This window comes from Schistocerca cancellata, chromosome 1 (assembly GCF_023864275.1).
Source record: "Schistocerca cancellata isolate TAMUIC-IGC-003103 chromosome 1, iqSchCanc2.1, whole genome shotgun sequence".
Classification (NCBI taxonomy): domain Eukaryota; kingdom Metazoa; phylum Arthropoda; class Insecta; order Orthoptera; family Acrididae; genus Schistocerca; species Schistocerca cancellata.
In genome coordinates this window covers 886,871,524-886,925,654 of record NC_064626.1, presented here as the reverse complement: position 1 = coordinate 886,925,654, position 54,131 = coordinate 886,871,524, and the positions used below count along the sequence as shown (strand labels likewise).

General features: G+C 39.0%; 1 protein-coding gene across 1 annotated transcript; it reads right to left on the bottom strand.

The window, feature by feature from the left end:
- Positions 1 to 11,845: 11,845 nt before the first annotated feature.
- On the bottom strand, positions 11,846 to 53,863 carry LOC126190669 (protein lin-37 homolog). Its single transcript, XM_049931121.1, has 6 exons — positions 53,682 to 53,863; positions 52,772 to 52,925; positions 39,866 to 40,066; positions 33,584 to 33,773; positions 22,259 to 22,407; positions 11,846 to 12,610 (listed from the first exon to the last, which is right to left on the bottom strand). The coding sequence occupies exons 1-6, from the start codon at positions 53,701 to 53,703 to the stop codon at positions 12,595 to 12,597; spliced, it is 732 nt and encodes a 243-aa protein (XP_049787078.1). The 5' UTR covers positions 53,704 to 53,863; the 3' UTR covers positions 11,846 to 12,594.
- Positions 53,864 to 54,131: the final 268 nt, after the last annotated feature.

Here is a 54,131-nt window from a genome sequence, read left to right as displayed (position 1 = left end):
CATGCTTTTCTCACATGGTATACTGAAAAACTTGAATCAAGTCGACCTGTGGATGCAGTACTTCCCGACTTCTAAAAAAGCATTTGACTCAGTACCATATCAACATCTATTATTAAAAGAATGATCACATGGAATATCAAACAAAATTTGAGACCTGATTAATGATATCTTGGTATGGAGGATGCATTATTTTGTTTTGGATATAGAGTAATTGACAGAAGTAAAAGAAACTTCAGGCATGCCCCCAGGAAGTGTACTGGGACCCCTGCTATTCATGTTGAATATTAATAACCTCATAGAGTGTTAATAGTAACCTCAGACTTCTTGCAGATAATGTAGTTATCTATAATGAAGTACTATCTGATATCCACCACTCATATCTTGAAAATATTTCAACACAGTGCCAAATTGTCTACTTGATTTAAATGTTCAGAAATATAAAGCTGCACACTTCACAAAATGCATAACTGTAACATCCTACAGCTAAAACTCAAAGGGTTACAATTTGTATGAACATGAAATGGTACAAAACGAAATATTCCATAGGCTTGTTTAAAGCAGGTGGCAAACGTCAGTTCATTGGCAGATTTCTGGGAAAATGCAGACACTTTATAAACCACTTTGTGAGTTCCATTTTCGATTCATTTAGTTATTTGCATGTTCCATGGATCAATAACTGCAACCTCTCACTATACAATGATTTGTACTTAACTGTGTTCAGTCTCTCTGCCAAATGCCATATTATTACCGGTTCAGAAATTCTTTTATGGAGTAGACATGGCCAAGCAGATAAGATTTCTGTTAGTAACTGCAGTTAATATTATTATCTGTTACATTTTTTGTATCACTAGACTTTGGCAGAATACGGTACTTCTTTCTGTGCAACATATACACTGAATGATGGACAGTGAGAGCCATTTCTTATTCTGATATTATATTTATGAATCTTACAGTTGTTTTTGATCTGGGATTGTAGACAACAAACAATATTACAATAAATATGATTAACAGGGGATATTGAATGCATACAAAAGACAGCACAAATGTTCACAGGTTTGTTCAAGTAATGCGAAAGCCTATGTAGCATGGGTCCATGGAATATGAAAATAGCTAAACTACTATCTATACAGATTTACTATCTAATCAAAAGTATCCAGACACTTATAAGCGGGCATTAATAAGATAAGATAATTTTATTGTCGTTAGGCCATTACAGCAGTAGACAAATTTTTGCACAATAGACAAATTTTTGTACAGCACAATCGTTACATTAATAAACAGAATAATAAAGCATTATTGACTTACAATTCAATGTCCCAGTCAAAGAATTCTTTTAATTCATAAAAGGGGTTGGCAACAAGCCACTTATTTATTGTTATCCTAAATCCACACTCTGGAAGATCTTGTACTGTCTGCGGAAGCTTATTAAATAGTTTATGGCCCACTAGCTCATAGCTATTGACTGTCTTTGCTAGTCTACAGTATGATGTATATATGGACTTGTTTTTCCTTTTGTTGTGACCATGGATATTATTTCTATGTTTCACTTCATGTAGGTTATTTTTGGTATAGATTAACACTTGGTATATGTACAGATTTATAACAGTCATTATTTTGAGTTCGGCGAACAAGGGGTTGCAGTGTGCTTTATGCTGGGAACATGTAATGACTCTGATTGTTATTTTTAACATGGCTTGAGTTTCCCCACAGAATAAGTCCATATGACACAATACTTTGGAAGAATGCAAAATACGAAGTCTTAACATAGGCTGCTGGTACATATTTTATAAGACATCTTAATAAATAAATTACTCTAGACAGTTTGATACTAATACGAGGTGCATTCAAGTTCTAAGGCCTCCGATTTTTTTTTCTCCGGACTGGAAAGAGATAGAAACATGTGCATTGTTTTAAAATGAGGCCGCGTTCATTGTCAATACGTCCCAGAGATGGCAGCACCGTACGGCAGATGGAATTTTACCGCCAGCGGCGAGAATGAGAACTGTTTTAAATACTTAAAATGGCGACGTTTTCCTTACTTGAACAGCATGCAATCATTCGTTTTCTGAATTTGCGTGGTGTGAAACCAATTGAAATTCATCGACAGTTGAAGGAGACATGTGGTGATGGAGTTATGGATGTGTCAAAAGTGCGTTCATGGATGTGACAGTTTAATGAAGGCAGAACATCGTGTGACAACAAACCGAAACAACCTCGGGCTCGCACAAGCCGGTCTGACGACATGATCGAGAAAGTGGAGAGAATTGTTTTGGGTGATCGCCGAATGACTGTTGAACAGATCGCCTCCAGAGTTGGCATTTCTGTGGGTTCTGTGCACACAATCCCGCATGACGACCTGAAAATGCGAAAAGTGTCATCCAGGTGGGTGCCATGAATGCTGACGGACGACCACATGGCTGCCTGTGTGGCATGTTGCCAAGCAAAGTTGACGCGCAACGACAGCATGAATGGGACTTTCTTTTCGTCGGTTGTGACAATGGATGAGATGTGGATGCCATTTTTCAATCCAGAAACAAAGCGCCAGTCAGCTCAATGGAAGCACACAGATTCACCGCCACCAAAAAAATTTCGGATAACCACCAGTGCTGAAAAATGATGGTGTCCATGTTCTGGGACAGCGAGGGCGTAATCCTTACCCATTGCATTCCAAAGGGCACTACGGTAACAGGTGCATCCTACGAAAATGTTTTGTAGCACAAATTCCTTCCTGCACTGCAACAAAAACGTCCAGGAAGGGCTGCGCGTGTGCTGTTTCACCAAGACAACGCACCCGCAAATCGAGCTAACGTTATGCAACAGTTTCTTCATGATAACAACTTTGAAGTGATTCCTCATGCTCCCTACTCACCTGACCTGGCTCCTAGTGACTTTTGGCTTTTTCCAACAATGAAAGACACTCTCCGTGGCCGCACTCACCAGCTGTGCTGCTATTGCCTCAGCGATTTTCCAGTGGTCAAAACAGGCTCCTAAAGAAGCCTTCACCGCTGCCATGGAATCATGGCGTCAGTGTTGTGAAAAATGTGTACGTCTGCAGGGCGATTACGTCGAGAAGTAACGCCAGTTTCATCGATTTCGGGTGAGTAGTTAATTAGAAAAAAAATCGGTGGCCTTAGAACTTGAATGCACCTCGTATATTTTGTGTGTTGTTCCCAGGACAATTTATTGTCTAAGTATACCCCCAAGAACTTTACATAGCTGGGATCATTAATAGGGCCTTTGTCCCTTAGGCTAAATAACATTTTTTGTGTCTTGTTCTCATTCAGGAGAAAACCATTTGACTTAAACCAATATTTTGCTTGGGCAAGTGTATTGTCCACAGAATCTTTTAGCTCATTCAGGTCATAATTGTAGTTTAGGAAGGTTGTGTCATCTGCAAATAGGATCGCACTGGAACTTATAAAGGAGGGTAAGTCATTTATCATAACCAAAAACAAAAATGGTCCCAAGACAGAGCCCTGCGGAACTCCCATCTTAGTATGTTTCTCAGTAGACATTTCTGAGCCAATACACACAACTTGCCTACGGTCTTGGAGATACGATGTTAGTAGTTTGAAGCTGTTTTCCCTGATGCTATATAAATGGAGTTTCGCTTGCAGTGTATCGTGTCCTACACAGTCAAATGCTTTACTCAGGTCACAAAAAACTGGCCTGAGCGTAGCCTTTCTCCTCAAACACTCTAAATATATATTTAATTACGGAGTCTATTGCATCAACTGTTGATAATTTTTTTTCTAAATCCATATTGTGATTCATTAAATACTAAAAGTTTTTCGAAGTGTATTGACAACTGATGGTATATGATACATTCCATTATTTTGGCCAAGACTGGAACAATTGATATTGGTCTGAAGCTTGCAGGGTTGTCTTTGTCACCCTTTTTGTAGACAGGGACCACCCTAGATAGTTTCAGCTCCTCTGGAAAGTAGCCCCCTGATATACATTTATTTATGCAGTGGGTCAATGGATACACAATAAAATCAATTATTTTTTTCAGCAAGCTGCATGAACATGTCATAAATGTCAACACTATCTAACGACTTGAAGTTCCTAACTATTTTTAAAATAGTAGTTGGTGTAACCTCAGAGAAAGTGAGAATATTGTCATAGGCTGTTCCACGATAATTTCTTTCTAATAGTTCAGCTGCACTTACATTAGGCTTACTAATACAATTGCTTGATTCCTCTACAGATTTAATAAAATACTCTTTGAAATCTTGTGAAGAGATGCTGAGTTTGACCTTTTGTTGTTCTTTCACAATGCTGTTTATGATATTCCAAGTGGCTTTGCATTTATTGTTAGCACTCTCAATGCATTGGACATTGTGTGCCTTTTATGCTTCAATACTACTTTTTTATAATCATTTTTACATTTTATAGTATTTTTGTATATATCTAGCAGAGTCATTACATGACCTTTCATATTGGACAGCGTTTTTGTGTATCAAGAATTTTTTTTTTTAGCCCCTTTTTTTACAGCCACTATCTGTTATCTTGCATCTTCTGATGGGAATACTGTCATTGAATATTTGCAGAAATGAGTTAAAAAAGTGTTTAAATATTATCTTACCTGCTGCATTTTTTGGCGCACAAATATTACTATCATTTTTCTTGAAAAAACATGCCGTATCTGCAAGAGATTTCTTAAACTTATCAATTTTTGTTCACTCATGGCCACCATTTTTGATTTGGATGATGCATCACTATGAGTGACAGAGCTGATCCTATTTGCATATATTAAATACACTGATTTGTGGTCTAAAAAAGGGAACACTGTTACATCACATTGATCTTGGGCATATTTAAAGTTAACAAATATATTGTCTAAACATGCTAGTTCCCTGATAGGTTTATAGTTAGTATACTGTTGGTTGAACTGTCGCAATAGGTTTTTCAGGTAACTAACACTACGTTTATCAGTCAACATGTTAAAATCCGAATTAAGATCATCACCTATTACAATGTCATAGTTGGTAAATTTGTTCTCAGTAAGTGTACATAAGAGGATGTCCAGTTTTTCTAAGAAAACACAAATAATACCACTGGGAGACCTGTACAATGATACTACTATTAGTTTCACACTACTGTTCACACTTCACCTGTATCACAGCTAGAACTCTGCTGGGAACACTTTCAATGAGGTGTCTGAAGATATGTGGGCAAACGGCACAGAAGGTACTGATATCAGATGCTGGGCTCTGGAGTGAAGTCTATGTTCTAACTCGCCCCAAAGGTTGGTTTTCTACTGGGTTCAAGTCAGGACTTGGGGCAGGCCAGTCCACTTCAGGAATATTATTGTCCAAAAATATTGCTTCACAGGTGATGTTTTGTGACAGGTTGCACTGTCATGCTGATACAAACAATCATCACCTCCAAACTGTTCCTATACTATACACAGCACACAATGTTGTAAAATGTGTTCATACCCTTGTGCATTTCATTAAGTGTGATAAGAGGACCACATCCTAACTATGAAACCACACTCACACAAAAACATTCCCACACTTTAGCACCATCTTCTCCATACTTCACTGTTAGCACTATACATGATGTTAGGTAATGTTCTCCACACATTCACCAAATCTACACCCTTCCATCACATTGTTAAAGTGTGCAGTGTGATTTCATCACTCCAAATCACCAGTCATCTACTATCCAGTGTTGTCACTCTCCACAGCACCTCAAGCATCTTTTAGCACAGAGTACTGAAATTCGTCACTTATGAGGAGCTTCTCGACCATTGTACCCTACACACAGCCATAATGTGCTGGTAGCAATTTGGAACTCATTAAGTGTTTCTTTCTGCTGAGTTCATGTGGTTTTTTTACAACCTCCCTCCACAATGTTCAACAATCCCTGTCCATAATTATGTGAGATCTGCCTGGTCTTGGTTTAGCTGTGGTTGTTACTTCTCATTTGCACTTTACATTCACAACACCAACAGTCAACACAGGGAAATTTAGATGGGTTGAAATGTCCCTGATGGATTTGTTACTCATACAGTTACTAGTCCACATTTGGAGTCACTCAGCTCTCCTGACCAACTCTTTCTGTTGTTATTGCTTCTCTGCTAACAACACAATACTTCCAACTTTCTTTTATACTGGCATGTCTGCCTTTCATGACACCTAGTGGGCAGTTCTACAATATACTGGAGTGTCCAGATACTTACTGATCAGATAGCATACATTATTGTTATTATACTCTTAGAATAGTAATGTTTGTTTCCATATCTGAATCCTGTATTGGCATGTCAATGTCCTGATGATGATGATGAAGTCCCATACTCCGTGACAGAGCGTAGGGGAACGATGTGGGAGACTCGCACTGCCATACTAGGCAAGGTCTTAGTGGAGGTGGTTTGCCATTGCCTTCCTCCGACTGCAATGGGGGTCAATGTCCTATGGTTAACTTAAAATAATAGTTTAATCTCATGACCATGTGACAACACAAATTCATTTATTTATGTATTGTTTTCTGAAGAGAGGACCTTGACAGGTGTGGAATAATTATTACTATTCAGGGGGAGAAGTAGCTGCCAGGTACCACCATTGTAGACTGTATTAACAATTAACTATCATTAAATTAATTCCATTTGTGCTTACAAAAGGTATAAATGAACACGATAATTACCAGAGAAATTGCAATTCTTAAAGCAAAAGCTGCTCTCACAGTTATGCTCAGTAACTGCTATTTATCTACTTCTGCCTGCTTAGCATTGCTGCTGCTATCACATATACTGTAAGCTTAGAGGCCTATTTACAACTATTTAAGTTAGTAAGTTGGGTCATTAATTTTACTCAAATGTAGCTATTCAAATAATCTGCAGGATGATTTGATAGTAAGAGTTGTTAGTAATTTTCTTTCAAATTTAAAGAAATTTCCAATTTCTTGGTTTAAGCTTGCAGACATCTTGTTAAAGATCTTTGCACTGGAACACAGTACTTCACTCTGTACTTCGATACAAGGAGAAACTCTATATTTTTTAAGTTGTGACTATCAATCTTAACTCTTCCATAAAATGGCTAATGGGATTATATAGCATTTTGCATTGGTTCTTTTTCAACAAAGGGATCCCAGAGAATGTGGGCAGTAATTCTCCAAAGTAGCAAAGATTTTTTCCTGGGAACATAGAGTAAATTGTACTTTGGTTCTACAGGGGAGTTTCTTGTAATCTTTCAGTGTAACATTGTTTATATGTATTCTCACTTTTAGAGGAAAATCTTTTGGAAAAACAAAGCTTGCTTTACTAGCACTACATTCATTTTAACATATTACAAACTTGAACAAAACCATCAAGTTCTTTAGGCAGTATAACACACTTTCAATGTTCCAGTCAAGTGCAAGGTATCTTTCCTCTTGCAGCAATATGTCAAGGAGTTCCATTGTGTAATTGTGACAGCAGTTAAGTTGTCTAAACATATCTAAAAGTCAAAAAATGTATCTGACAGAATTGGCAGCTCACACATGGCTGATAATTAACTATGATATTATGCTGAAGGCATAATGTTCTACATGGTCATCACATTATAAGTTGCAGCTCCATTTAACATCCCACTTTCTCCTGTGTGGGGGACACAAACACATCCATTACGTGCCTGTATCATTTTGATCACACCATACCATCTGTAATACAAAATAAAATTAACTTCAGATGTCATTTTAATTAATTTTGTTCTCTATATACCTACCAACACTAGTATCATGGCCATTTAAAAACCTTTCACTCATGCCAGGTGCAGCAACATAATTTCCTTGTTTGTCATGTGCACCGTTGAGGCTGCTGCAGTTGTAGCAGGATGGGAGTGATCTCATTTGGAAGACAGTTTTAAAGTGTTTTTCTCTTCAAGGTCAACCACCATCATGTGTCGGTACAGTGAGGAGTACGCAGTTGTTGTCAAGGCCTACTTTTTGAACTGATGCTCTGTGATCACAACCCAGTGCGTCTTCCAAAACTGCTTCAATGAAGCCCAGTTGGTTCATGTCCCAGACCAGAAATATATTATTACATGGGTCAGTAAGCTCAAACCAGGAGTATGACAAGACAAAGATCTGGAGTCTCTCAGCCCATCAGATCACGTAAGAATGCTGTAGCAGTGAGAGCTTCAATCTTGCAATCCCCACAGAGTTCTGTGCCCATGGACTTTCCGGTCGTTCAGTGGGTCAAATTCTTCGTGACCACCTTTATTACCACCTGTATAAGTTGGCGACTGTGCAGCAACTCTCCAAACGCGACTTCTGTTCTTGGAGGAATCATGTGACACACTTCTTGAAAATGTTCCTGAGGACACAATTGTTTTTTCAGTGATGAAGCCCATTTTCACTTGATTTGATGTGTCAACAAACAAAACATGAGCTACTGGACCGACAGCAACCCTTGAGAATAGCATTACAATGTGGTGTGCAATTTCCTTAGCTGGGATTGTTGGTCCTTGGTATTTTGAAGAAAATGAGGTCCAGCAACAGTTAACAACTTGATGAATTGGACTTGCAACTTCCAGGCAGAAACTGTCATCATATCCACTGCTATGCTCATAAGGGTAATGAGAAACATCAGAAATTTGCTTATTGACGGTCATATCCACTGCTATGCTCATAAGGGTAATGAGAAACATCAGAAATTTGCTTATTGACGGTATGGGCAACGTGGGGGACCACCTGTCTGATATCATTTTCAAAACTATGTCAACAAAATGTTAGACATGTACCTATATTATAAAAAATATAATAAATCCTGATTCATAAAATGGAATTTATTGTGTTTTGAAATTAGGAAGTTAATGTTGCTGCACCCTGTAGTTTGACTACATAACAAATAACAATTTTTTTATAGTCCTAAAACACACTCATAGAAATGTCTTTAGTGGTCATCATTCCTTACAGAATTACTGCTTAAAACTGTATATTACACCAGAGGCAGGGTATATTCATTAGTGTCATATTGATAAGTGAAGCATACATGAGGGACAAAGTACGGTATATCTTTATTATGTAAATGGACAGATACAAAATCTGCTCACCAAGCAGCAGCAGCAGCAGGGGAACATACACATGAAAGGATTTAACTTTTACAAGCTTTTGGAGCCAGTGGCTCCTTCTTCTGGCAGAAGAGTTGGAGGGGAAGGAAGAGAGGTGAAGGTAAAGGACTGGAGAGTTTTAGGGAAAGGCACACACTTCAGAAAAGTCACCCAGAATCCTGGGTCAGGGGTGACTTACGGGACAGAATGAGAAGGAAAGACTCTTTCCTTCTCATCCCGTACAGTAAGTCTCCCCTGACCCTAGATTCTGGGTCACCTTTCTGAACTGTACCCCTTTCTGTAAACTTCTCCAGTTCTTTTCCTTCACCCCTCTTCCTTCCTCTTCAACTCTTCTCCCAGAAGGAGCCGCCACTGGCACCAAAAGCTACTAAAAGTTAAATTCTTTTGTGTGTTACCTTGCCACTGCTTGGTGAGTAGATTTTTTTCATCTATCCATTTACATTATATTAACGAAGTATATCTTTAGGAAGATGTAGAACTGAAAGAATTCCACGTGGTTGTTTCACCCATCAGCAGTTATCAGTGGTTGTCTCCAAAAAAGTAAATACTTCTACATTTATACTCCGCAAGCCACCCAACGGTGTGTGGTGGAGGGCACTTTACGTGCCACTGTCATTACCTCCCTTTCCTGTTCCAGTCGCGTATGGCTCGTGAGAAGAATGACTGCCGGAAAGCCTCCGTGCGCGCTCGAATATCTCTAATTTTACATTCGTGATCTCCTCGGGAGGTATAAGTAGGGAAAAGCAATATATTCAATACCTCACCCAGAAATGCACCCTCGAAACCTGGACAGCAAGCTACACTGCGATGCAGAGCGCCTCTCTTGCAGAGTCTGCCATTTGAGTTTGCTAAACATCTCCGTCACGCTATCACGCTTACCAAATAACCCTGTGACGAAACGCACCACTCCTCTTTGGATCTTCTCTATCTCCTCTGTCAACCCGACCTGGTACGGATCCCACACTGATGAGCAATACTCGAGTATAGGCCGAATGAGTGTTTTGTAAGCCACCTCCTTTGTTGATGGACTACATTTTCTAAGGACTCTCCCAATGAATCTCAACCTGGCACCCGCCTTACCAACAATTAATTTTATATGATCACTCCACTTCAAATCGTTCCGCACGCATACTCCCAGATATTTTACGGAGATAACTGCTACCAGTGTTTGTTCCGCTATCATATAATCATACAATAAAGGATCCTTCTTTCTATGTATTCGCAATACATTACATTTGTCTATATTAAGGGCCAGTTGCCACTCCCTGCACCAAGTACCTATCCGCTGCAGATCTTCCTGCATTTCGCTGCAATTTTCTAATGCTGCAACTTCTCTGTGTACTACAGCATCATCTGCAAAAAGCCGCATGGAACTTCCGACACTATCTACTAGATCATTTATATATATTGTGACAACTATAAGGAAAATAGCTCACCAAACAGTGTCATCCAGCCTTCATACTTCTAATGCTGCAACTTCTCTGTATACTACAGCAACATCTGCAAAAAGCCGCATGGAACTTCCGACACTATCTACTAGATCATTTATATATATTGTGACAACTATAAGGAAAATAGCTCACCAAACACTGTCATCCAGCTTTCATACTTACTGTGGCATTTCCATTTGAGTAAAGCAAACCTGCTGATTCCTCTTTCAATAGTCATCCAGCTGTGAGGATGAAGACCCAACATTTCTGGAGCACTGAGCTGTTTTACATTGTGTCTGTGTTGCCATTGGTATGTGTGTAAGTAATGTTCAGCTACATCACAGCACAAGATCACAATGGCTCACTGGCTGTTTTCAGCAGTGCTTCTCAGACCGTTGCTTGCAATTTTATTTCTTTACAATGAGCACTTCTGCAGTTGAACACTGAATTTAAGAATGATATTTATGACCAAAACCACTTCCATTCTTTCTGGCACAAAGTATGCAAGAAAAGAAGGAGGCACTACGAGTATCTCTGCTCTACCATAAAGTATTAGGTGAAATGACGTGGCCAAGCAGCCCAGGAATTTGTCACCTCCAATTTAAGACCTCGGCCCACTTGTCTAATTTTAGGTACCACCAGATTTGTTCTCACCACAGTGCATATTCTCCCATTTTAACCTAAAGATAGAATTTTAAAATTATAATCTGCACCAAGGTCTGTACAATCACTGTTGTACATCAGCTTATGATTAAGACTGATTCTAAAACCAACAGTTCATCAAACTATAAAATAATGGTCTCTTGTTCACATTGCATGATGACTGTAACTTCCCTGGAGCCATACAGGGTGACTTTAAAAATGATACATTGACCTGTGTATAGATTCTATGTTCACTGTCATGAAAAGTCAAGTGAGCCAGCTATTAGGCCAGAGGAAGACTATACCTACAACCATCTAAGTCTGTGCCTGGTAAAGCACTGTAGTGTTCAAACCATTTGTTTCATTCTGAGAACTGCTCTATTATTTTACACTGACACAATTACTTTAATATTTATGAAATGTATTCCTATGTTCATAATTTGCGTTGGAAATACTTGAGTGAGGTTATATTTCGGGTTAAAAATAAAGAGTCAAACATGCACCAATCTTCTGAGCTTCCTTAATTTCTAATCATTTTACTGAATCGACGATAACAAAACGTTACCAAAATTACTTGTTACTAGAGTTGTCTTCTTATTTTAGCTGCAATTTTCTTGGCCCACTGACCAAAATAACTGTAAATTGTAAGGTATAAAAAAAAAAAAAAAAAAAAAAAAAAAAAAAAAAAAAAAAAAAAAAAAAAAAAAAAGATGTAAAAACTTTTTAAATTTCAAATATATTTATACCATCTGAACAAAATTTTGAGTTCTATCTGAACACAATTAACATGTTAGATGTTACTGTTTGGCAGTCACTCAAATTTCTGACAGTATTCTACATTCTTGTTTCATCACACACCGTAAGGTACAAACATATACAACAATTACTATTAAATTACGTATTTTACACAGTCCACTGATCATATAAATTCTACAAAAATTTAATCTTGTGAGGGAAATAATTTAGAGGTGTGTCAGTTTCAGCTGTATTAAATATTTGGAGATCAAAGAATTAGTATTTCACCAGTGGAGAAAGAACAATCCTCAAAGAAATATTTTCATAAGTTGTTGAAAAAAGTAGAATGGAATATAGTATTGATATGAGTACTGATCATTATTCAGTGAGTAGAAGAGATGTTAAACATCAGAAAGGCGCAAAAAATGATGAGTTCTGAACATGGACTGCCTGAAGCTTACTTAGCAACTATGGATGCTTACTGTGTGTGTGTGTGTGTGTGTGTGTGTGTGTGTGTGTGTGTGTGTATTTTCCTTAACCACAGTTTTTTTCTTCTTTTTTTTCTTCTTCACACGTTACAAAGCGTACACAAGGATAGGGTAACAGTTCTGTGTGCATCATGTTGCTTTAAATGTGTCCTTTGTTCCTCCATATGAAAATCAGGATGACTGGTACTTCAGGTTATGCATCAACATATTTTTCTTTGTACAGTCCATGTCCTCCCTTTCATCTCAGAGATTCTGGGCCCTTAAATGAGAGGAAAAAGAATTATTACTACATGAATCTTTTTGAATTGCAGTTCACAACTTAACAATAAAGTAAGCCGTAACTATACACAGCACTACTTGTGCTCAACATGAATTGGGATGCATCCAGTTTCTATAACCGTAGAATAAGATAATTAAAAATAGTTAATAACACACAAAAACAACATATATAATAGGAATACATATAAAATGACTTGGAGAGGCATGTACTGCTTTTTAAGAAACAATACAGTTTGGTAGACCGTCATTTGTCGTGTATATCAAAAAGTGCTCTATCACAGAACGTTGTTGTTTCTTGATACATATCTCCTTTGTGTAGGACAGCAATTCTTCAGTTGATGGAAGTAGACAGCATTTAAAAGACAATCTATCCCCCGAGAAAGAAAGCTTTAGCACTTTAAAGTAGTATATGAAAGTGGAAGTTCGTTTTTGAGAGTGACTGGCATCTGCCAGTCACCGCACCAATCATCAATCCTCTGCAGGTCTTCCTGCATTTGTTAAAGTCTTTTGGTATTGCAGCCTCCTTATAGATAACAGCGTCATCCACGAACTGCCTGAGCCTCATAGACCTACCAATGCTCTAGTTAGGGATTATTTCATTATTTTGCAGTTATTCAGAATTTACACTCTTTTTAACTTTTTCAAGTATTTTCCCAGCTACATTTTCACTGTGAAGAATTGAAAACTTTTAATTCCAATGGTAACAGCTGATGCATGGAGTCAAGTATGCCAACCAATCAAAATCTGGAAAATCTAGGGTGCTGTGGCAGCAGAATGATTCAATCTATATAGCCGAGAAAGAAAGTTCTATATAAACCTTCTGAAAAAATGCAGTTGTCTTTTCTTTCTACATTTTTGTTGCTGAAAGCAATAACTTCCTTTTGGATCTTGTTCACAATTTAGCTACTTTCACAAAGGTTCCATAACAGAGGAAACTGTCGTGGAATAAGATTAGCGTGTACAATCTGTTTTGTAAAACTCATATTTTACAGTATTGTCAGGAGTATGAAGTTCCGGTTACCATTGCTGGCTGGCACGCTGGGAATCACCAGTCCAAATCTAATCATGAGCATACATTTGTTACTCAGTATTTGTCATTTTTAAGAGTAAGAATCTTTATTAGCTGTTAAGTATTTTCTTATACAATGGGCTTCGTCAATAAATTCAATTACAGTATAAAGATGGTTATATTCTCATAAATGTATATATAAATCATATAAATGTTAGTGTAGTACAATACCAAACATTTGGTATTTTATACAGTGTTAATTTCACAATAAAAAAGAAAATATTATACAAATTTATAGTAAACAGGGAGTATTCATGTTGATGACAGTATGTCATCATCACATAAATGTTGATAACACTATGTCATTACCCTAAGATATTGATACAAATATAGAGCACTCGAAATAGGTCTATGCCTAAATGTTAGATATTGTTTTTCCAAATTTAGGTCCTACTACAGGAAGAGGTAACTTTCTCTATGTTAAAACAGCAAATCTGCCATATTACAATCTATATATTCATCAACTGAGTAAAATGCTTTACCTTTGAGCCATAGACCCAATGTTGTCGTAAATTTATTTTTAGATACTGTTTGTACAATTTTAGGGAGCATATTAAACAGTTTGAGGCCTACATATTTTTAACTATTATGTATCTTGGACAATCTAGAGTATGGCAGATCAATTGTGTGGTTTCGTCTTGTATTATGGGTGTGGACAGATGACGTAAGGAGATATTGAGCTACGTTTTCTTTTACGTGTAATAGGCAATAATAGATGTACAAACAAGGAACTGTCATGATGTTAAGTTTTTTGAAATGTTCCCTGCATGTATCCCTAGGAGATAAACCCACTAAACATTGAAGAGCTTTTTTTTGCCATCTAAAAATTGATACTGAATTGGGAGAATTTCCTCAGTTTTTGTTTCATTTATGTATAGGGAGTTTGCACTAAACCAATGAACCAATTTTTCAAATATTATATTATTTTTTCCTCTTAGAGATTCAAGAGAGTATCCTGAATTGATAAAAGTTGTATCGTCTGCATAGAGGCTGTTTTACAGGGTAAATACTGTGGCATATCATTAACATACACTACAAACAGAAAGGGCCTAAGTATGGAGCCCTGTGACACACCTCTTTTTATTGTTTATGGGTTTGACAGCTGCCAATTTACACTAACAAACTGTACTCTGTTGCTTAAGTAGGATTCTAATCATTTCAGGGTGTCCTGTTCCATGCCGTAGTGTCTTAATTTCACGATCAAAGTACTATGAGATACAGTGTCAAATGCTTTACTCAGGTCTAGGAGAGTAGCACAAGCGATTAATTTGTTTTCAAAGCCATCATATATATCACTAACAATATTTTCAACCGCTTTAACTGTGGATAGTTTAGACCTGAATCCATACTGTGAGTTACTTAACAGGTTAGTCCTCTCAAAATAGTGATTCATTTGTTGGTGAACACAGACTTCAATTATTTTAGATATTATTGGGATTAATGAGATAGGAGATAAATCAAATCCAAGTAACTATCGCCCTTTCTTAAATATGGGAATAGTTGCTGCTATTTTCAAACAGTAGGGGAAAATCCCTTGCTGTAATATACGGTTAATGAGAGTGGTTAGAGGGAACAAAAGATCACTTGATATTTTCTTTATGACAAAGTTTGACAGACCATATAAGTCCTCTGCTCTGGAACTACTTAGTTTGTCTATTGCTTTTCTAACATCATTTTCAGTTACTGTTGCCCAGCAGAATTTATGAACTACATTCTTATTTAAACCTAAAAGAGTTTTTGCATCAAGCATGGCTTTGGGAGGAGACAAATCTTGTTGTAAACTGAAGTTAACAAAGTGTGAGTTTACAATATCTGGGGCTATGGGTATAGCTAGTTGAGTTGTTGGTCTATTAATTTCACTTTTAATTACTTCCCAGGCAGCTTTACAGCTGTTTCTAGATTTAAGAATATAGTTAACATTTGCCCTACGTTTTGCCAAGCTTATTTCAGATTTATAAATTTTTCTTACTCTAATGTACATCTCTTTGTACTCGCTGCTGTTATGAGATCTGTCCTTAAACATAAGAAGTATAATCCCGATGCTGTTGAGGTATGGTGTGAACCAATTATTTAGTCTCTGTCGTTTATGAGCTTGGTTATTATTCTGTGTTTTCTGGGACGGGACAACACTCATCAAATATTCTTGCAATTTCCTCTATAAATAATTTGCTTGTGTTATTCACACACATATCTTTGTATAAGAGGCCTAACTTGACTACTCCAATTTCAACATTATTTTCATGGATATTACTTATTATATTGTCTAAACATGCATTATATCTAGTAGGCTTATCATTTAGACAATAGCAATCAAAAGCTCTTAAGCTATCCAAGAATTCCAATATGATATGACTCTGTATCATGATATCCATGTTAATATCACCAAAAATTAAGATTCTTTGATATTTATATTTAGGCTTAGTTAGTAAGACATACAGTTTTTTTTTAAATTTACTATAAATTCATATTTACTAGAAGACGGTTTGCGATATACAGATGCAACAATAATATTATGTTTAGGTATATGTACAACTGCAGCCTCAAAGGTGGTGTCTATAGACAGGTCTGTGACATCAATAGTAAAGTATTGTAGATTTAGTTCATTCTTAATATATATTGCAACACCCCCATGTCCAATTGTTGATCTGCAGTAACTGCTAGCTAAAGAGTAACCAAATGAAATATTGAGGTCAATTTCCGATGAATATAGCCAGTGCTCATTTACAGTATACAACAGTTGGGAGTTTCTAACCAGTACCGCAATTCTCCCAACTTCTTTCTTAAAGACTGTATATTAATATGTAAGAACAGAAGACTATTTTTGCTAATCCTGGGCAGTGAAGAAGAGGGTTCAGCTTGTCTTTTTAAGGTCACTTCTATACAGCTGATATCTTGAGTTGTTTATAAGTCTACTGCTGGTCGCAAGGCCCCATTTTGACAACATTCAGATACATCTAGTTTTCTGGGCTCAGAGTGAATGGTTTGAAGACTATTTTGATCCTGCTGGAACATATATTTTAATATTTTGCCAGACAGACCAGCAGGCTTTACAGGTTTCCCTGGTCCAGCAGTATTACTGTAAAGGTGGCCATTTCTTTACTCACAGTTTTGGTAATCAGTTCCAAGATTAATCTTCTTCCTTGGTTGTTGAGGTGAAATCCTTGTCGTGTATAGCACTCCCTGTCAAACTCGCTAGCTTTAATGATTGTGGTATTTTTGAATTTCGAACACAGGTGATATAGCCGTTTGTTTACTTCCAATACCTCGCAATTTACGCAGGATCGATTTGCAAGATCGTACCTAAATGGAACATCGACAAAAAACACTTTTTTCGGCGTGATACTTGGTAATGTGCATCTTAAACCTTTTATTAAGTTCGCACTGTTGTTTTTCACTATGTCATTTGTTCCAATCATAATTACGACAGCATCAGCTTCAGAAGCCTTTTTGTTAGTGTTTTGCAAGACATCCTTTGCTTCTGCTGAAGGATACACATACCGCAGACACTCGAGATTCACGTTTTCATTAAGGTAACTTGAAACATTACGACCTTGGCTATCTATCACCTAATAAGGTAACTTTGAAGGTTTTACGTATTAAATTTTGAGCATCACACTGTTTCACTCGTTTGAATTTCTTTTTGATATTTATTACCACTATCATGTTTCGCTGCATATGTTTCCTGTTCGCTACATTGCTCATGAAACTTGCTAACATTCACACTGCAGCTACTTACGCTGTTTTTGGCATTATGCTGTTTTGCTGCGAATGTTTCTTGTTCATCACTTCCTTCACAAAACTTAATTATGTTCACACTACAGGTTTTTACACGTCTTCTACCGGGCAGTGCTGAGAATATTTATTTTCATCTGCGAACCTTATTCTTCGTGGCGGTTTATTTACTACTGCTAAGCTATTATTATGGCGAACCGTTTCCCAGAGCGGAGGTTCCTTTACAGTACAGGTTACTTTCGATATCTGCGATTCGTTATTTGCTGCTTCTGAAATCCCACATGTTCTCTGAGTGAGTCTTAGCTGCTGATTTTCTTTCTTCAGGTATACGATTTCTTTATGTAGGACTTCCACAGTTTTCTGCAGACCGATTATTTGTTCATTTAGCTTCACAGTAATATCACTACAACTCACATATTTGTTGTTTTTTACTACTGAACTATAACTTTCATACACACGCGAATTACAAACGCTACCAGTTGCCACCATGAAAGCTCCAGACTTCTTATGTTTATAATTTTTACATACTTTCTGTCTGTATTTGGTGTCACTAATAAACATGCTTTCAGTGTGCTAAGTGTTCTACTTCACTGATGAACATGCACTCAGAGATCGACTCTATCCTGGTTATGACATGACGTTTGGCGAAATGCTGGGTACTGATCCTGCTACCTCTTGCACTGGTAACTGATTATGCTGAAAAGGTGCATCAATCTTCAACACCAATCTCCATCATCTTTCAAATGCACCTGAGACAGAACTTTACACCAACACTAGTGGTTCTAGTCCAAATTCAGGAAGGTGACAGTTTATGCTGCCAGAGTGATCTCAAAACCCAAGACATACCACTTCAGAACAAAGAATGTATGCCTTGCAGTTGATTGGGCCAGCAATAAGTTCTGACCATATTTATTTTGCAAATTACCATCACTGTGATGCACACCATTCTCTAAGCAGGTTGAATGGCCTGAAGGATCCATCGGGTCAACTGCCGAGATAGCACTTAGGCTTCGGGAGTATGACATCACAGTGGCATAAAAAGTGGACGCAAACACGAGCTGACAGCTTTTAAGGGAATCCTTCGACAGAACTGAGCAGTGTGAGTGAAATCTCAGTCATCACTGCTGCACTGAATGACACTCTGCTGAACAAAGTGGAGCTCCAGCACTGCCGAGAGCCACAGACGCCTTTAAGTAGGAGATGTCGATCGAAGGAGAATTCCAATTAGTAACACTGACTAAGAAGAGCTATGATCCATTACGATGTAAATGGTTCTCATCATTCCAGCTCTTCTACAGCTAGCTATCCTGAAAGTGCTTCCATGCCACTCCAACATGTTGTCACCTGGGATTCGTGAATACTCTTTGTTTAAATGCACGTATTACTGGACAGGTCTCTTGCAATTTGTTAAGACACTGTATGAGCCCTCAACTTAAGCACTTGCCTTGACTACCTCCGGGACACTTGCAGGGTGTATACGTGGACAAGGAAAAAAAAATTCCCGGATTTTTCCTGGATTTCCCGATTAAAAATACACTTTCTCACCGATGAAAATACACTTTTTTCATGTTAAGTGACAGTATACTCTTCCTCGGCACTGTAAAACTCATCAGGCCTATGGTTTTATATGTGGGAGTAGAATTTCCCAGGACTTTAGAAAAAGAAACTCAAGATGAGGCAAAACATGTTCTGAAAGACCTTTGATGTGCAGCAACATGTACGCTGCATCTTTTCGTATTATGAAGGTATAAATTTTAATTCCACCAACATTGAAATCGAGATTGCGGTGTGCTTTTGTAAGACTGTCATAGCTCCTGTCACGTGATCTCGCCAGCTGATGGCAGCATACGACACATGATGTAGTGAGCCAATAGCAAGATCACTCTTAAGTAGCGCGAACACACAAATAAGAAAAGTTAATGGTTTAAATTAATATACACAGCATTCACATATAATATTGGTCTCTAAGATTAATAAGCTGGAAAAGAAGCTAAGCTTCCACATATAATGTTGATCTTTTTTGCGCGTGTTACACCTGCATCACACAAATGCGCCAGTAAAATGACGTAAATGTCTGATCTTTTGGACTTGAAATTCTTCTAAATGGTCGTCCTCAAAGAGTTGATTTTTAAAAGAGAGTCAAACGCTTTGTGATTTAAGAAATTCATCGTACATTCTCGTACATAGTTTATCTTGTGTAAAAAGGAAATCTGCTTTGAACGTAATGCTTTTCAAACTACCATTTGCAATATTTTCCTGTGACCTGTTAGAATTAGGTTCGTTTCAGCAGTTGCAAGAGAACGCCAAATAACAGGCGTCACCGAGCTTGCGCAGCTACGATGACGCAGGAAGCCGATATGTTCGTACGTGTAAAACTAAAAGATCTTACGTATGGCATAAAAGAAACAATACATCAGATGATACTTCAAGAGCGTCGAAATTTCGTGAACCATACTAAAACGCATCATTCGGCTTAAAATGCACATTCGTATGTAAGTTTTTTTGGAGTACCAGTACTATATTATCTCATGTTTGGTTCTTTATTATGGCATAATGCCATACGTGCACTTGAAATGCAGCGAACAGTAGAAACTAGCCAACAGTGTGAAATTAAACACTTCGTTTCAAATAAACTGACTGCCTCAGTAGAAAAGATTAACATTAAGCCAAATCTCTTTACCAAACCGGCAAAAATTAGCTTCACTGTTCTGTCAAAAAGGTGGAAATAAAATCTGAAACTAATAACATATTTTAGCCTTCCGTAATTATGCAAACATATTTTAATTCATTTGATAGCTCCCTGCCACAAAAATCCGTTTTGTTATCATTTAACGTGAGAGCAATAAATGAAGAGGAAACAATAAAATCACTGAACGTAAACACAGGTCACGTGGACGTGGCAACCTCAACTCAGACTGCTCTGTGTAACAGCCCCAGATTTATTATATTTCCAAACCGAGGCAATATGAAGCAGTGGCGCCTAGCCATACTTCTGCAACCAGAAGCAGGAGAAGGTACAACTCATATGCGACTCAACTGCGCATGCTCAAGAGCCCGCCCGCAACAGCTCAAACGAATCTAATTTAAACAGTTGTCACGTCACACTCATCGGAGGCAGTTTGTTGTTATAAAGCATTGCATAGTCTTCCTAAAGCCTTTGACACACTTTGCTGTTGGCAGACTCTTGTATGAGCACTGTTTTGTTGTTGTATACGGTGCATTTCCTTTGCAACTTAAGTTTTATTTTCGTTTTCTTTTTTCTCTCGTTCATGTTTTGTTGCTGCAGTATTATTCTGCAGTAGCGGGATACAGTAATATCCTTTGTTAGAGTATTGGTTCTTACCACTCAGAATCACAAAAATTTAACTGAAAGCTAAAACAATGAAAAATTCCCGGAATTCTAAACAATTCCCGGGTTTTTCCCGGTTTTCTCCTGGATGAAAAAATTCCCGGATCTCCCGGTTGTCCCGGGTCGTATACACCATGACTTGATATGAAATCTAGCTGCAGAAGTGCCATTCAACCAGACTGGAATTGATGTCTTGGGGGCGATTCTTGAAGTTGACAAATGGGAATCCATGGATAATAGTCAGCACTGATGGTCTCACTTGCTATGCTGTCATCGAAGCCCTATCGACTGCTGAAGCTCCAGAAATAGCATAGTTCATTGTAGAAGGAATCATTTTGAAAGTTTTCCAGTTGAGACTAATATCAGAGGTAATTTCACATTGTTACATCACCTACAGGAAGATAAGAGCCTATCCTCAGCTAACGAAACAGCTAACAGAAGACTTTAATAAGACATCAGCATACACCACAGTGAAGCAAAACACTATAGGTTTTGCACTGTCCTTTCTGCTCTGAAGTTGTGAGGCTGAAATGACAATGAATACACAGTTCTTCTTTCAACTGGTCGATACTCAGAATGACTACGTGAAACACCTCATTATCAATACTGAAGAAGTATAAAACTGGCTCAAATATGAACTCTGAACTCCTATAAGGACAAAGACCACTAGAACAACAAATATCAACCAGTGGGATACAGCCCAAGAGGATTTTTATGCCTGTGGGGATAATGGGACTACTGGAAAAATTACTAAAATGGTACTTTGAGCGGTACCATCTCCTTTGTTGCTAATCAGATGTCACATATGAATTCAGGATTATGATCCATTGCCAAGCAGACAAAAGTGTAGAGATTTCATCCATGTTCTCCATACAAAGTCTCAGAACATTGAAGTGCAAGCTGACTCTGAGGGCTTTTCTTTCAAAGAAACAGAAGGCAGACTCAAAGACTGTGAAGCTTAGATCTGAGAGGCTACTTCAAACATGACCTGAATGCAAGAATCCTCAAGCAAGGCCATACAGAGGATTGCTGACAATGTCTAGATCTGGGATGCAGTACATGGCTCCAAAAAAAAAAAAAAAAAAAATGTTTCACCAAGAGAGGGAGCAATGCCACAAGCTGAGCTGCATGAAGTAAGGAGCAACAGTTATCATCACTAGTTCAAATCTGATTGTGAGCAAATATTCTTAGCATTTGTCATTTCCAGATGGTTCTCGAAATTTCTTATGTTTGTAATGTTTATACACTCTGGCATATTCAATGTATTTAACAATAGCAACACACACTGTCCAAGCAGCAGTTGTGTTCTGTTTGTACGTTGTTGTCAGTAATGCATGTGGTTTTGGTGCTAAGTGCTATACTTTACTGATGATCCTGTATTCAAATTTGGACTGGATTCTGGTTACGGTGTAACAATATTTATTTCAACAGAAGTACTACAGTAATAGAACCAAAATTCTGTGAAAATCTCTCCATACCTTTTGAATATTGCTCTGAGAATACTGCCACTATCACCATATCGACTTTCATTATATTGAGCAGCACCAATCCATTTTTTTCTTACAGCTGTCCAGCGAGTTAGATGTTCTTGCAATAGCATCTCCTTTGGCACAGCAGGCTGTATGTCCTACGCCAAAAGACAGTTAAATGTTAGGTCTGTCATAACAATGGACTTAAAATCTATATTTGTAAAATATGTTGAATCTACAGTACATACAGATGTACTTCACACATGGATATTTATTACAATACTCAATTTACTGCACATTACTGGATATTATCATAAGCTTAAGAGATCAAGCAGCTGCTGAGTCCAATCATTTATTCTATGCATCACATGAAAGTGAAACTTTCTTAAGTTGCAATATGCTTGGAACAGGAAAAGTAAAATGAAGCCAGGTTCACACACAACTAATGTGATGCCATTGCTTGGAGAATTACGTAGTGGCACTGTGAATTACCATTCACACAGGAAATCTCAAATTCTACGAGTTGCACAGCTTTCAATATGGCATCATCTGAAATCTTAGTATGTGAGGGTATTAACATTATAGTGCAGGTTAAGGCATTACAGCTGTGGTAAAAGTTAAATACAAGGAAGACAAAACCCAAATGTTGGCTCCAAAAATACATTTTGCACAGCGATAAATCAGGGGCCACAAACACATTTATAAAAGAAATAACACTTGGAAGATGAAAATGCTGTCTGCTATGGCAAACTAACCAACAACTGGCATGTAATATCATCTGTGGACATGATACTCTTCCAAAGTTTTAGAATCTTATTGTATTCCTTGATGTACACATCTCTAATAACTAAATTTTTATTTAATAACTGCTGCATCAGACTCCGGGGTCATTTCCTGTATATAATCCACAATCTGTACAGTACTTGGTTCCACAAGTAATTTGTTTGCAAATATTGCTAATGCGCGCCTGAGAAAATCTATCTTATTTGTAAGCTTGCTTACACATTTCACCACTGAAATGTGCAAAAAAAATTACGTAAATGAAACTAAACTGGTATGTCGTGGCTACCTGTAGGTTTTTATCCATCAAATCTACCATGAAAAAATGCAGCATCAAATAACACCCACGGCTGTTGAATTTGTGTGTGTGTGTGTGTGTGTGTGTGTGTGTGTGGGCGCGCGCGCTCCCACGCACGCCCCCCCCCCCCCCCCCCCCACACACACACACACACACACACACACACAGAGAGAGAGAGAGAGAGAGAGAGAGAGAGAGAGAGAGAGAGAGAGAGATAGTGCGCACTACAGAACATTTAACAGCCATATTAAATGGTTGTTGCTGTTGACCCAGAAACTGCGAAAGTGTACCTGGTTACCACCATTTTAGCTTTTTTCAGGAAAGAAATGAAAACACACTGAAAATATCAAATTCAACAGCCGTGGGTGTTATTTGAAGCTGCATTTTTTCATGGTAGATTTGATGGATAAAAACCTACAGGTAGCCACGACATACTAGTTTAGTTGTTTAGTTTCATTTACGTAATTTTTTTTTGCACATTTCAGTGGTCATATGTGCAACAACTTACTATGATGTGAAATGTGTAAGCACGCTTGCAAATAAGATAGATTTTCTCAGGCTACTTGCTAGACATTTACATAACTAATTTTTAAAAAATCATACTCTACAACAAGTTTTAATAAATGTAACTCGACTACATACACACCATCTACTCAGAAAGTCACCAACAGACCAGAAGGTTGAGTAGAAATCATTTCAATTTGTTTTTAAAATTTCCACAACCTTTTGGTACCTTTAATTCACAAGACTGTTTGCCAAATATTTTGATGGCTGCATATTTAGCTTCCTTCTGTAAGTTATGGAAAGTTGAGGCTATTTTGTTCCTGTTTTTTCTTTCTTAAGGAATGTTGTTACTCTTTTCAAGCTGCACCTGATTCTTCACAACAACCTCCACGAAAGGATAAATTTATTGTGAGTCTGTTCCTGGTATGCCTATTTATTGAACATTTGCTTACTTGAAGTTTGAGGACGGACAAAACAAGTTACACATGTTTCTGTCCAATGAAAACTTTTATGCCGGTTTGTGGATTTGTCCTAGAAAATTATTCCATATGAAATCATACGACATAAGCTTATTTTCAAATGTTTTCATAATCAAAAACAGTAGTGACACTTAGATAAAATGTTGTCAACTCTGGTGCTGGAAAATATCTGAAGTAAGTGATTTCCAATTTAATTTCTGATAAATATGTGCACCCAGGAAGTTTGAACAAACTGTTTAAAGTATTTCCTTTCCCCATGCTGTATTCATACTGCTAAGGATATATCCCACCTTGTACAGAACTGAATGAATTGTATGTTTTGTAAGTTCAATGATAGACCGACCATTTACTGAGAACCAATCAACAATACTTCTGAATATACCTTTTATTGTTTCTCGTGCTGCCACAGCTCTGCTCAGCTTGGTTATGATGCTTGCATCAGCAGCTAAGAGCACAATGTGCACTCTATCAGAATAAGATGGTAGGTCATTTATATAGTGGAAGAGGAATAGTTACAGAAATGAATCCTGCGACACGCCAGTAGTAGTTTGTCCCGTAATTTTGAGAGCTGCAAGAGCTCCCTAACATGGCCCTTTGCTTCCTAACAGTTAAAAATGAAGTGAACCGCTTAGTCATTGAACCCTTAAAACCATTAACTTCAACTCTCTCCAAAAGTATGTTGTGATGTCTTAGAAAAATCTGAAAATATTGTGGTATGTGAAATCTTATCATACATTTACACACATCAAAAACAGTTTTGCATGACCCCGGTTCCCAGAACTCGGGAAGACAGATGTTGACTGTGGGTATTGTAGCACAGACACAGTCCCTTTGACTGTTCAGAGATGTCACTAGACCCACCCAAAAATGTAAACAACCATGCATGAGGAGCGCCTATTAGACGGAGGGGGTCCGACAGCCAATCAGATGTAGTCATTCCACCAGGAAGGAGGTACATGGCTTGTGTTGTCTGTAGTTCAACCAAGCCTAGACAGTCAATACTGCAGTCTGCATTTTACTTTGTGCCAGGAAGAGATCTCAACAAGGGAAATGTCCAGGCATCTCGGACTGAACCAAAGCGATATCGTCAGACATGGAGGAGCTACAGAGAGACAGGAACCACCCGAGACTACTACTGCAGAGGATAACTGCTACCTATGGATTCTGGCTGGGAGGAACCCTGACAGCAATGCCACCATGTTGAATAATGCTGTTCATGCAGCCACAGACGCCGTGTTATGACTCAAACTGTGCACAGGCTGCATGATGCGCAACTTCATTCCCGACGTCCATGGCGAGGACCATCTTTGCAATCACGACACCATGCAGCAAAGTACAGATGGGCCTAACAACATGCTGAATGGACCGTTCAGGATTGGCATCATGTTCTCTTCACCAATGAGTGTCCCACATGCCTTCAAGCAAACAATTGTCGGAGACGTGTTTGGAGGCAATCCGGTCAGGCTGAACGCCTTACACACAGTCCAGCACATGCAGCAAGGAGGAGGTTCCCTGCTGTTTTGGGTGGCATTATGTGGGGCCGACATATGTCGCTGGTGGTCATGGAAGGCGCTGTAATGGCTCTACGATACGTGAATGCCATCTTCCGACCGACAGCGCAACAGTATCGGCAGCATATTGGGGAGGCATTTATCTTCATGGACGAAAATTCGTGCCCCTATTGTACACATCTTGTGAATGATTTCCTTCACGATGACCACATCCCTCGACTAGAGTGGCCAGCATATTCTCCAGACATAAACCCTAACAACCATGTCTGGGACATATTGAAAAGGGCTGCTTATGGACGACATGACCCACCAATCACACGCCAAATCGCCATTGAGGAGTGGGACAATCTTGACCAACATTGCCTTGATGAACTTGTGGATAGTGTGCCATAACGAGTACAGGCATGCATCAATGCAAGAGGATGTGCTAATGGGCATTAGAGGTACTGGTATGTACCGCAATCTGGGCCACCATCTCTGGAGGTCTCGCTGTATGGTGGTACAACATGAAAAGTGTGGTTTTCATGTGCAATAAAAAGGCCAGAAATGTTGTTTATGTTGACCTCTATTCCAATTTTCCGTACAGGTTCCAGAACTCTCGGAACCGAGGTGATGCAAAACTTTTTTTGATGTGTTTATTTTATACAGTGTCAGCGAAATAGCAGGTGGCACGTCAGCGTTTCTGGAAATCAAATTGCTACCGATTCAACTGCTGGGGCTGAAAACTTGATGCCCAAGGTATCTTGCCATTCTCCATACATCTACGTCTATGCCTATACTCTTCAAACCACTTTGAGGTGCATCGCAGAGTGTACGTCCCATTGTACTAGTTACAAGGGTTTCTTCCTGTTCCATTCACGCATGGAGAGTGAGAAGAATGATAATTTGAATGCCTCTATGTGTGCAATACTTATTCTAATCTTATCCTCACTATCCCTATGACAGCGATACATATGGGGTTGCAGTATATTCCTAGAGTCATCATTTGAAGCCAGTTCTTGAAACGTTCTTAATACACTTTCCCGGTATAGTTTACGTCTATCTTCAATATTCTTCCAGTTCAGTTCCTTCAGTATCTCTGTGACACTCTCCCATGGATTAAACAAACATGTGACCATTCTTGCTGCCACTCTCAGTATACATTCAATATCCCCTGTTAGTCTGGTATGGGTCCCACACCCTTGAGCAATGTTCTAGAGCTGGTCACACAAGTGATTTGTAAGCAATCTCCTTTGTAGATTGATTGCACTTCCCGAGTATTCTACCAAGTCTAGCACCTGCTTTACCTACGACTGAACCTATGTCATCACTCCATTTCATATCTCTACAAAGAATTACACCCATATATTTGTATGAGTTGGCTGATTTTAACAGTGACTCACTAATATGAAAGTCATAGGATACTATGTTCTTTTTGTTTTTTGATGTGCAAAATTTTACCTTTTTGAACATTTAGGGAAAGTTGACTATTTCTGCATCACATTGAAACCTTATCAAGATCTGACTGAATATTTATGAAGCTTCTTTCAGATAGTACTTCATTATAGATAACTGCATCATCTGCAAAAAGCCTGATTTTACTATTAATTTTGTCTGCAAGCTCAATAATACATAATATGAATAGCCAGGGTCCCAACACATTTCCCTGGGGCACACCAAACGTTAAGTAGAACGTGAGAAGCTTCTGGAATATTCTGCATCTGCTGCCATTGTTTATTGGCAGTCTAACTTCCCTTTCCACATCCAGTACTTACAAACATGCTGTGCCTCGTAAATAACCATAATATTTGTGTTTTACGCTAAGTGAAATTTCAGTCTTCTTTATCTTCACTAGGGCTCGAGGCTGCAGGTGACAGAAGGATAGCGGAGAGTGCAAAGGGTGTGGCAATGGGTAAGCGCACCACTGTACCACTTTAAGTGGAGGTCCATACCCGGAACAATGTTGTCACCAACCCTGCCATCTGACTGGCCAGATGCCAGATGACCATGACAGTGATGTCATGATAAGGCGTGGATGTAACCGATTCACATTGCGGGTCATATGCTCCTTATCAACATCCACCACAAACAACTGGCAACCTTTGTGGTCCACCATAACACACGGCAGTCAAAAGAGCGGCCTTAACAGCATCTCTGGAAGGAAATTGTGGTGGGCTGCAGCAGTCCATGGCATGCAACTAAGGGTGCAACAAATCTAGGAGACCCTGTGGTTGGTGTTCACGCGAACGTTCCACCAGGCTGCACCTGTCGACCACTGTCACCTCAACAATGCATCATTATGAGGAGAAACAGACACCGACTTCTTCACCGAGCGAGGTGGCGCAGTGGTTAGCACACTGGACTCGCATTCGGGAGGATGACGATTCAATCCTGTCTCCAACCATCCTGATTTAGGTTTTCCGTGATTTCCCTAAATCGTTTCAGGCAAATGCCGGGATGGTTCCTTTGAAAGGGCACGGCCGATTTCCTTCCCAATCCTTCCCTAACCCGAGCTTGTGTTCTGTCTCTAATGACCTCGTTGTCGACGGGACGTTAAAACACTAACCACCACCACCACCTTCTTCAATTTGGGTCTTAAAGGCACAAACAAAACGGTTCACCTCCGAGTTAGAAGCTGGGTAAAACAGGGCAGTAGTCAGATGCCAGATATAATTGTGAATGCAGAAGTCTTCAAACTCCCATGACACAAACTGCCTACCATTAGCGGACACGAGGATCCTTGGGCTTCTTTAATAGCTAAAATATGGACAATGTGTAAACAGTGGCAGTCATTGATGTGGAGGAGATCTTGGTTGAGTACAGGAAATTGGACAATATCTTGACCAGCAACAACTATCTGCCAAAAAAAGGACCTGTGCAATATACGAGCACACTGTCCCAACGGTGCCCCAGGACCGCCCAAGGAATGAACTAGCACAGTAGTACAGACTGATTCTACATCTACATCTACATCCATACTCCGCAAGCCACCTGACGGTGTGTGGCGGAGGGGTACCTTCAATACCTCTATCGGTTCTCCCTTCTATTCCAGTCTCGTATTGTTCTTGGAAAGAAGGATTGTCGGTATGCCTCTGTGTGGGCTCTAATCTCTCTGATTTTATCCTCATGGTCTCTTCGCGAGATATACGTAGGAGGGAGCAATATACTGCTTGACTCTTCGGTGAAGGTATGTTCTCGAAACTTTGACAAAAGCCCGTACCGAGCTACTGAGCGTCTCTCCTGCAGAGTCTTCCACTGGAGTTTATCTATCATCTCCGTAACGCTTTCGCGATTACTAAATGATCCTGTAACGAAGCGCGCTACTCTCCGTTGGATCTTCTCTATCTGTTCTATCAACCCTATCTGGTACGGATCCCACACTGCTGAGCAGTATTCAAGCAGTGGGCGAACAAGCGTACTGTAACCTACTTCCTTTGTTTTCGGATTGCAATTCCTTAGGATTCTTCCAATGAATCTCAGTCTGGCATCTGCTTTACCGACAATCAACATTATATGATCATTCCACTTTAAATCACTCCTAATGCGTACTCCCAGATAATTTATGGTATTAACTGCTTCCAGTTGCTGACCTGCTATTTTGTAGCTAAATGATAAAGGATCTATCTTTCTGTGTATTCGCAGCACATTACACTTGTCTACATTGAGATTCAGTTGCCATTCCCTGCACCATGCGTCAATTCGCTGCAGATCCTCCTGCATTTCAGTACAATTTTCCATTGTTACAACCTCTCGATACACCACAGCATCATCTGCAAAAAGCCTCAGTGAACTTCCGATGTCATCCACCAGGTCATTTATGTATATTGTGAATAGCAACGGTCCTACGACACTCCCCTGCGGCACACCTGAAATTACTCTTACTTCGGAAGACTTCTCTCCATTGAGAATAACATGCTGCGTCCTGTTATCTAGGAACTCCTCAATCCAATCACACAATTGGTCTGATAGTCCATATGCTCTTACTTTGTTCAATAAACGACTGTGGGGAACTGTATCGAACGCCTTGCGGAAGTCAAGAAACACGGCATCTACCTGTGAACCCGTGTCTATGGCCCTCTGAGTCTCGTGGACGAATAGCGCGAGCTGGGTTTCACATGACCGTCTTTTTCGAAACCCATGCTGATTCCTACAGAGTAGATTTCTAGTCTCCAGAAAAGTCATTATACTCGAACACAATACGTGTTCCAAAATTCTACAACTGATCGACGTTAGAGATATAGGTCTATAGTTCTGCACATCTGTTCGACGTCCCTTCTTGAAAACGGGGATGACCTGTGCCCTTTTCCAATCCTTTGGAACGCTACGCTCTTCTAGAGACCTACAGTACACCGCTGCAAGAAGGGGGGCAAGTTCCTTCGCGTGTTCTGTGTAAAATTGAACTGGTATCCCATCAGGTCCAGAGGCCTTTCCTCTTTTGAGCGATTTTAATTGTTTCTCTATCCCTCTGTCGTCTATTTCGATATCTACCATTTTGTCATCTGTGCGACAATCTAGAGAAGGAACTACAGTGCAATCTTCCTCTGTGAAACAACTTTGGAAAAAGACATTTAGTATCTCGGCCTTTAGTCTGTCATCCTCTGTTTCAGTACCATTTTGGTCACAGAGTGTCTGGACATTTTGTTTTGATCCACCTACCGCTTTGACATAAGACCAAAATTTCTTAGGATTTTCTGCCAAGTCAGTACATAGAACTTTACTTTCGAATTCATTGAACGCCTCTCGCATAGCTCTCTTCACACTACATTTCGCTTCGCGTAATTTTTGTTTGTCTGCAAGGCTTTGGCTATGTTTATGTTTGCTGTGAAGTTCCCTTTGCTTTCGCAGCAGTTTTCTAACTCGGGTGTTGAACCACGGTGGCTCTTTTCCATCTCTTACGATCTTGCTTGGCACATACTCATCTAACGCATATTGTACGATGGTTTTGAACTTTGTCCACTGATCCTCAACACTATCAGTACTTGAGACAAAACTTTTGTGTTGAGCCAACAGGTACTCTGAAATCTGCTTTTTGTCACTTTTTCTAAACAGAAAAATCTTCCTACCCTTTTTAATATTCCTATTTACGGCTGAAATCATCAATGCCGTAACCGCTTTATGATAACTGATTCCCTGTTCTGATTCTGTGCATAGGCCCCGCAGGCCTCCACCAGAAGTTCTGTCACAATCGATCACTGGCCAGTAGACACGACGTCGTACCAACGACATAATGAGAGTCATATCCATTGCGATACACACAGCACTGGGAGTATGCACGGTCACCACACCACTGGTATGACCTCTCAACAGCACAGCTCCTCCGTGGCAAGTAGGAGGACTCTCTGGGCAACATTGAGCTGATCTCATTAGAGGAGAAACATATGCCATGTCCAATCCGCACCCAAAGAGAGGCACTCCAGCTGACCCATCTGGGCCGCCAAAATGATTTTCCATAGAAACAGTCAGCACCCACAGCTGTTGTGACCTCTCGTGCCATCAATGGAAACTCCAACAATGTGTGCTGCAAGGCACCATCCACCGTGAACATGAGAGTCTCCTGCTGATTGAACTGTAGCTGCAACAGCACATTAGCACTGGCATGCTAGGCGGCGGAGTGGTAATGAATGTCTTAACAATAGTTACTGAGAAAGTGGGTCCACCGTTGCCATCAGCGGTCAGTCCTATCATGCAGTTTGGAACAAGGGTCAAATGAAGAAACCAGCGGCTTGACGTCAGTGATGAGAAGGAACATTGCTCCATATAAGAAAATGTGAAACTTTTTAACACTGAAAATAATAGCTAGCACCTCCTTTTACAACTGTGAATCACTACACATGGCAGCAGAAAGCATCTTCGATGTGTAAGTGATGGGCTGTTTGGTGCCAACCCAGTTCTGATGAGACAGGACTGCACCAATGCCATACTGGGATGTGTTATAGGCCAGGATTAAAGGTTTACCTGGTGTGAAAGAAGCCACACAGGGAGCAGAACACAAACACTGCTTGAGAGACTGAAGAGCCACCTGACAATCTGTAGAAAAGATGAAGTTTAACAACCTCCTGGCGAAACAGGATGACAGATGTGCATGGCCAGGGGAAAGAACTGAGCATAGCTTAAAATCTTACTCAAAACAGACTGGAGCTGCACTGGAAAGCTGATGATGGCAGTGATGTCATTTTCCATGGGAACAAGGACATCTTTGCTAGGCACATGTCCCAAAAAATGCCTCTTTGGAGAGAAAAAAACTGCACTTTTCCAGCTTGCAATAAAGAACATTTTCCAGGAGGCGCTGAAAAACTGATTGAAGGTTTCGTAAATGCTCCTCTCTGGTAGGGCCCTTCACCCAGATGTCATCAAGGTAATTGATGCAATGGGAAATGCCCTAAATCAACTGCCCCAAATACTGTTGATAAATTACTGGTATGCATGAGACTCTGAAAAGCATGTGATTAATTCCATAAGGTAAGTGATTAAACTGGTAAAGCCCAAACAGGGTATTGAGGACCAAGAAAGTCCAAGAGGCTGCGTTCAGCAGTAATCATAGGCTGCACAAGTTTGTGTGTGAAAAATATTGGCCCTCCAACAACTTTGCCAACACCTTTACCTTGCACACTGACAAAATACACTGGGATGAACGTGTGCAAGGCTGCCCCATGAGCCCAGTGAAATCACAGGGTCATGCAATATCTGACTTGCACTTGCTAACTGTCACAAACAGCTGCCAAATGACCTATGTGATGGCATACCCCACACAAGGCTGCTACATAAAGTCAATCTCACTGAACCTGCAACAAATGACTACAGGAAGAGGACTGCTAGCTCACCAAACAAGCAGAAGAATAATGATGCTGAGGATCTGAAAACCGCCAAGAGCGGGAAGTATGATGCTGTGACTGTCGCGCATTCACCGAGTTTGGTGTGGGTGAAGACAGGCAGTGCAGCAAGGCCACTGTTTTGAAGCTGATAGTGTCAACACACTGTGATTTGGTGGTGGTGGGGCCACTGGGGTTACCTCTTGGGGCCATTTTCCATGCACAGGTAATTGAGCCACCTCCCAATTACAAGAAAGAATGTCCGCTGCCGTCGCCATCAGCTCATGAGTGTCTCCAACCTGGGCAACATTGGCTAAAAAAGGGTCAGACAGGGTCAACACCATGGTCTTAACCTCAAGATGCTAACCAGGCTAGTGAGTCTGCATACGAGGTAGCACATATAGGACACTCAAAATGACACTTGCATGAGAGTCCCTGCAAATCAGTGATCCAGGCTGCAAACAACTGTCCAGATCACTTGTCGTGCAGGGTTAACTGCAACCATTCTGTCACCACATGGCTTTCATGTCCAAAATACTGTATCAGCAAGTGACAAACCCCATCAAAGGGGAGTTTCTCGAGCTCAGTGTCGGGCTCCAAATTTTGATTATTTCTTATAAACCCACTCTGATGGACTACAACAAGGCAGCCTTATATATTGGATTGTTGCCTGGCAGTGCACCAAGAATGGGTGCAAGTAATTCTCCCACCTTTCTGTAGACTCACTGAATCCAGCAAGCAATGTCAGGGCCAATGGGGATGGACTTACATTCAAGTTAAGCATGTTCAAACACACAGAGACAATGATTTTAGTTTTATTATTAATATAGATCTTATTTAAATTGGGTGAAGCTCAGTTTGTGCTTCATACTTTGTACAAAGTAGTATGAAATATTACTTCTCTCAAGGTATAATAAAATATTACACAACATGTCAATGCTACAGTAGTAATATGTACTGCAGTTAACACTCACATAATCAAGGATAATATCCTCTGTACATTCCCTGGGTAACGGTGATGGTATTCGAATGTTGACTTGATAGTTCTTTTGGTCTAACTGCAGGGGTTCTGGAGGAGGCATCTTGTACATGTTGCGTACAGGATCCTTTGCATTTTGTTCCATTACGTCCTCCGAAGGTGGTTCTGGCGTAGGTGTTCGCATCCTACAATGTACATCACATCATCACTACAGCTGTCAGAGATTCTAACTTCTATTAGGTAGAAAGTTAACTGCTACGTAGAGAGAGAAAAATCATTGCCACTCCTGCGTAACTATGTTAGAACACAAACAATAAATATCATGCAAAAATTCATGTGTAGAAATGGCTCTGAACACTATGGGACTCAACATCTGAGGTCATTAGTCCCTTAGAACTTAGAACTACTTAAACCTAACTAACCTAAGGACATCACACACATCCATGCCCGAGGCAGGAATCGAACCTAGGACTGTTGCGGATTCATGTGTACTCACAAGGGGAGGCCACAACATTTGGAACACAGATTTACTGCAAACTTCGTACACTCGTAGTACTTCATGAGGACAACAAAATGTGTAAGCAGTAGCGCGTACTGCTCAAGCGTTATTGGGAAAATCTCAAGATAATTTCGGTCGTTGAATATATATCTGTGCATGGCCATTTTAACCATGAAGCGGCTGCAGCCGAATGGTGCCAGCACAGTAGCTCAGCATGTTCGGTCAGAGCGTTAGCTACCCTTTATAATAAAAAAACTGGGCGAACAGATGAAGGAACAAACTGCACGGGTGTCATCAGACGTCCGCCCTGAACGAATTCGGTGAACAATACAGAACAAATTTTTTTTTTAAGATTGTTTGTCATTCAAGCCGCTGGATCGAGTTCTGTTCGTCAGCTTTTTTTATTTTCAACACAGTCATTTTCGTTACTATTTATATTACAATTGATATAATGGGAAAAATAGTGTAATCGGATGAGCTTTTATTAAATTTACAATGTTATTTGTGAGTATACTAATTTTTACTATCACAAATAATGTAAAATTCATAACTATTGACTAGTAAACGACCAAACGCATAAAGTGATACTGAAAATTAAAAGAACTGACGAACTGAACTCAATCCAGTGGTTTGAACGCCAACACTTAAAAAAAAAAAAAAAAAAAAGTTTGGTTCTATATTGTTCGTTGAATTTGTTCAGGGCGGACATACGATGACACCCGTGCAGTTTGTTCGTTTATCAGTTTGCACAGTTTTTTTTTATTATAAAGGATAGCTAACGCTCTGACCGAACATGCTGAGCTACCGTACCGGCACCACTCGGCCGCAGCCGCTTAATGGTTAAAATGGCCACGCACAGGTATATATTCAACGATCGAAATTATCTTGCAGTTTTCTCAATAACGCTTGAGAAGTACGCGCTTACACATTTTGCTGCCCTCATGGAGTACTACGAGTGTACGAAGTTAGCAGTAAATCCACGTTCCAAACATCGTGGCCTCCCCTTGTCAGTGCTCACCAGCTGCCATGCGCTAATGAACTAGGGCACACTGCAAATATTGCACTAAAATTATTTCTTTTCTCTTTGGAAGCAAGCCAGCAATTTCACTAAAATTATGCCATTTCCCATTGAGTGCAAGAAAGAAATCACACTAAAATTAAGACTCTCTCTTTGAACGCATGCTGGAACACAAATAAAATGGATGAAAACACGCTCTGTTTTGTAGTGCTCTCTCCATGATAATTTGAAATCAGTGTCTACTGCTGAAATGATGGTCAGCCTTGGTACACAGAGAAGGGACACAGCTGCCTGTTTTTGATTGTGCATGCTCTGATGTTATGTCATCCCTTCTAGCACTATGGGTGCTATGTTGCTCACAGCACCAAGTCGGTATTTTTCTTTGAAAGTGTTTGTGTAACATATCGTGTAAGCACAGAGTATGAGGAATTTTTGGGGAGCAGTTAACCTAACAGTGCCGTGTCCAAGTGATGAAGTCCTCTTACTGGCAATTTGTTTTGGTCAGGTTCAATTCTCGCTACTACTATGACATTTTTCATTTTATTTTATTCTTTGCCATGTTAATGATTAATTACAAAATTCAAATATATTTAAACTTCAATTTATATATGTAAAAATAATATATCCAATTTACTTACAATTAATATCCTTATAAGTCAAAAGGCTATAGGACATTAAATTGTAGCACATTGGTAAAATTTTGCACAAGCCACCACTGTGTGAACTATTATGATTTTTCTACATTAAGAATGAGTTAATAGTCTGACCGTGTTTACATACGAGGGCCATTTGAAAAGTTCGTGAAAAAATAAAAATTACTTACATGTTTGGGGTAAACCTTTTTTATTTTTCGACATAGTCTCCTCTTAGACTTATACACTTCGTCGAACACTGTTCTAATTTGTTGATCCCTTCTGAATAATAGGAATTGTCCAAGCCTGCAAAATAGCTATTAGTTGCTGCAATCACCTCTTCGTTTGAATAAAATCTATGTCCCGCCAGCCATTTCTTCAAATTGGGGAACAAATAGTAGTCTGAGGGAGCCAAGTCTGGAGAACAGGGGGGAAGTGAAACGAGTTGGCATTCTATTTCCATTAATTTTGTGACAACTGCTCAGGTGTGTGCTGGTGCACTGTCGTGATGGAAAAGGACATTTTTGCAGTCCAATTGCCGGCGTTTTTCTTGCAGCTCGGTTTTCAAATGGTCCAATAACGATGAATAATATGCACCTGTAATAGTTTTACCCTTTTCCAGATAGTCTATGAGGATTATCCTTTGCGAATCTCAGAAGAAAGTCACCATAACCTTTCCAGCCGAAGGAATGGTCTTTGCCTTTTTTGGTGAATATTCTCCCTTGGTAACCCATTGTTTGGATTGTTGTTTGGTTTCAGGAGTATAGTAATGTATTCATGTTTCATCCACAGTGATGAAACAATGCTTAAAGTCCTGCAGATTCTTCCTGAACAGCTGCAAACCATCCTTGCAACACTTCACACGATTCAATTTTTTGTCAAGTGTGAGTAATCGAGGAACCCATCTTGCAGATAGCTTTCTCATGTCCAAATGTTTATGCAAAATATTTTGTAGCCATTCATTTGAGATGTCCACAGCACTAGCAATCTCACGCACCTTAACTCTTCTGTCTTTCATCACCATATCATGGATTTTACCAATGATTTCTGGAGTCGTAACCTCCACAGGGCGCCCACAACGTTCAGCATCACTTGTGACCATATGGCCACTCCGAAAATTTTGAAACCACTTATAAACTGTTCTAATCGAAGGTGCAGTCACCATAATGTTTATCAAGCTTCTCTTTAGTCTCCTGAGCATTTTGCCTTTCATAAAGTAATGTTTAATCACCACACAAAATTCTTTTTCATCCATTTTTTGACAGCCAAATACAAAGAAATAGACCCATATGGCTGAAACTTGGTGTGCGTTCTTTGCAAAGATGCTACTAACTAAACATTACCTCGATACGTGCTGGTGGTGCCACCTCTCGGACTTTGCATGGACTTTTCAAACGCCCCTCGTATTAGCAACATTAACTCGACATTACTGAAATACCGTCTACAGGTGACCTCATGAGTCAAAAACTGATTCATTAAATACATTAATACTGGAGAACATCGAAAATTTGTGTTTTTCATTTATAAACAACTCAGTTACCTCTATCCATAGGATTAAGGATATCTTGAATGAAGACAAAGTTCAGTTATGCATTGCCAATGTTTTTCAGAACCCAAGCTGATTTGCAAATTGGGGCAGAGGTATTCTGTCCACTCCTTCTCTTGTGTGTTATCAAATATTATGCACTTAAATGGACTGTTCTTTCAGATACCTCATGTGTGGCAACCAACAATTTTTTTAATTAGCCATAAGGACAATGGCATCTTCAGTTTCATTTCTGAAAATGTAAAAACAAGACACGCACAGAGAAAAAGCACACACATTTCTTTTCAGTGTAAAATCTAGTACTAGTATTGTCTGCCCATTTCTCCAGCCTCTTCCCCGATCAGTTGTAAATTCTGAGAGATAACTGTGAGGTTTGAAGAAAAGAAGACGATTGCAACATCAACCTCATATGTATCCTTGAACCTATTTACAGGCCACGGAAGCCATCTTGAGAGTGAAGTTTCATATTTTCTTTGCCACTGTCAAAGTGAGGCAGTTGTGGCAGAAGGTAAGTTACTGGAGGGGTTTGCAGATTCCCTTGAGTGGACTTCAAATATCATATTTTCTTTTCATTATTGAGGTCTTTGACACAACATTCTCCTTAAACGGTGATCATCATGGCTTAGTTGTAATGAAGACGGCTTAACTTTGCTTCATCTGTCTGCAGAGATGAATTTGTGGTTTCAGAGGTATCCTGTGAGTATTGATGTTGGTTTGGGGAGTGGGGTGGGTGAGACCACTGCCTTTACAGCAACTTCAAAATGCTTTTGCACGTGCAAGTTTTTGCAGCAATTTAAGTTGGTACAGTATGTATTGAGGAATCCTTTTACAAATTGCTGTTTAGTTACTGAAGAACAATATTACAAAGCTTAGTGCTTTCTGAGAATACAAAAAAAAGTAAAGTTTTACTTCCCAATGAGGCATTCTTCTTGTGACTTAATTCCTCAAATTTATTTTCATTAATATATAATTGACAGTAAAGATTCCAAACAGCAGGATTGTTTTTGCAGTTCAAACAAAATGGAGGACCTGAGCAAGAGTGTCCATCATCACGTACGGTTTGACCACATTTTCCACGTTGCACGTCCATTGCTTGCTGTGGTGGTGTCTCATTTGAAATAGTGCACTGGGTTAGTGATACATGATGTTGCTGCCAGGTGAATGAACTCAGGTAAATGAATGTGTGAATAAATGTTTCACAGTGACCAATCTCAATATGTTTTGAACTTTCAATCACATCAACAACTTCCTTACTAAAATTGAGTGTGTTGTCTTATTCAGTGCAATCTAGACATTTTTCATGCACTTTTTCTAGGACTACATCTTTTTAGACTGAAGTGATTTATTTACAGGGCTATTCAAAAAGAAGGAACAGATTACAAACATTCATTGCTTCCAAACTACAAAAGATAGAAACACAATTCCAATGTTCATGGAAAGAGAAAAGTTCAAATCATTATGCATTCGATGCCAGCACCATTTATTTCTTGACAAATATCAAAACGATGGCTCATTTCCTACCACACACAAAGCAGCTGATCTCTCATCATCAAATTTACAGCTTCAACTATGCAATGCCGCAGACATAGGGGAGATAAAAGTGCTGTCTTTTATGTAACCTCACAGATAAAAGTCACAAGGTGTGAGGTATGGAGACCTGGGAGGCCATCAGCAATGAAGTTCATCCTCTGCTTCCCCTCTTCCAATCCAACGTCCTGGAATGGTGTCATTCAGGTAACGTCAGACGAACGTACAGAATTTCTCTAAGCATGTTCAATGTGTCAGGCATAGGAGGGATAAAAACACAGTCTTTCACATAACCTCACAGATAAAAGTTACAAGGTGTGGGGTCTGGAGACAAGGAGGCCACTGGCGATGAAGTTCATCTTCTACTCCTCCTCTTTCAATCCAATGTCCTGAAATTGTCTCATTCAGGTAATATCGTATGAGCTTACAGAATTTCTCCAAGCACGTCTAGCATTACCTGAGTTGATCCAAACAGAGCCCCACTTATCTAAATAAGACTTATTGAACAGGGTGTAGCAAGTGCCTCAGAAGTTGCCAACTAACAAATGTTTCATTTCAACTGCCTCCCTCCAATTCTCATAAAGCACGTCTTACAGAGGTTGAAGTAATTTTTAATGAAATTTTGTACAGTTCTCTCACAATAGAGGCACGTTAGTCAAGATCACCAATCCCCGAGACACACGAAATTGCACCACCATCCAGTACAGTGGCACCCAAGGCACACATGCAGCTTACTTAATAAAATAGAATATTTTAGAATAGAACCTAACGAGCATTACTCTCCCATTTCCCTGCAAATCAATGGCTGATACTGGCTAAATATTATGCAAACTATTGCAATGGATGGCACTCAACCACTTCTAATAATACCACATTATTTAAAGTTGCAACCATAAATTGGGTGAGATGTTACTATTACACAAATTTCTTTGAAAATGCACCAGACCCAAGTTGTTATCAGAGCTTTAAGAACTATAATTGTAAAATAACCTGTGGAGATCTTTATGTTGCCTTATAGCGAGGGGTAGCTGTTAGTAAACATACCAGGTACTCACTTTGGTACAAGGTTTGTGTTATGTGGCTGATTAGCCATCCAGGCACGGCACACTGGGTACAATGGAGCATCCTCCTTGAACTGGGCCAGGTCAACGCTTCTATCAAACAGCTTCATCACGTAAGTGTGATGGAAATCCCCTTCTTTAATGGTTTCCCGACGACGTCGCTTGCGCTGTGTCCGAGATCTGTTAATGGCTTCCCTGTGTACAAGAGAAACATTTATCTGTGCAAGTGAGCTTATGCAAGGAAAAATACTGCAAAACGCACTTATAAGTATCAGTCCTAAGAATTAGCATTACATAACACAAAGACAGCACACGTAGTTTCACTCTGCAAGTCTTTTTTTTAAAAAAAAAAAAAAAAAAAAAAAAGAGTCCTAAAACAGTGATCTACCTTGGTAACATTGTTAACTGGCTTTTTGTAATGATTTATCTGTATTATCCAGACACAGATAAGAAATATGCAATTAAAAAAGGAATAAAGGAAACAATTCACTAAAAGGCAGAAGCGCTGTGTCATCGACAGGTGCACAAATGAAAGGTACAGAGCTTGGCTAGCTTTCGGAATGCACTTCCTTTTTCTACCTGTAGGAAAAACATGCCTGTCTCCCTAAACTGTGTTTACACAACTGCCAGCTGTGTGTGTGTGTGGGGGGGGGGGGGGGGGGGGTGTGAATACAGCCTCGCCACCCATGGTAGATGCTTCTGCAGACAGTCAATACCCTCCACACTTTAATCACAAGCAGATTTCCAGTGTCATATCCCCCCCCCCTCTCTCTCTCTCTCTCTCTCTCTCTCTCTCTCTCACACACACACACACACACACACACACACACACACACACACACACACATCTTCATAGCCATAACAAGAACCAGCCACAAAGAAGCTACCCCCTTGTGACTCAATACCACCCCGGACTGGAATGACCGAACAATGTCCTTCATCAGGGCTTTAATTATCTATCATCATGTCCTGAAAAGAAGGACATCCTACTCAAGATACTTTCAACCCCTCCAAAAGTAGTGTTCCACCATCCACCCACCCTCCACATCATCCTAGTCCATCCATATGCCACTCCCACTCCTGATCCCCTGCCACGGGGGACCGATCTGTGAAAAAGCCAGATGCAAGACCTGCCCAATCCACCCACCCAGCACCATTTACCCCAGTCCTATCACAGACTTATCCTACCCCATTACAGGATGAGCCACCTGTGAAAGCAGCCATGCACTACTGCAGCCACTGCACCTCCCCAGAGTACACTCACCAAGGGCCAGTAAAGATCTGGCAGTCAAGTGAGCACAATGTAGGGAGACAGGCGCATGCATGTGAGTAAGTGTATGGGTGTTTGTGTGCACGTTTTTCCTACAACTAGAAAAAGGAAATACATTCCAAAAGCTAGCCAAGCTCTGCCCCATTTGTTTGTGTACCTATTCATGACAGTGCTTCTGTCTTTCGGTGAGTCACCTCCTTAATTCCTAAATAATCCATAATTTTCAACCAGAACTTTCTGTGCAATTAAGAAAGTGTTGTCATCACCAGAAAGGCTAGATGCAGTGTTCCCTTACTACTACTACTACTACTACATTGGTGCATGTCCAAGTTGGAAAAATATATTAATTTAAATAGCAAAAAACTCTTCTGAGAGCTGAGTGGAGAGGTCTTAATTACTGCCTAATGAGGATTAAGGAAATCAGCCAGATGAGATCCCAATGTCCAGTTCAGATGTTCACACCATACAACTAGTAAGTCAATTACATGTTCCGTAGATAATTTGAACGACTCTTATCAAAATGATGTGGGACAAGTCAGTTGACAGGATATGTGTAAGTGATAAGTGTTTACGTGAATGAAATTGTTTTAGCTCTAGTCATGAAACTACATTTAAAAACTATTTTTTTTCTGGCAACCAGTTTTAAATAAAAATTCATCCATGAAATTGAAGGGGTTGTCCATGAGAAACAGTTTTAGGCTGGATTGAAAACATGACTACTACTCATGCATCTTTTTTACTAGAAATAAATACAACAGGCTGCCCACCAATTTGCACCACAGACAGCGTGATGAGAAAGATACTGTAACCTCAACAATAAATTATATCTTTTAGGTACGTTATCGTATGGTTATCATTCTAGGGTTAATACATAACGTTAGGTGCTTATTCAAAACACAAAAATGAATTAAACTTATTAAAAACAACAAAAATAAATGTTTATAAAGAAATTATTCAAATAGTTTTGTATATTTTCTTAAAATTTCTACAATACTGTAACCTTACTCATGAAATACCAAACACGAGTTACACATGACAATCTTTATTTAAAAACATTTGGTAACTGTCATCTGACAAACATTTTTCTTCTTCATTGCTGCTACATTATGAATTCGTTTTAATTGTAGCATATTCATGGTATCCTGTGCTGTTTTCTGAACCATTTGAAAGCCATTTCCAGACCTTGAAATGCTTCCACGTGAGGTGGTCCTGCATCATTTTCCACATCCACGCTTTCTCTTGTTTCATCTTCTTGCATTTCCAGCCGTTCGTTTGTGTGCAATATATTTTCAACAATTTTGTCATTCAACATGATCTGAAAACCTTGATCATTACTGTCACAAGTGAGCCACTTTATCCTATCATTGGAGCCACGTTCCTGGCATATTTTACGTTTGTCATTAGTTCACTTAAATCCTCCACACAGAATCTTCTGAACCAGTTACTGAATTTTCATCCCTCTGTTTTAGTATTCTGATCCAAATTTTGTTCAAAGTCTTCCATTCATTCAAATCCAATACAAGGACAACCAAGTAACAACATTCCTTTAAATTCATTTGCTTGATAAAAAAAAAAAAAAAGACTTATGTTACCTCCAACACCAGATAATCTACGTAAAAGTTGTTTTACTATTTCAGTAACACTTTTACCCACTGGTTATAGTAGAGATTACATTATAAGGCAAAAATTTTACTGTAAATATATAATTTCCTCTCTATCAGTTCAGTTTTAAAATGGGTTGGTGCAGTATCCAGTAAAAGTTCTCTCTGTTTACCAATTTCATTTATTTATTTTAATTTTTTACTTCATGGATACAAATGTTGTCATACCAGCCAATGAATATTTCGGCAGTCATCCAGTTTCATCAGCGTAATACACAAAGTTTCCAAGCCAGACTCATTTTCGTTCAATTCTTTTTTAAAACCATTTTTAAAAGAATTTTCTTGCATCTACATTAGTTGACTTTTTTTTCACTTTGCATTTCCAATTTGTGAATTTCATGAGATTTAAATCTCTGTATAATCATCTACTACTCCTCTCAAATGATTCATTACAAGCTATTATTTCATTTAAATGTAATGCCTTTTCACCATGGACTATAAACAAATATGCTCGTGGTTGACAATCCACATAACTTCTGAGTCCATATAACCGAGGTCCAGATAATTAAGTATACACTGTGCATAAAATAGTGGACTGATGCATGGAGCACACTAACATACAATAGAAAATGACATTCACCCTGTAACTCTTTTTCCAGGAACAGTACACACATTCACACACTCAACCGCCCAGACACACAAATGCACACTTCCGTGGTTACAGGAGTGTATCTTTGGGAGTCTGTGTGATTGTGTGTGTGAATATATGTATTATTGCTATAAAAAGAGTTAGTGCTCGAAAGCTAGTGTGAATGCTGTCTACTGTTTCCGAGACTTGTTATTTAGGAACAATAAATTGCACAACTTTAGGATCTGGAGATAGGTTAGTGAAGCTGGACGATGAGTTAAATATTACCAAATAGGATTTAGTACGGTTACCAGAATTTTTCCAGAACAGAATTAAAATTACTGCATATGTTTTGCTACAAAGGAGTAGACCAAGGGGAAGGGGGAGGGGGATTCAGGTGTTGTCATTATTGTAAATAAGAAAATTAAAACAATATTAAAAGTATTGAAGGACTCACAGGCAATTAGTGAGATTTCTTTTGAAAATAAACAAAAGATATTCAACAGAAATTTTCTTTGAAGTCTTCGTACCAATGGTAATACATTATTCAAAAAATCTATTACATTCATCACGGCATACATGAAGTCTTGTATCAAATATGGAATTCAATAGAAATAACTATGACATAAATCGAGGGAACAGTAGCTGTTCTAACTAAAAAGAGGGAGAAACATAACTGGAAGAAGATTACAACATTTCCTTTACTGTTTGGCTGAAAGAAATGACCATTTGTATTAATTTATTAGGGAAAGAGTATGAGGCTGACAAATGAAATTGCTTCAGCTTCTTTTTAAATGCAACAGGGCAGATTTCACTTTGTGTAGAGTACGTTGTAGCATTTTCCATAATTGGACAGCAGCAACATAGGAGTTTGCAAATGTTCTTATTTTTGGATGTGCACTGCTCGGAGAGCTTGCGTATGATTATGAAGATATAACAGGTACTTGATCTCTCATGATGTATCCTGTGGCACACATAAACAAAGTATTTGATAGTCACGCAAATTCTATTATCTGCATCATAATAGATGGGCAAATGACACACTGACAGTTTCAAATACACAGATGTTGAAGATCTAGCACGCACAGGTACTCATACCCTGATCTTCTTCTTCTTCCTTTTCTTCATCATCTGACTACTCTTGCTCAACACTACACTACTGCAAAGCAAGACACATGGTCTGGTTGTCTTCAAGTTCTTCATTGTTAACAGCAGCAACATGACCTTCTGCTACTCATCCCTCTACATCAGTATGCTGGATATCATTCCAAAGAGTTTGCAAATTGGCAACTAAAGTCGCAGCACCTGATTCGTTACATTCTGAAATTCTTGCTCTGCGTTTACAACGGAACAAACTTTATTCCGTGATTTTTGTAGAGTGACTATGTAAACAGCATCTTCTTCTATGTTGGAACTTTTCATTGCTTCAAAAATATCACAGACCACTGACGTACTTCCTCCTGTAACATCGTTTTAACCACTTAATAACACCCCAGTCCTTTGGTTAGATTATTGAAATCATATGGGGGGGCCAAAATCATAGTTTTCCTGTCACTTGTTGAAGTTCAGACACTGAGGGTGGCTTGTGATGTTGGCCAGCTGTAAAAATTCATGGGGTGGTAGGTTTTTTGATTTAAAGTATTTTTGAACAGCTGGAACAAATGCATCGAGACACTGTTCTTTAAACAAATCACCAATCATCCAAGTGCTTTACTTAGCTTTGTAATGAATGGCAACTCATGATGCGTTTATGTTTTTGAATGCTCTTGGTTTCTTAGATTTGTCAATTAACAAATAATGGAAATTTATGGTGACCATTTAAATTATTGCACATTGCAATGGTCATGCCTGTCCTTTGCTATTTGTGTGCCTGTGAATGTTTCATTCTTTGAGGCATGAGTTTCTTGAAAGAGTATTTATAGTTTAGCCCAGTATCGTCACTGTCGTATAACTGATTAGCTGCCAGGTTATTTTCTGAGACTTTCTTTTTTTTCATATTTTTCAATGAACTACCTACTTGCATCATTATCAGAAAGTTTTTCACCTGAAATAGCAACCTGCCTAATTCCCGACAAAACCAAACCCACACATTGTCATCTAAGAACTCAAGTTTTGATTTTTTCAATGTTTTTCTATTTTTTAAAGCATTTTCACCAGGTACAGTTAGCAAAAACAAAAAAGAGCTTCAAATCTTTTCGTTTCTTTTTCCAGTCTTTGACAGCTGTCTCCAACACTCATTTCTGAGACTAATTTACTAACTGATTTTAGAGGCTAATCTACTTACTGACTCACCTCTGTTAAGTCTTTGCAGAACACGTAGTTTCTGTTCGATTGTGGACACATGTTTTCTTTTCTGATTCATAGCCACTTTTACCCCCCCCCCCCCCCCCCTAATGAACCATGGACCTTGCCGTTGGTGGGGAAGCGATACAGACAGCCGTACCGTAGGTGCAACCACAACAGAGGGGTATCTGTTGAGAGGACAGACAAACACGGGGTTCCTGAAGAGGGGCAGTAGCCTTTTCAGTAGTTGCAGGGGCAACAGTCTGGATGATTGACTGATCTGGCCTTGTAACACTAACCAAAACGGCCTTGCTGTGCTGGTACTGCGAACGGTTGAAAGCAAGGGGAAACTACAGCCGTATTTTTTCCCCGAGGGCATGCAGCTTTACTGTAGGGTTAATGATGATGGTGTCCTCTTGGGTAAAATATTCCAGAGGTAAAATAGTCCCCCATTCGGACCTCCGGGTGGGGACTACTCAAGAGGATGTCGTTATCAGGAGAAAGAAACTGGCATTCTACAGATCGGAGCGTGGAATGTCAGATCCCTTAATCGGGCAGTTAGGTTAGAAAATTTAAAAAGGGAAATGGATAGGTTAAAGTTAGATATAGTGGGAATTAGTGAAGTTCGGTGGCAGGAGGAACAAGACTTTTGGTCAGGCGAATACAGGGTTATAAATACAAAGTCAAATAGGGGTAATGCAGGAGTAGGTTTAATAATGAATAAAAAAATAGGAATGTGGGTAAGCTACTACAAACAGCATAGTGAACGCATTATTGTGGCCAAGATAGACACGAAGCTCACACCTACTACAGTAGTACAAGTTTATATGCCAACTAGCTCTGCAGATGAAAAAGAAATTGAAGAAATGTATGATGAAATAAAAGAAATTATTCAGATAGTGAAGGGAGACGAAAATTTAATAGTCATGGGTGACTGGAATTCGGTAGTAGGAAAAGGGAGAGGAGGAAATGTAGTAGGTGAATATGGATTGGGGCTAAGAAATGAAAGAGGAAGCCACCTGGTAGAATTTTGCACAGAGCACAACTTAATCATAGCTAACACTTGGTTCAAGAATCATAAAAGAAGGCTGTATACATGGAAGAAGCATGGAGATACTGACAGATTTCAGATAGATTATATAATGGTAAGACAGAGATTTAGGAACCAGGTTTTAAATTGTAAGACATTTCCAGGGGCAAATGTGGACTCTGGCCACAATCTATTGGTTATGAACTATAGATTAAGACTGAAGAAACTGCAAAAAGGTGGGAATTTGAGGAGATGGGACCTGGATAAACTGACTAAACCAGAGATTGTACAGAGTTTCAGGGAGAGCGTAAGGGAAAAAATGGCAGGAATGGGGGAAAGATATAAAGTAGAAGAAGAATGGGTAGCTTTGAGGGATGAAGTAGTGAAGGCAGCAGAGGATCAAGTAGGTAAAAAGACGAGGGCTAGTAGAAATCCTTGGGTAACAGAAGAAATATTGAATCTAACTGATGAAAGGAGAAAATATAAAAATGCAGTAAATGAAGCAGGCAGAAAGGAATACAAACATCTCAAAAATGAGATCGACAGGAAGTGCAAAATGGCTAAGCAGGGATGGCTAGAGGATAAATGTAAGGATGTAGAGACTTATCTCACTAGGGGTAAGATAGATACTTCCTACAGGAAAATCAAAGAGACCTTTGGAGAAAAGAGAACCACTTGTTTGAATATCAAGAGCTCAGATGGAAACCCAGTTCTAAGCAAAGAAAGGAAAGCAGAAAGGTGGAAGGAGTATATAGAGGGTCTATACAAGGGCCATGTACTTGAGGACAATATTATGGAAATGGAAGAGGATGTAGATGAAGTTGAAATGGGAGATATGATACTGCGTGAAGAGTGTGACAGAGCACTGAAAGACCTGAGTCGAAACAAGGCCCCAGGAGTAGACAACATTCCATTAGAACTACTGACGGCCTTGGGAGAGCCAGTCCTGACAAAACTCTACCATCTGGTGAGCAAGATGTATGAGACAGGTGAAATACCCTCAGACTTCAAAAAGAATATAATTCCAATCCCAAAGAAAGCAGGTGTTGACAGATGTGAAAATTACCGAACTATCAGTTTAATAAGTCACGGCTGCAAAATACTAACTCGAATTCTTTACAGACGAATGGAAAAACTAGTAGAAGCCGACCTTGGGGAAGATCAGTTTGGATTCCGTAGAAATATTGGAACACGTGAGGCAATACTGACCCTACAACTTATCTTAGAAGCTAGATCAAGGAAAGGCAAACCTATGTTTCTAGCATTTGTAGACTTAGAGAAAGCTTTTGACAATGTTGACTGGAATACTCTCTTTCAAATTCTGAAGGTGGCAGGGGTAAAATACAGGGAGTGAAAGGCTATTTACAATTTGTACAGAAACCAGACGGCAGTTATAATAGTCGAGGGGCATGAAAGGGAAGCAGTGGTTGGGAAGGGAGTGAGACAGGGTTGTAGCCTCTCCCCGATGTTATTCAATCTGTATATTGAGCAAGCAGTGAAGGGAACAAAAGAAAAATTCGGAGTAGGTATTAAAATCCATGGAGAAGAAACAAAAACTTTAAGGTTCGCCGATGACATTGTAATTCTGTCAGAGACAGCAAAGGACTTGGAAGAACAGTTGAATGGAATGGACAGTGTCTTGAAGGGAGGATATAAGATGAACATTAACAAAAGCAAAACGAGGATAATGGAATGTAGCCAAATTAAGTCGGGTGATGTTGAGGGTATTAGATTAGGAAATGAGACACTTAAAGTAGTAAAGGAGTTTTGTTATTTGGGGAGCAAAATAACTGATGATGGTCGAAGTAGAGAGGATGTAAAATGTAGACTGGCAATGGGAAGGAAAGTGTTTCTGAAGAAGAGAAATTTGTTAACATCGAGTATAGATTTAAGTGTCAGGAAGTCATTTCTGAAAGTATTTGTATGGAGTGTAGCCATGTATGGAAGTGAAACATGGACGATAAATAGTTTAGACAAGAAAAGAATAGAAGCTTTCGAAATGTGGTGCTACAAAAGAATGCTCAAGATTAGATGGGTAGATCACATAACTAATGAGGAGGTGTTGAATATGATTGGGGAGAAGTTTGTGGCACAACTTGACTAGAAGAAGGGATCGGTTGGTAGGACATGTTCTGAGGCATCAAGAGATCACCAATTTAGTATTGGAGGGCAGCGTGGAGGGTAAAAATCGCAGAGGGAGACCAAGAGATGAATACACCAAGCAGATTCAGAAGGATGTAGGTTGCAGTAGGTACTGGGAGATGAAGAAGCTTGCGCAGGATATAGTAGCAGGGAGAGCTGCATCAAACCAGTCTCAGGACTGAAGACCACAACAACAACAGCCACTTTTAGTCTTTCAAAATTACACACACTTCTTAATCACAAATGAGCATGCATGAGAAGGGTGTCTCAGATGGATACCTGTTGTAAAAGGGGTAAAATCTAACAATAACAATGGCATAGTCGGATGGTTGGACATATGGTCGGATAATTTGAGAAGTTGGTTAATCGAAAATTGAATAATTGAGGTACTACTGTACTTGATTCTCTCTCTTTATTATGACAGTAGCAAAAAGTTTGAGATTGGTTTATGAATAAAAAAAGTTGTTGTGGTTACTAATGTCAGTTGGTGAAAACGGCCCACATTTCAAAATGGACTCCTAACATTAGTTTTGATCAAAAAATTGTGGAAAAAAAGTTTTAATACGCTTTCATTATGTATATTCGTACACCCAATGTTCACAAACATCTGTGATATAAGGGCAATGGGCCACTGAACAATTTCACATGAAACAAGCTTTGCAGAGCAAAATGTGTTGCACGAATCAGAGAGAAAGCAGAACCACATGGGGGTGGGGGCTTCTCTATTCTATAAACTGTTGCCACGCATGTTTCAAAAGTCCAAACAACAACATGATTTCCCTATAAGTTACCTGACTGATGTCATGTTGAGCTGAGAAAACAAAATATTTAACAAAAATTTGTAGTACAACTTGTGTGATAGTATCCCTGCGAGTGGTAGCAGCATATTTAAAGCTGTGTGTGTGTGTGTGTGGGGGGGGGGGGGGGGGGGGGGAGGGGGGGATTCTCGGCTTAAGCTGCCCCCACCCCCAAAATATGAAATTACAAACATGTTTTTCTTGCACAAGTGCACACAATATCATAATATTATGGGTAGAAAACAAAGATAAACAACACCTCTTCTTCAGTACGTGAAGAAGCAGGTTGTGTGCTGCTACAGTATGCCAACTACAGATTGTTTCCAAATGAATCTCTGCATAAAAGAGAATTATATAGCTTATAAACTCACATGGGAACTATTTTATTTTATTATTTTTTTTAATATAATCTACACTGGTTGAAAATGTTAAAATTTTTACGCGCATCACTTTAAGATCTAATAAAATGCGTCATTTTTTTTTATATAGAACGCTGTGGATTGCTGTGTTACAAAGGTCATGTCCAGAAGAGGATGGGCATCAGGCTGAGGAAGTTGAAACAAAGTTTGAGAGACAAGAAACTTTCTGATGGTAAAATCGTAGAGAGGCAGGCTGACAGACAAAATGATTGATGAGCTACAGCAGTATTATGGGATGGCCATTAGAAATAATACTGAGGATTTGTTGAAAATGAAGCAGACAGAATGGGCTACCTTCTTCCACAGACTGTCAACTGATGAAAAACCCTTACACCGCCTTTGCCCTCCTGGACCTGATTCATGGTGCAATTACCGCAATGCCCAGTACTCAAACAGTTCATACAGCCATAAACATTCCATCCCAGCAGCAGCCATGGATATGATAAAACCTATTTACAGAGACCGGGCAAATCCTGAATTACTGGAGAAGTGCCTGCATGGTCTACTCAAAATTCAAATGAGTCATTCAATAATCTTATATGGACTTGCTTACCAAAAAATGTTTTTGTTAGAATGAAGACACTAAAGTAGGGGTCAGTGATGCTGTTCTTGCTTTTAACGATGGCAACATTAGTAGGTTGAAAGTGCTACAGCATATGGAAATTAATCCTCAAGCAAACTGCATCAGAGAACTTGAATGGATGGACAAAGTTTCTCATTGATAAATCAGAGTATGCAGCACAACTGACCACTAAGGAGTCCAGAAAGAAGAAAAAACTTGGCAAAGATCAAGAGGACAATATACAGTATGGTGCAGGGTACTTCTGAGTGACAATTTTTTTTAAAAAAAAGCATATATTAAGTAAGTTACAGTCTTTTGAAACTTTAGAAGCTGTTCCTGAAAATTTACATTTTCTGTTTCATTTTCCCCTAAATCTTAGAAACCACTTCGAGTAGAGTATTCAAATTTTCAGGGAGTAGTAACATACATATCCTGAGTCTACTGATCTAAAAGAGGAACATAATGTTATGTACAGGGTATGATTGTTAGTCGCGTGTGCCGTATGCTGCAGTGAATGTATCGAAATGAATCTCAGTGAAATACAAGTTATTACTTTATTGAATATTCATTTTTACTTACAAATTTTCACATTAAATGTTGAAAGTGTCCCCCCTTTTTTGAATACACAATTTGTCTAATCATATTTCCAAACACAAGCTGTAACATTTCTTCTGTAACAGAAGCAGTGAGAGTGGATATTGCAGTTTTCAATTCATCGATGGATTTTGGACAGTTTTTATAGACAGTCGCTTTCGCTGCACTCCAGAAGAAAAAGACAGGTGGTGTTAGGTCAGACGACCGTGGAGGCCAAAGTTACTGTGAAATTATGCGATCACCAAAAACATCAGCAAGGAGTGACATTGAAACGTGAGCTGTATGCGCAGTTGCACTGTCTTCTTGAAAATAACCATTCAGTATTTCACATAACACAAGTTCTCCTATGAATGGATACAGAATATCACTGCAGTATCATTGTGTATTTATTGAAACTCATCTACTACATTAAGTTTCTATTTCCTAATCTAATTCTCTCAGCAGCATCTTGTTTAATTTGACTACATTTCCTTCTTTTGTTTTTGTTGATGTTCATTTAATATCCTCCTTCTATGATGGTGTCTATTCTGTTTAACTGCTCTTCCAGGTCCTTTGCTGTCTCTGAAAGATTTACAATGTCATGGGAAAGCCTCAAAGTCTTTATCTCTTATCTCTGAACTCTAAATCCCTCTCCAAATTTTTCATAAAGAGAGAGAGAGAGAGAGAGAGAGAGAGAGAGAGAGAGAGAGAAGAAGAAGAAAAGAAAGAAAAGTGTAAATATGCCACTGATTTATTTCAACAACAGTATAAAAGTAGTATAAAGTTCTTTGCATCCAAACGTACTTGCAGCAGGAACTACTAAAAAAAGAAAACAGCAAGTAATATTTTAGCAAATGATACTGCAGAATTTGTAACAACGTACTACCCTCTAAATATGTTTTCTCATCAAATTTCTGAGAAGATGGTGACATCATTGCTGAAAAAAAATTTGTAATTTCATTATAGTTCATCATTTCTTACTTATCATATCCCTCAGAAAACCGAACTTTAATGTACTCTCAACTTTAGTGTATAAGACCTGACAATATCTATGCGTAAAGATACAACACGTATCAACTGTATTGCATCAAAATGGCTACTGAAAATAATAATAATAATAATAATAATAGCACACCATGTAATTTTTCTTGATTACTGTATGATTTTATAGTTATTACACAGAAATGACTATGTATTTATTTTAGATAGGCCAATGATCAAGAAATGTACAAGAACGTGCAATTATTGGATAAAGACCATGACATTATTACAGTAATATACTGTAAACATGCTTATTTCTTTCATTAAAAAAAATTCAAGAAAAACAGACTTCCTGAAACTAATTCATTTCATTTAAAAGTTCTTTTTCTCTAAATCATAAGCTGTAATGTGTGGTGCAGTACAACTCTGCATTATAACTAAAAATATGACGGCCTACTTATATTAAAATATATTTCTATATGTTTTTAGTCTGTAAATGTAACTTAACATGAGGAGCAGATACTTTACCTTGTATACTGCTCCATGGCTTACTTGGGAGAATCAGTTAGCCTCTTACGTCTGATTGTGTAGACTGCTTTTACATGTTTACTCACACTGTTGGTTTCTTGACTGGGACACTGACTCGAGCAAAGGAGTCTGACTGAATTCCTTCATCCTGGCTTGATACTGAAGACTCGTCACTATGTTCTAAAACTTCCTGCAGGGCTCCCTTGAGACGATCTCGTGCATTTAGCACATCTTCACCACCTATAAAATATAAAACACAAGTGTCAAGCACTTTAGAGAAATCAATATACCACCAATGTTTTGATTATTCAAGTAAGGTGTTGATAAAAACAAGAACAACAGTATGGAAGTTAAGAAAATATTTGTAAATACAAATTTTAAATTTATTTCATCAGTTATAATTTTCAAATTACACACTGGAGGGGAATATAAACAAAAAATCGTCAGACAACATTGAACTGAAAAGATAATAAATCACATCACTTAACAACAATAGTTACACTCAGCAGTTTCACTTCTTTATAATGATTGGGAAACATATAAGGCGGAGGCACTGGATTTCCTTATTGGGAAGTTCCCATAATAGGCTTTCTGCAAACTGAATCGTCCCTCTTTCCACATCTTTCGTTGAAGATTCTCTCCCGAGCATTCAAACATTACATGTATAGCAATGCACATGCACTACAATATATCACAAACTGTATTTTTAAATAACTTTCTCTTTGATACATTTTCGCAAACATCGTCAAGTGAACATCCACTTGGGGGCAATAACTAAATGATTAAGTTATTAGAAACTAAGGACAGGAGGATATTTTGCAGAATTACCGCGCGCTTGGTCTGCATAGCACCAATCACACGGATAAGTCCCGATATTTTGCTTGTACCAAGCATGCTACAACAGCTTATCATATTAAACTATTACGAAAGATTTCAAATTACACAAATGTTTATGTAGATACATCGACGATATAATTGCACTATCAAACAACGTACCAACACGCACTCGTCGCTTCATTATACCACTATTTCCAGTTTCCACCTATCTTCGGGTTGCGGCAGCTCTACTTTCGCTGTCAATAATTTGAATTTGCAACAGAGCCCTCTTCTGGTTTGCTGCGTTTATTATTCTTTATGAACATCTGCACACCGCGTGTTTTGAACGTGTCTCTATTTTGAATTTGCAACAGAGCCCTCTGGTGGTTAGCTGCGTATATTACCCTTTATAAACACCAGCACACCGCGTGATTTGAACGTGTCCCACGGTGTATGAAAACGAACAACGGAGCTGGCATACTCTTTAAATGATGACTCTAGGAATATACTACAACCCTTATACATCGCTCTAATAGGGATGTTGAAGATAACAGCAGATTAATTAAATTACATATAGATGCATTTAAACAATCGTTTTTGCTGTGCTCCAATGTAAATGGAACGGAAAAA

Coding starts and splice junctions, on each gene's coding strand:
- LOC126190669 (XM_049931121.1), bottom strand. CDS start 53,703: ATGAAGCGACGAGTGCGTGTTG. Junction 52,926..53,681: donor GAAGCGACGAGTGCGTGTTG/GTACGTTGTTTG, acceptor TATATTTTATAG/GTGGTGAAGATGTGCTAAAT. Junction 33,774..39,865: donor AACACAAACCTTGTACCAAA/GTGAGTACCTGG, acceptor TGTACATTGTAG/GATGCGAACACCTACGCCAG.